This window comes from Pogona vitticeps, chromosome 3 (genome assembly GCF_051106095.1).
Source record: "Pogona vitticeps strain Pit_001003342236 chromosome 3, PviZW2.1, whole genome shotgun sequence".
NCBI classification, from domain to species: domain Eukaryota; kingdom Metazoa; phylum Chordata; class Lepidosauria; order Squamata; family Agamidae; genus Pogona; species Pogona vitticeps.
The window spans coordinates 5899217-5970737 of record NC_135785.1 but is presented as its reverse complement, the minus strand read 5'-3'; the positions used below and the strand labels follow the sequence as shown (position 1 = coordinate 5970737).

The window sequence follows — 71521 nt, the reverse complement described above, 5'->3', positions numbered from 1 at the left end:
GTCTACATATAGATGGGTCCTTATTCTCTGCAAAGCGGGGTGCCATTATTCTAAGAAGCTTCCTTTGCATGTGCTAGGAAAATGAGGTGAGAGGAAAAGGCACAACACGTATTACGTCTTGTTGCTTAGATTTACAGCTGCTTAATTCCAAAGTGACTTGGGATCGAGAGCTTTGTCTTACCTATTTCTAAAATGCTTGTCTTCTAAGAGGAACATACGTTCACACGGAGTAACAAAGGTTCAAGACATCTGCTGTTAAAGGAACTACTGTGAAATGTCTGAATTGTCGGCTGTGTCTCCTGCTTTTCCTTGCCACGCAGGTGTGAGGTGAATAACGACAGTAAAACAAAACTCTACTGTTGTAAAACAGCATCAACAATGCAATTTTAAAAAAGCAACTCATCCAAAAAGACTCAAAGGGAAAGAATGCCTGCAGAGGTCAAACTCTCAAGGTCTTGGGAGTTGGATCTGCCATCTGTGTCAACCCCTCATGTGATGCCATGAGCCAGTTGTTCCCCGATGCCGAGGCCACAGGGAAGGACTCGGAAGCTCCCAAGATTCATAGGACAATAAAAGTCGGAAGGGACCGCCTTGCAACGTCTGCCCTATACGATGGAGGTATAAGCATGCCTGTCAGGATGGCTTTCCTCCTCTTCATAAGTGACTGCCAAAGGAGATTGACTCACCTCCAAGGACAATCTGTTGCACTGTGAGGTCGCCCTTATGGTTAATGTTTTTTATGTGCTACCAAATTGCATCCAACTGCTGGTGACCCCTCATGGGGCTTTCAAGGTAAGTGAGATGTTCAAGGAGTGGATTAACATTGCCTGCTTTCAGTACGTTTCCTTGGCCAAGAGGGTTGGAACTCAGGTTTCCAGAGTCACGGTCTAATACGCTACTACACCATATAAGTTCTTGCTGGAAATGTATTTCTCTTTTGTCAAAGTAAAAGCAAAGCAAAGTGTGCTGCTTATATACCACACCATAATGCTTCAAGCACTCTCTGGGCGGTTTAGAAGTAGATTATGCAGGCTACACATTGCCCCCCCCCCCTCAGCAAGCTGGGTACTCATTTTACTGACCTCGGAAGGATAGAAGGCTGAGTGAACCTTGAGCCGGCTACCTGAGATTTGAACCCCAGGTTGTGAGCACAGTTTGGGCTGCAGTACAGCAGTTTAAACACTGCGCCACAAGGCTCATCAAAGTGTTTCCATACCATTTCTGTCCAACTTGTGTGAGAGAGGGCAAGTCTGTAGCAGCATCTTCACTGTGGCAGTCTTTCAAATATTTGAAGAGCACCTTCATGTACCATGTGTACTCCCATTTCCTGAGAACACACCCAAATCTTGGCTGAGTTTGAAAGTTAGTAAGGTCAGAGGACGGGTTGGTAGTATTTGAACAGGAAACTGACAGGAATCTCTATGTAGGATTAGCTATACTAGGATAGATGGACCAACAACCTCACTTAGCACAATGCAGCTTTCTTGTGCTCCTGTTTCTCTTTTCTCTTTTGTTGTTGTTTAGTCGTTAAGTCCTGTCTGGCTGTTCGTGACCCCATGGACCAGAGCACGCCAGGCCCTCCTGTCTTCCACTGCCTCCCGGAGTTGGGTCAAATTCATGTTTGTAGCTTTGATGACACTGTCCAGCCATCTCGTCCTCTGTCGTCCCCTTCTCCTCTTGCCTTCACACTTTCCCAACCTCAGGGTCTTTTCCAGGGAGTCTTCTCTTCTCATGAGATGGCCAAAGGATTGGAGCCTCAGCTTCAGGATCTGTCCTTCCAGTGAGCCCTCAGGGGTGATTTCCTTCAGAACAGATAGGTTTGTTCTCCTTGCAGTCCAAGGGACTCTCAAGAGTCTCCTCCAGCACCACAATTCAAAAGCATAAATTCTTCTTTAGGATGCACCCATTCAACTCTTTCAACTTTTCCTCTTGGGAAGTCGCTTCTAGACCTGCTCCCTCTTTTGGTCATCTCCTTAGCGAGCAATACCTGGACAGTAGACGCAACTGTAGGCATACAGGTGACTCAACCACAGCCTTCCCATCTCTGCTGAGATGCATTGAAATTCTGCATCAATTAGGAAAACCGCCCCAAATTTTGCATTTGTATGCATAAATGCAAGTCAGCTACCCTTTTGGTCCCCTTTCAGGTGAAATGGAAGTGGCCCTGATGTCTGTGTTTGCCACCTCCGCCTCCACCCCAACCTTGGTACCTTCACATATTTTATTCCTTCTCACAGAATGCTGTCTGCACCCTGTCTTGTCCATCTTAATGCCATTTGTGGTTTCCCCGCATTGCCGCTATTACGACGTTGTGACATTTATGATTCAGATAAACACGCGACCCCTACCGTTTCCAATATTGGTTATGGGGGAGATACGCTTTCTGCCATAATAGCACTTTGGTGCTTTAAGCCAACAAAATATCTATGTATGAGAAAGCTTAGGCTGCCAGCTGCAGTCTCCTACCCACCACGTTACATTAATTGTTTTGCAAATGATGGCACTTAAGGATTTAAGTCTCGCTTTCGATCCCAGCTGTGCACCGAGCAAATTGCTGCTGTTTCATCTGCTCTCTGTACAAGGCTTTACAAAGGAAGAGGCATGCTGTTCAATCTGAAAACGCAGCCATCCCGCAGCGTCTACCTTGACAAGATGTGCTTTGGAGGTGTCTCGATTCTTTTCCCTCTCTCCCTCCCTCTCCCCGCTTTCCATTTCCTCCCAGAGCTGCTTGAATTTTGTTCTGATTTTTTTTCCCCCAGTGGAAGCACTGAAGTATGTTTTGCATGTTTTTCTCATCAGTACTGAATCTGGAATGCAAGGGGGCCATTGGGGCTTATTAGAAATGATGAGATGTTAGGAATCAGCCAGCTGGGGACTCCATGGAAGGAGGCGAAGCTTGGTGGTGGACTTCCTATCTGGAATGTCAAGGTCTCCAGCTTAGTCATTGCTGTGAGTGATCCATCTTGGTCTGGATTGTGCCTCAGGTTCCCAGATCTTATGCTTCCGGTTGGAGCTTCACGGCAATGCCAGGGTGACAAATCTCAGGAGAAACAGTGCTGAGAACATTTGATCATTGTGTACGGTCTGAATGACTATATCCACCCATTCCTAGCTGGTACCAGGAGCCACTGGCGCAACTCTAAGATGCTTTTGTGTCTGTTGCAGCTGTTGCATCGGCCACAGGTGAGGAAGAAGAATCTGGTGGATGTCTGCATCCTGCCATTTGGAGCAAACCAGGGATTGAAGCACAAGCGTCATCACTCTCCAGTCTCCTTGTCTGGCACATTGAGAACTGGCCCGAGGAGCAAACTCTTAGTGGTTCAGGAGTCAGTCTTGAACAAGCTCCCTATTTTCTAGTTCTCCAGGTAACTGTAGGCCAGTTACAGAGATTCCCTTTGTGGCCATTTCCACCATCGGTCGACCCACGACCAGGTCCAGTCCACCCTGTCTGTGACATCGCCTGGAGAGGGCCCGAAATCCTAAGCAGTGGAATGGAGCTAACCAGGCCACCCGAGCTGTACCAAAATAAATGCTGGTTTGCTCAGTGGTTTAGATACTGACTGCGGAGCTGGAAGTTGGTGGTTCGATTGCCCACAGGGTCTCCTTGATGGGGGCTGGACTCGGTCAGCCATAGAGTCTCTTCCATCTCTTCCTTTCTGAGCTGATTATTATTATAATCCAGTCTTCCGGTGGGCACTCCTCTGAACAAATGCTCTTCCATGTGAATAATGAATCCTTTTTACACCAGCACACCATCTTGAACGTATCTAATCTTGTCCGATTGTGGAAGAGGAATGAAAATGTATGTGTGCGAAGACAGCCACCGAGGGTCAAGCTGAGAATTTTCCCTAACGTGCCACCTTTCTCTCGATTGAAGAATTCCTGCGTGGAAGAGCAATGAAACACACATCCTAAAGGGTATGGCAAAGGCAGAGCTTGACCAGCTGAGGTCTTACCATGTTGTTTTGGAATGGCGCATCTGACAACTTCAGTGTGTGTCTGATTTTAGTGAATCCTAAGCTCCTAAGTCTTCCCCTCCCCCCCCCCCGTGAATACACGCTACCAACAGTTGTTTTTTACAATAAGTGCATGGAACAGGGAAGATTTAACCCTTCCCTGTTCCACTGTGATGGCAAACCTCCCCCATCCACTGCCCAAACTCATGTGAAATAGTGACATGGAAGGAAAGGTCCTGTTCGTTCAACTAGGAGCCCTTCCTCCCCATCCCCATTTGCTATAAAGAAACCTTGTTGTAGCAGGATCATGGTAAGAAAGAGAAGTCTTCTGTCTCCTCTTTCCATAGCTGAGCTGTTCAAAAAAGGCATGGTTAATATTATAGATGTTTTAATGTTCATTCTTGAGAGTCCCCTGGACTGCAAGGAGAACAAACCGATCCATTCTAAAGAAAATCAACCCTAAGTGCTCACTGGAAGGACAGATCCTGAAGCTGAGGCTCCAATACTTTGGCCATCTCATGAGAAGAGAAGACTCCCTGGAAACGACCCTGATATTGGGAAAATGTGAAGGCAGGAGGAGAAGGGGACGACAGAGGACGAGATGGTTGGACAGTGTCATCGAAGCCATCAGCATGAATTTGACCCAACTCCGGGAGGCAGTGGAAGACAGGAGGGCCTGGTGGGCTCTGGTCCCTGGGGTCACGAAGAGTCAGACAGGACTTAATGACTAAACAACAAAAAAATGTTCATTCTGTCTTAAGCAAAACATTTAAAGTAATCTGCTTTTATGCTTTCTGTGTAAAGATGGGCATGAACCAGTTTATCCCAGTTCATAAAGGTGACAGCACAGGTCCTGGTGCTCCCCTTCCCCACCACCTCTGGCTCAATCAGCCACTCACCAGGCCCAGATGGCTTGTTTTTCCCACCTCCTCGGCTGATCTCCCAGTCACGAGCAAGAGCCCAGACTTCTCAGCCCCGCCCTTTTCTCTGATTGGGAGATCAGCCAAGAGGGCCGGGCAGAGAAACCTGAGCTCTTGCCGGGACTGGAAGATCAGTTAAGGGGGTGGGGGGAAAAAACAAGCAAGGCGGGCCTGGTGAGTGGCTGATTGAGCCAGAGGAAGTGGGGAAGGGGAGCAGCACCAGCTGTTCTGCTGCATTGACGAACTGGGACGAACCGGTTCGTGCCCATCTCTATTCCTGTGCTGTTCCATGGCTTGTTGCCTCTGGCTGCAGAGTTTGATTCTCCTCTGTGCCTTGTAGAGTCACCCCCCTGTGTATCATTCAGCAAACGGCACAGTCTCCTTCGAAGATGGGAATGGCAAGTCATTTGTTCGTACTTACCAACTTTAAAAAACCCTGGAAAGGCTTGCCCTGTGTCAGAATTGATTTGATGGCACATTATTCTTAATAGATTCTATCTAACTCCCCCCCCCCCATGTTTGTCATCTGCTATAGGATCTCAAGCAGCTGGAATGATTCTGCTCAGAATAGTCATCAACACTTGACATTCTCAGGCAGCTGCAGGAAAACACAAAAAGCTAGAAAAACACAAAAACAGCCTGGGTGCTGTTAAGAAGATCCCTGATCCTTTTAGCATAGTCCCTTCCTGTGCACCCTTTCCCATTGGTTGGTGAGCCTCTAATAGACGTGAGGTCGAGAGGAGCCACTTCTTCCCTCGTACAACTTGGGTTCAAGAGGAAGGGCGATTGCCAGGACCACAGAGTGGAAAGGAGGTGCACGTAGTCAAGCCACGTCAGAAGGAAGCCCTTCCTGGTTCCGGATGGGTGGAACCCACTCCTTTCAGAGAGTGCCAAATTCCGTTTCTTTCCATTGACTGCAAACCGGGATGACTTTTCTTCTTGGTTTGGTTCCTTTGAGAAATCTCCGCGTTAAAAAATGTGACAGGAGCAGGTGCGCAGATGAAAAAATGGCGGAGGTCCAGGACATCTCCGTGGCAGACTGTCCACTCCCACCCTCTCCCCCAAAATGGCTCACGTGCTTTTGATGATACCATAAGAGGCAAAAGGAACTTGAATGGGTTTTAAGTGTTTTCTGCAATCACTTTATTTCCCTGTTAGCAAAAGCCTCACCGATTGAATGTCTGCCACTCGGGTTGTTGCTCAATTTTATTTATTTTGTGTCACTTGCAAGCCACCTTCCTCCCAGCGAGGAGACCCAGGGCTTCACTTTATTATTTTACCTTATTTTATTTGGACTTATACCCCGCCCCTCTAGACAAAGTCTACTTAGGCTGCTCACCATGTTAAAGCAAGTAAAAGCATAAGAAACGACAGGCCGGTGTCGTTTATAAATTGTAGGCTGGTACAAAAAGGATAACTCCTTCTCATCAAAGATATGGTGGAACGGTGGAAGTAGCCAAGCTATGACACTGGGATTCCTTTTGGCCCGTGGTGGTTTCCCCCCCGCCTTTCCTCAGAGCAGTTAGTGGTGGTGAGATGTTTCCAGCCTGCAGATGTTTCTTTCCAGGGTGTATTTCTCAGCGTCTTCCCTCAGCTGACTTCAAAAAACAGAAAGTTCTAGGGAACAACAAAGGGAGCAGGTCAGAATCTGAAATGTCTCTCGCCCAAAACAGGTTTCAGTTGGATCGAAGGTGGGAGGAACTTTTCTCACCTCAAGGGCAGAATTCGGTTTCTGAGAAGTTCTGAAAGGAACCGGGGGGGAACGAAGGCCAGACCCTGAGATATTCCCTCTAGAGCTTTTACTGACACTCAACTAAGCCTTAGGAGCCGGATTTCCAGCTTTGAAAACGAGGAGGGAAAACCTAGTACGAAACCAGGAACCAAACAATGATATCCTGGACAGAGCTGTCTTAAGAGTTCCCTAAAGCAACAGAGGCTGGTGAACCTTCTGTCACGTGTGTGTGTGTAAAAATCTCAGGGTTTTGGTCCAAACTTTAAAGAAAGGATTCCAGGTGTTGGCTCTGCTTGGAGGGTCAGAAATGGGCACCCTGAAGAGCTTCTGAGACCTTCAGACGAAAAGCTGGCACAGAGGTCCCTGTGAAGTCAGCACAGCCAGACCCGGTGCCCTACAGCAGTGGTCCCCCAACCTTGGACCTCCAGATGTTCTTGGACTTCAACTCCCAGAAATCCTGGCCAGCAGAGGTGGTGGTGAAGGCTTCTGGGAGGTGTAGTCCAAGAACATCTGGAGGCCCAAGGTTGGGGACCACTGCCCTACAGCATGGGTGCCCATCCTTGGGTCACCCGGGTGTTCATGGACTGCAACTCCCAGAAACCGTCATGACTAGTACCTTGATAAAAATAAAAAAGGGTTGAACAAACGGATCTTCTAACTCGGATGAGACGCTAGTCCAGCGAAACGCATGTGGGACACAAGCCATGCAGGGGGGAGCAATAACACGTGTGTTCTGCCTCAAGCCCCCCACATCCCTCCGTCCCATGGCTTAAGGTGGCCACAGGAGGTGGAAGACAAGGCTCCTGTGCCTTTAACAGCTGTGCAGAAATGGAACATTTCATCAGGTGTCACTTGTCACAGGCGCTGCCCCTTCCTAAGGTCCCTCTTCCACACAGCTTTTAGAAGCACAGGAGCCCTGCTCTCCACTTTATATGCCCACTATGGGCGGGCTGGAGATTTTGTGAACTGACACTCAAAACAGGGCCTCTTCTGAAGTTCTGCCCGAGTGCTGTCCATTCTGACTCTTCCCCGATTCCTCTGTTTGAAGGCTGGCTTTCTTAAGGCTGCATAAGGAAGACTATGGCTGAAAGCCCCTTGCGTGGATCTTCTTCAGAGCCTCCAAAGGCTCTCTGCTTCCCTGTTCCGGTGTTTTCCTACAGCTAACCTAAGGATTTCAAGTCATGACTTCCCGGGTAAGGAGGTCTCCAAGTTCTTGAGTTTCAGAGCCTACAGAGAGAGGAAACACTCCGAATTTCGATACTCAGAAGCGCTTTTAAAAAAGGAATATAGGAATGTCAGGTGCCACCAAGATTGGACCTTTCTTTAGCAAGCCCCTCTCTCTTAGGATCCAAAACTCCACCCCTGGATCTCCCATCTGAAGTGATGCTGCAGGTATGAAACTGGACTTGGAGAGAGCTACTGCAGTCAGGAAAAAAAATGGACATGCTTGAAAAAGCAAGAGGCAAAATCAGGAGCTAAAATCTTTGGGAATTGGGTCTCTTCAAGGTTTTTTATTTTAACCCAGACATCTGCCCCCTTAATCCTAGTTAATAATTATGAATACCAGACGGCAGAGGGCGCCAAGGCACCGTTTATTTCTTCCAGTCAGTCCATTACCCAAAACAGGGTCTGGTGGTATTTTTATGACCAACAGGTTTGTTTCAGTTTCAAATTTTTGGGAATTACCATATTCTTCTTCCATTGGAAAAGGTAATTTCTCCAAGCTCGGCTTACTTGGCCCTCACGAGGCCTCACACGTTCTTCTGTCTACTTACCAGGAGGAAGGCTGCAGCTAGAAGAAGCGCCATCTCGTTGGCGTTAAGGTCTGCCGCAACTGCCAGAGAGAAGGCACATCGTTCACCATAGCTCAGAAATCATGCCCACCAGACAGACACACTCTCTGGGGTGCAACTCCACAAATTCTGGCACCTCAAGTTACAGACCTCTTGAATATGTGCAGGCTACCTGTCCCCCCTCCAAAGCAGAAATGAAATGTAGAAATTGCCTCTGAGCATGCACAAAGTGCCTTTCCTTTGTTAAGAGAGCCACCCTCAGGTTAGAAGCAGGGCTTAAATAATGTGAAAGCAGCCACCTCACGGACAAGGGAGACCGTTCGAGGACTTTGGGAAGCGAACCCTTCCCTTATTCCAGTATCTGCACTTTCATGGTTCCAAGAGGTGTGATGATTGTCCACGTCACAACCTTTTCAATCAGCACAAGACTAGTCCCCATTTCCATACCAATCTGATGAAGACCCCGTATTTTTCCCCAGACTCCCTGCTTTCTCCAGGATCCTCAGCCGTGAACATTTTAATGGGCCCCGCTCCTTCACATTCCAGTACCAGCTGCCACTCATGTTGATGGATCGGTTGCAAGAATGGCATGGGCTGGCTTCCATGATCGCACAACACACTTTGGGGGTTTTATTTTCCTCTTCCCTCCTCACCCACTTTTCCTTTTGTGTCTTGCGTTTTCAGATTATACAGTACCTTTGCAGACAAGGACTGCCTTGTTTTTTACAGATTGCAAGTAAGCCACTCCAAACACAGGGCTGAGGAGTTGAATTGTAATAAAGCCCACGAAGAAGCTTCAACAAATATGTTCACCACAATGTGTGTGTGTGTATCACCACCTTTCTCCCCTTTTTGCCCCTCCCCCATGGATGCTGAAAAACATGGATTATAGCAAATGCTATTTAATATTAAACACTATACGTAGCATGGTCTCTTGACTCCCTTTAGTGGCCAGTTCCGGTGAGTTCATCATTAGAAATATATATTTTGGGGACTTTTCTTTTACTGTTTTCAAACCGTGGATAAGCGAATCAGTGGATACCGATTCCCCGGATAAAGGGGCCCAACTGTATCCAAGAAAAAGTGGAAAGTGGCTTTGGGGATGTACATCTTATGATTCCATGTGTTCTCATTTCTACTTTATGGCAAGAAATTATGACCTTTCACTCAGACCAACTGTTAAAAAGGCAGAAGGAATTGAAATGTGAACTTGACACAGGATGAGAAGAATTTCACAGACTGAGCGTTTTTGACCGACAAAACCTGCTAAAGCAAATAAATAAAGATCATGCAATTGCCAGATTCCTAAAATGCAGAAAGCTGGAATGCACGGGTCACATGACGAGGAATGGAAAGTATAGATTGTTACAGCTGATCATTCAAGCCAAGAAAAACAAAAAACTGCAGGAACAGGAGGGGGGAAAACCTTATTTGCTGAAGAATGTGGGAGAGTGTTTTGCATGCAATACGGCATCATCATTCAGCGCCTGCCCCATCTAAAGTCAAAATAATTTCGATGCCCAACCTCTTGTAGGAGAAGAAAGACAAGAAGGAGAAACGCAACCTGTAGTAAACAAAAGAAACATTTCCATCTAGGGATCAAGAGTTTCAACCGTATGCCTGTTTATCAAAAGACAAATCTTCCTATATTCAGTAGAGTTGACTGTCTTCTGAAGGTCTGTAGGATTGCAATGCAAACTTTCAAACAAGGCATAAATAACAACAGAAGCAGCCAGGATGGTGAAGCAGAGCACCACGAGGTACTCAAAGGATTACGCGCAGATGTCTAACGGAAGGAGAGCTGACAGCTTCAAGGGCTGGGAATGTCTCTCACATCTTTGAAAGAGCAGAGTCTGAGAGAAAGGCGATTTCCGTCAGAGCAGAATTGCTGGGCCAGAGGAATGCTCGGGAGCAGGTTTGGCACTATGATTGGCAGGCGAGTCAGACGCCGCGACAAGGTGAGACAAGGATCTACCTGCGGGTCACCTGTAAGGACAGTGATCTGCCTCCCGGGGCCTGATGCAGACAGAGCTGTAAGGAGGGTGGGGCACCTAAATTTGGACAGCACCAAAAGCTGAATCTGCAGGTGGGGAAACGCATGGCAACACCTCCTGCTGTATTCATTTGCTCTCTTTTGAAAGCATGAATCTTCTCTTTGGTGGGGAGAGAGCACTTTCTCCTTTTGGGGTGGGGGCTTATACCCTGTCCCTCATGGCCCAGCAGGCTGCTTGCCTCGGTGCCAAAATGGCTCGTTCTTGTTCTGGATCAAAGCTTTCCCACGACATCAGAAGCTACTTCTTTGGCTACACGTAAGCCCCTTCTGCTACACAGAAGTAGACATAATAGGATAGCCGTTTGGGTGAACTTAACATCTGCTGTGCAGGAATATCTCTTTGCTTCTAACTGGCTTTTCACATAAAACAAACCATCCAGAAAGAAGGTGAATCCTCTTTCATCCAAAGGAAACGAAATGGTTTTGCAATGCTTCTGAAAGATTCAACTACCCAGGAGAATTGATGAACTTTTAGCAGGAGGTTTTGCCCCAGCCGGTGGAACTCCCTTCCACTTTAAAAACAAGCCACCCTCCTCACTGTTGCCCTGCCATCAGAAAGATGGGAATCTATTTAACAAGTGGACTGAATCAACAGGCAGCGGCTGAATAAATATATATTGAAATGAGAACTTTATCTACAAGGCAGAAAAGAGTAAATAGAATAACTTAAAATCTTGATATGGCAATAGGTATAGATTGGATATCAGTATGTTATTGTATCCCCTCTTCCTCATCAATCCCAACTCCCTTTTTCCTTTTGTCACCCCTCATGTTAAAAAATAAAAAAAACTGAAAAAAAAAACTTTTAGCAGGAGGTTTTGCCCCAGCCGGTGGAACTCCATTCCACTTTAAAAACAAGCTGCTCTCCTCACTGTTGCCCTGCCATCAGAAGCTTTTAATAACAAAACTGCCTGGACAGCTTAGTGGTTTAGGTGTTTGGCTGTGCAGCCAGAGGCTGGGAGTTCAATTCCCCATTGTGCCAGCCTGGGTGGCCTTGGGCCACCTGCACAGTCCCAGAAGAAGGGAAGGGGAAACCACTTCTGAGTCTTCTCTAACTAGAGAAACCCTGAAAAGGGTCACCAGAAGTCAAAATGGACTTGATGGCACCTGGTTATTATTAATAACAAAATTACTGCTTAGGAAAGGTTTTTAATGAGCTTTTAAAATGTATTGCTAAATGGTTTTTAAGGGACTGCATTTAGTATTTCTAATGATTAATACGTTTTAGTTGTTTTTTTAAAAAATATGCCCTGTATTTATAATTGCTTTAATACTTATGTTTAAACTTTTTTCGTAAGCCACCTTGCGTCCCTCTGTTGGGAACAATGGTAGGGTATTAATTTAATCCATCTAGACTCACAAAGAGAGTATGGCTCAATAAGAAGCTGATGACATATACCAAGATCCAGGTCTATACAGCCTGTGTCCTGAGCACACCCTGTACTGCAGTGAGTCCTGGACCCTTTGTGCACGGTAGGAGAGGAAGCTGAACATGTTCCATGTGCGTTGCCTCCAACGGATTTTTGGTCTCACCTGGCAGGACAAAGTCCCAAATAGAGTAGTCCTAGAACAAGCTGGAATTTTTAGCATGTATACATTACTGAAACAGTGACGTCTACGTTGGCTTGGGCATGTCGTGAGAATGGCTGATAGTTGGATTTCAAAGGATCTCCTGTATGGAGAATTAGTGCAGGGAAATTGCCCCAGAGGGAGACCACAACTGTGATACAAGGAGATCTGCAAGTGGGATCTGAAGGCCTTAGGATGGGAAACCCTGACATCTGAGCGTTCAGCCTGGAAGCAGGCGGTGCATCACGGCCTCTCCCAATTTGAAGAGACCCTTGTCCAGCAGGCCAAGGCAAAGAGGTAGTCCTGAAACCAGCCAAATCAGGGAGCCGGACAGGGGACAGACTGGATTTGTCTTCAGGGTGGAAGGGACGGTCACTCTCGAATTGGCCTCCTCAGCCACACTAGACACTGCTCCAAGTCCTCCATACGGAGCATGTTACCATAGTCTCTCAAGACTGAAGGATGCCTAATCTAATCTAATCAGTTAGACAGTCAATCCAGACAATAAACTGGTGATGCCTGCTGGAGGCCTTTAAAAGACTAAGGGCTGAATCTGAGCCACCATTTAGGTAAGCCCTATATTCAAATACTGTACGGTCATGTCACCTTCTTCTGGTTGCTGCACAAGGGTGGAGGGCAGGGTTTCACTTCACTGGGGCTTATTTTTGGGGTAGGTGGGGCTCGTCAGCCTTGGAAGGCAGCCCATCTAGGAGAAGGAAAACTCCGATTTCAAACCTCCACTGCCTTGTGGCTATATCCATTCATGGAAAAGGCTTCAGGAGTTAACCTCGAGGCAAAATCCGGAGCCGGAGTCCCGAAGGCAGTTCGTGTCGTTCTCTCAACTCCTGCAACGTCGCTGGAACCAGTTGTATTGGCTCTTGCCTCTCCATTGGACTATTTCAGTGACGTGGAGAGGGGGGATTTGCTGCTTGGGTAACAGCCTATCCTCCATATTATTCTGCCCAGGCTTGGTGCTCTGGAGAGGACACTCATACAGAGCACGTTACCATGGTCTTTTGAGACTGAAGGATGCCTAAGAAGAAGAATTGATTCAATGGGTCTCCTCTCACAGTGACTACCAACTGGATGTAGCCAAACAGATTCGTTTTCTCCCCAAGCCTCTAGAGAGTCCCCTTTGTCAAGGAGAATAAGTTGGTGATGAAGTGGGCTCATCTCTACGAAAGCTCATCCTGACACGAGCAATCTGTTACTCGCTCTTTCCACTCTCTTGTGCATTACAAGGTTTTGATCTGACAATGAATCAGGCTGTATTGATACAATTCCTGGCCCTCAGACAGAGTCATCATTTACAATCTGGACGGATGATCGTGGGAGAGAGGTTTCAGCATGGATTTCCTTACGTGGCTTTCCCTTTGCAGGTACAGACAAAATTTGTGGGGAGCTGGAGAGAGTATTTTTCTAGTCTATAATTCCCAGAATCCCCCATGCTGACTTGAGTTGGGATCCAATTCCTCACTGTGGCTCCTCGTCAGGGGCTGGACATTCCAGCTCTGCCATTCTAAGAGAAGGGTGATGAGTTGCAATCCAAAAGAAGGAGCAACTTTTCCAAGCTGTGCCCACTGACTTGTTCACTCGGAGCTACTGAATATTTGGAGACAGCGTCATGGCTGGGCTATGGAACTGTAGAACTGAAAGGAAGGCTGGAGGCCATTTATTCCACCCCCTACCCCCAGTGCAGGAAATATGCAACTAAACACCCCTTTCTAGTCTTGGCTTATACATAGTTCCAGGGAAAGAGAGCCTGAAGACCCTCCAAGCTGCCTGTTCCGCTCTAAAACAGCTCTTGGCATTTGCAAGGTGGATCCTTGTGTTTTCCTGAAACTTGCTTTCCTTCTACATGGTTCTGACTTCTGGAACACCAGAGCAGACTTCTGTGCCGTATTCTATGGGACAAGGCAAGATGAGCACACCAGTCCTGACAGGGGCAAGATGTTGGAAGACTCATATTTTCTCCTGGTGCCTTTGCTTGTATAGACTCAGCATCCCTTGGGTGATTTGTAATCATAGTCAGTTCTGACCTATGATGGCTCTTATCTGGGTAGAGAATACTCAGAAGTGGGTGTCCCCATTTGCTTCTTCTGGGGTCACCCTGGGATGGTGCAACTGGCCCAAGGCCACACAGGCTGGTTCTACTCACAGGAGGCTCAGTGGGGGAAATCGAACTCCCAACCCCTTGCTGTGCAGCCAGAGACCTAAGCCACTGGGCTACGTTTCATATCCAAAATACGGAAGGATCGAGACATATAATAATAATAAAGAGACAGAACCGTTTCCTAATTCCTTAAAAACCAAGTGAATGTGTTTGCCTGGTGATCTTAGGTGTGATTGAAGCCAACCTGCAGCAGAGGCAGAAAAAAACTAAACCAACCCCACTAACTGTTTTTATTAAGCAAACAAGCAGCAAGAAGTTCAGAGTTGGTCATTGGCTTTAAAAATAACACGATGTACAGAATATATTGGGCAAAATGCTGTTGCATAAGTTAGGCCTGTGGGAGGGTGAGGATGTCACTGTCAGGGGGAAGATTTTTAGTAATTACAGAGTTCGTGCTTCCGTCCAACTTGCATGTAGTCAGCAGTCTCATTGTGCACAAGCTGTGGGAGCCCCAAGATGGAAGGAGGAAGTCTTTAGTTACCAAAAAAATCTCCCCCTGCTGGTGACATCATCAAACTTCCTCAGGCATAATTTATGAAACAGGATTTTAGCCATTAACCAAGACCTGATTCATCAAGGTCCTACATGCATCCTACCAAAGACGTAGAGCAGGACCATGGAAGTTTTTATTTTGACTCTCTTCCAGCCTCTTGTAGAACAAATCGTTGTCTTAGAACCAAGATAATTGTAGGAGATTCTGCAGCCCTAAAATTCAGACACAAAAATCAAGACCTAGGGGTCCACCAGATGATTCTTGAAGGTACCTGTTTAACATAAGGCTGAGATGTGCATGTGAAGGGAAAATAAGTCTGGGATGATCGATAAAGCAGATACAGCTGCCTAAGAACACTTGATCCCGCCTATATTTTGTTCAGACAGATATTGTGAGAAAGCTGAGAAGAAGAGAGAGGTTAATCTCATTAACCTTCAGATTCAGAATGATCTTGACAGACTGGAATGCCAGAATGCCAAACCAATAAGATGGAATTCAGCAGAGATTAATTTAACATCTTGCATTTAGATTTAGAACATAATGATGGGAAGGCAGAAGTGTAGGATGAGAGACATTGCTTGGCAGCTGTACATGTGAAAAGGGTGTAGGTATCGTAGTTGATTGCCAGCTGAAAAATGAGCCAGCAGTGTGATGCGACTGCTAAACACCCAAATGCAGTTTCTAAGCTTTATTTAGAAGCCAAGAGCATTCAGGGGATGGGAAATAATACACTAGGTTCAGACCCTGGCTAAAATGCTGTCTTAAGTCACAACTAGAGTAGCTCCATTGAATTAGTGGAATATACATAGGCGTTGACACACCACATCCCCACTGATTCAATGGGCATACTCTAGTTCTGATTTATGACAGCATTTCAGCCACTATGTCCACGTATGCAATTGAGTAGGCAAATATGACCATGTACAGCCCATTATTAACATTGTGCATTGTGTTTAATCCCATTGTGTGCAATGTTACAGAACAGTTACCATTTATTCTTGAAGAAAAAAACAGAAGGCGGAAGGATAGCAAAACAATACCCGACAATAGTGGAAGCTGGTAGCTCTGATGTGAGCGGAATGTTGAATCCCCCCTGGGTTTTAGTCTGAAATTTCAAGGAGCTCCCCAAGAGGCTGAAATGATTTTAGAAGGTGCGTTTGCTGCATTGGATAACTGAGATAAAGTTTGGACTAAAACCCATGGTGGATTAACTGCCCCACCCCACCAACCCCCACTGTTGGAAGACCTATAGGATAGGAGACGGAGAACTTGGAACCCATTACTTAGTGGGTTGGGGCAGTGGTCCCCAACCTTGGGCCTCCAGATGTTCTTGGACTACAACTCCCAGAAGCCTTCACCACCACCTCTGCTGGTCAGGATTTTGGGAGCTGAAGTCCATAAACATCTGGAGGCCCAAGGTTGGGGACCACTGGGTTGGGGGACTCTGCCTTGAACTTGATGGCCTTTAAGACCCTCCCATTCTCTGTTTGTCTGTCTGTGCATTAGAGATAAGCTGTCGTTCTCTTACTCTCTCATCCAAAATGACCCAGCAAGATTTAACAGGATTGACAGTGGAAAGTCTAATATGCGGATCTGCACAGCTCCCGTAAACTGCAAACTAAAACTCAGGGGAGATTCACACTACTTCCAAATTTGGTCTCACCAGCTTACACTGTGAAGAAGAAGCCTCTCTGTGAACACCTTCTCCCTGAAAATCGCTAATGCTGTTCATTCCAGATAAGTGACAGGAAGGAAAAGAAAAGCTGAGTTACATACAGGGCAGGGAGACGAGTTCTCTCCTATCTTCTGAACTGCCCTAGTGAGCCTCGAAGGAGGTGAAGAATAAGTCAATCCAAGACTTTTTTTTTCAAACAACTCCTTGTTTGGAATTATTTTGGATTGACATTTCTGCTTGTGATTTATCAGACATAGGATTTCAGGATGTGAGCTGGGCAGGAGAGTTCACAAGGAAGAACGCTCTGGATCCCCCTAGAATTCTAAACATAGTCATTATTTCCATATGTGCAAATAAATGCACTGGTGCATATGTGCTCTGCGCTTGAGTGATTGTAACATACCACAATGCAGCTTCTCTTTCCGCTACTCCCACCCTCCAAAAATAAAAAATCCTGCACACACCCTTGATTCGAACAGTAACCATGAACAGGAAGCATATATTGAAATCAAAACAGGTTTTTTAAAAAACCCTCTGGGTATGATGCTTGAAGTTCTGACTCAAAGAGTACGGGAGCTTTCTTACCCGCATCCACACCAAAGGTCTCATGGTCCATGTTCCGTTCCTCGTTGAAACCGGGCCATTTCTTCCAAATATTAGCCACCACGCCATTGGTGGAGGAGAGGACCTTGATGACAAAGGAACAAGATGATGAACAGAAGATATTTTTCCCAGGTTTCCTGGTGGAACCAGGGTGGGTGGGATGATGTTATGAAGCCATGTCTTCCCTGGAACCTCCCTGATGCTGTCCAGAAAAGATCTAAAAGGTTCGTGCCCACTGGGGAGGAGCAGTGGCTGATGACTTCAATTCCAGAGCTCTTTCTAAATCCACTCCAGGTTTTAATCTGCACTTTATAGATGCTGACCAAGGTGCTGAACCTACTTGGGGAGGGGGAGATAGAGGCCCACACCTTTGACCGCTGCTGTAAAGTGCAGGCTAAAACTGATTTGCGCACTTCTGAATTTGGTCTCACTACCTGCCACTGGGAAGGAGCCTCTCCAAGCCCTGGAGTGGAATAAGGTGTAGTTTCTTTCTAGGAACACCTTCTCACTGAAGGTAACTACTGCTATATATTCTAGATAAGGGGCAGTAAGGCCTAGGAGAGGCAAAGGACTCAGCTGAGTCATAGGGCAGAGAGAAGGGTTCTTTCCTGAAGGACTTCCAAAACGTCTTGTGATTTTACATCGTTGCTCAGCTCACGCAAACTAAAGGTTTCCTTTAGGGAGAGAGTCCATCTCATATTGCGTCTTCCTCTTTTCCTGCTGCCTTCTACCTCTCCCAGCATGAATGTCTTTTCCAACAAGTCTTGTCTTCTCACCACATGCCCAAGGTTTGACCACCACCACCCCCAGCTTCATGCTTTTCACTTCTAGAGAGATACATACAGTTTATCAGGCTTAACATTAGCTTTGGGGAATATTTGTCTGACTGCCAAAGACATATTTAAAGCACTTGAAGCTTGGAGACCATGGCTTCAAATAAATATGCTTCGTTTCGGAGAGAACTGACCTGTGCTATTTTGTTCCTTAGACGAGTGGTTCCCACTCTTGGGTCCCCCAGATGTTCTTGGACTACAACTCCCAGAAATCCTGGATAGCCCAGCTCAGGGTGAAGGCTTCTGGGACTTTTAGTCCAAGAACATCTGGGGACCCAATGTTGGAAACCCCTGCCTCAGAGGAAGAAGGGGATAAAAATGCAGCAAATGAATAAACCCTGCAAATTCTTAATTGATGTGACAATTGCGAAAACGCCAGTTGTTATTCCCTCTCCTTCTGGAGAGGATCCTTCCAACCAAGCTTATGTTCCTTTCTCAAGACAGCAGCTCTGCCTTGGTGACAACGTCTGTTGTATTTTTTTTTTTACCTGGAATTCCTGTTCGGTGAAGCAGCGATGAGCAGCCCAGGAGCCACGAATCTGTAAGGTCGCTAAACCGCGGGCGTCGCACACTTCCAGCAGATGGGGAAAAAACGGGGACCTAGGAAAATCAGAGGGTGCCTCTTGAGTTAGGTTAGGCTTCCTTCTGTCTCGAGAGATGATGGTCACATGCTCTGAATAGAGGTCTTGGTACAGCGTCTAGTGTGGCTGAGAAGGCCAATTCGAGTAGGGTTACCATATCTCAGGATTTGGCTCTAAGACTCAGGTGTAGGTACAACACAGTGGTCCCCAACCTTGGGCCTCCAGATGTTCTTGGACTTCAATGCCCGTAAATCCTGACCAGCAGAGGTGGTGGTGAAAAGGCTTCTGGGAGCTGTAGTCCAAGAACATCTGGAGGCCCAAGGTTGAGGAACGCTGATATAACAGATACAAGTTTTAACCAAAAACCTAAGTATATGTTAAATATCAGTGCAGGATGTATGCTGTTCCTAATATTGCCATTTTTTTGTAGCTCTAATGATGTGATTTCGGAGATCTTCAACTGCTTATAGAACTGTGTGAAATTCCTTGATACTGTTCCTAAAGCCCCAATTACTACAGGGACCACTGAAGTTTGTTTCTTCCAGAGGCAAGCTGTTTCGATGGCCGGGTCTCTCTACTTTGTTAAGTTCTTCTGATTCTTTATTTTCAACTCTGGCATCCACTGGAATTGCAATGTCAATGATCGAGGCATTTCTTCATTCTATTACTACTATGCCGGGTGTGTTATGCTCAAGGTATCTTATCGGTTTGGATCCGGAAATCCCACAAGATCTTGACTTCCTAATTTCCTGACACTTTCTCTACCTGACATTCCCATTGATTTTTGGAGGCTGGCAAGTTATGTTTCTTGCACCAGTGCACAGATTTTGCCACTCTATCATGTCTAATTCTCCAATCTGTTTATGCAGTCTTTGGACATTCACAGATTAGGTGTGACACAGTTTCCTTTTTTTCTTGGCAAAGTCGACATTTGCTATTAGCACTTACTCATTGGATCTTGGCTTCCTATTATTATTATTATTATTATTATTATTATTATTATTATTATTATTATTATTATTATTATTATTATTATTATTATTATTATTATTATTATTATTATTATTATTATTATTGTTGTTGTTGTTGTTGTTGTTGTTGTTGTTGTTGTTGTTGTTGTTGTTGTTGTTATTATTATTATTATTATTATTATTATTATTATTATTATTATTATCGTCATCATTGTCGTTTTTGTTGTTGTTATTGGGAGAAAGGCAGCACATATGTAAATAAATTTAAACAAACAAATTTCTCCCATCCTCTAGGCACCATGAACACCCAATGAGACACTTGTAAACCATGCTCTGCTTCTAATGGTCCTTGGTCCATATCCCAGAAGGGGCCTCAGTTGCAACAGCTCGAGCAGTGCACATCTCCAAGCCCTCCTCCAGTTTTTGCAAAGTGCCAGCTCTCTCACCTCTGGCGCACGGTGCCGACCAACTCGTTATCACTGGTGAACACCTTCATCTCCGTTTGGCACCCAGGGAGACAGCCGAGGCCCAGGCGGAAAGGTCTGCAGAACCAGAGGATGACATGGCCTTCTGAGTCCTGGAGGCAGAGGTGGCAAGGACGGGCGGGACCACACAGATGGAAGCAGCAGTCGTCGTAATCTAGAAGAGGTGGAGGAATGAAATGGGGAGAGATGTGGGTCATGGCTCCTGAAGGAGGCGCCAAGCCTGTCCAGCAGAGGGTGATGTTCTGAAGAGAACAGGCTCCTTGACTTTTCTTGACGGTTTGGTTGTTCTGCTCCATGGTGTAGCGTGTAGCATGTAGTGTGTAGCGTGTAGCGTGCGGGGGGATGGGACACACAGAGGCCATGGCCTTGAGCGCAAAAATTCTTAGAGGTGCAAGATTGCAAAAGAAAAAAAAGGAGTGATAATAATTTTCTTAAAAAGCACACCCTTTTGCTCACAAAGAAAATCTCCCCCTGTTTAAACATCCTAGACAGTTTTGATCCAGTTTTATTATATATACAGTACTGCAGAAGCCCCCGTCACTTGTCCCAGCTCCTGCCAACATAGCGGTTCAAAAGCATGTAAAAATGTGAGTAGATAAATAGGTCCCACCTCGGTGGGAAGGTCACGGCATTCCGTATCTAGTCGCGCTGGCCACGTGACCACAGAAACTGTCTACGGACAAACGCTGGCTCTACGGCTTGGAAATGGGGATGAGCACTGCCCCCTAGATTCGGACCTGACTGGACTCAATGTCAAGGGGAACCTTATACCTTATACATGGTGGGTCGTATATACTGAAAAATATGTATTATTATTCATATATACAAAACATACGACACAACAAAATAAGTCCTGACCAAAATAACACAAACAACAAAAAACAGCAGAGCTAAACATCCATACTACTTATATAGATTAGGGATTTCACTGTCGTCTGGTCATCTAAATATCATCAGAGGATTCTAGTGAGCACTGATTCACCATAAATTAATTTTTTCCCCTATGTTTATGTCTGTTCCTGGGCCCAATTATAGATCAGCGTCCAGCTTTCCTTTAAAAAAGTGTCTCTTTTGATCCCGTAATGCATTATATTCAATAACAACATTTCAGGTACAGTATAAAACTTAATTTTTTGCTGAACAATTTCTTGTGACATTTCCCAAATCTGCCACCAAATTTATTTTTGCTTTTTCGCATGACCACCAACCATACAGGAGAATAAGTCCCTGGATTTTTTTAAAAATTTCCAGCAAACACTGGAGTAAAATGCCATCTGTGAAACATTTTAAGGATATTTTCTCTAATATTAACTTTTTTAATCAGCTTATAATGATCTTTCCACATTTTTGTCCAGTCATCAGTATCTATATTATAATCAAAGTTTTGTGCCCATTTGACCATCACCTTCTTCACTCTTTAATCTTCTAAATCATGCTCTAACAGATATGTATACATTTTTTGATTATTTTCTCTTTTGTATAAATCCATAGTTCATCCACCTGAACTTTCCCCTCAAAGAAGCCCATATTTTTGTCCTTTTTATATCTTGATTCTAATTTCTGCATTGACCACCCATCCGTTGCTAGACCCAATTCCTCTAAGTCTTGTTTATCTCTCATAGTTTGATCTTTAGTTAACAAATCTTTATACCATGGAAATTTGAAGTCCTGGCCCCTGGTTCTGCAGCTAGGTGCCCCAACCCACTGAGCTGTACAATTATATGCAATATCTGCCTGTTTAACTTCCTTCCCTTTTACTTGCCATCTTATCTTTGTAGAGTAGCTTTCCCCATCCTAATGCTCTCAAGATGCTTGTACTATCACATCCATCATCCCCAGCCAGCCAGCTAGATTGGGATCATGGAGAGTGTGGTCAGAACCATATGGGGGGCACTAGGCTGAGGAAAACTCTTGTCGATTATAAACCTGCAGGCGAGGCTTGCTGCTTTGTGACGCAGTCCTTATTCAGACGGATTTATTTTGACTTAAGGTGTGATCGCACGGAAAAATGGATTGCAATCTGCGGAGCAATCTGGTGCAATCTATTTTCCCTGCAATTACATGGCATGTGGGGATATGTATTCCATTTTGAGCAATTACAGTGGTGCCTTGCTTAATGACAATAATTCATTCCAAGAAAATCACCGTTAAGTGAAAACATCGTAAAGCGAAATTAAAAAACCTATTGAAATGCATTGAAACCTGTTCAATGCGTTCCAATGGGGTAAAAACTCACCGTCCAGTGAAGATCCTCCATGCGGTGGCCATTTTTGCTGCCTGTATAACAGGGAATCCGTCCCTAAACACAGCGGGGAGCCATTTTAATTACCCGGTGGCCATTTTGAAACCGCCATTCAGCTGTTAGAAAAATGTCGTTTTGCGAAGAATCGGTTCCCGAAGTAGGGAACCGATCATCGCAAAGCGAAATTCCCCCATTTAGACAATTCTTTTGCGATCACAATTGCAATCGCAAAAAGATCGTTGTAAAGCGGATTTGTCATAATGCGGGGCAATCGTAAAGCAAGGCACCACTGTACACGGCGTGCGGGAAAATGCATTCCACTTTGACCCCGATCTGTACTGTTTTCGACCAGTTGCAGGGCTCCTTCTTTGGAAGGATGGGCTGGAGCGATGCTCTGGTGCATCGGTTCCCAATCTTGGGTCACCCAGGTGTTCTTGGACTGCAATTCCCAGAAGCCTTCACCAGTAGCTGTGCTAGCCAGGATTCTTCGAAGTTACAGCCCAAGAATGCCTGTGAGTTCCCCAAGCTTGGGAACACCTGTGCTAAGGGAAATCTCCCCCTGCAAAGTGATCCTTTCATTCTGATGCAATCTGGCTGTACCTTTGCAGCCATCTGATCGCACCCTTATTTGAACTGCACCTCACCTTTCTCTCTCTCTCTCGAGAGGAAACCGGAGTGGGTTCCTCACAGCAAGACTGAAAACAGGCAGATGATCGGACACACTGTGGCCAGCCACAGAGGAAGAATAAGAAGCTGGCAAAGTTGCCCTTCCAAGTATGCTTTTCTGCAATAGGCATTTGGCCATAAGGTTTAAGTGACATTAATTAGATATTAAAAGGCCACTGCCTTAAAATGCAATTCTAAAAGTCATGAATGAAAACTGTTTTTTTTAAAAAACCTTCCTCCGTGGCAAATCTGTCTGCCTGAACAGAAAAGTCTTTGCCCACCAGAGGCAGGACAAGATGGATGTGACTTCCTGGCCTCCCGCGGAAGGCATTTTCTCAGCCTCGTAACTTCCACGGAGACGCATGGGGCATCGCCCTCTATCTGTTACCAGCCGCCTGGTTTCTTTGCCAGTGAGCCAGGCTTCCTCCTGTCCCGTCGAGCCAAACACACCTGCAGATGTTGGTGTTCACTTACCTTCTGTTGCCACAAGCACTGGCCTTTCGCTTTCGATGATGTAGCGTCTTCTTTGGGAACGGCACGCAAGCCCTACAAACCAAAGAGACACAAACTTTCCAAAAAATGCAGCTGAAGAAGTGAACTACAGCCCATGAATGCCATCACCATCATGTTCCTCTTTAAGCTAACGTAACTCTTCAAATTCTTTAAGCAAATGCAACTCTTTTTATATTTTAAGAACACATGGAGGTGGTGCCTTAAGACCTGCTTTCACAAGCCATTTCATAGTCTTGCCCCAGATGAAGTTATTTGAATTAAAATGCTGGTGCCCTATTGTTGTAATCTTATCATCCTTAATGCTATTGTATTTTCCGGCATCATATTTACCATGAGCCAGCCTGCCTGCTTGCCGGCCAACCATATTTCTATCCTGCCTTTCTCCTTAAAATGACTTAAATTGGTTTACATCATTAAAATGTCAAAATTACGTCATCATAAAAATACCAAGGCAGACTCTCCATTCATGTAAGTCAGTACTGCCAACATGGACTGGCAGCAACAGCTCTTCAGAATTTCAGGTAGGGACCTCCCCTGTTCCTACCTGGAGACACAGGGTATTGACCCTGGGTTGTTTGGTAAGATGATATACGGACACACACACATTCATCTATAAGAGACTAGCATGGTTCTCCTTCTTTTGGGAAAAGAAAACTGGTCTCTGATTTATGCTACCTCCCAGGGGTTCCACACAGACACCACTGTCTTATGGGAGTTGTAGGGTTAGGGTTGGCCAAAGCCATGAAAAGAGTCCCTTACCGTGGTGCTCAGTCTTGGCGGTGATGCATAGCCGACGGATGCCAGCCAGTAAGGCCAGTCCACGATACCTGCTAGCCACTTGTAGCTGTGCGGATCTCAGCTCTTCCCCATGACTCTCTCTGCTGGCCGATGGCTCCAGAACCAAATCCTGTGCTTCTTGGTACCTCCTTCCAGGCTGTGTTGTTTTGGAATGCATCCATGCTTCTCTGTTGTATCTCTGGCCCCTGGCACTACATGGGTTGGCTGCCGGAGGTGGCAAGATCCTCTGAACACCTTCTGATTCAGAGGGTGCGTCCAAAATCTGACCAGCTGGCCTCTGAGATGCCTCCTCACTCAAGGGCTCCAGAGAACATGGCTTCTTCCTTGACAGGTGGATTGTCCATTCGATGTGTCTCTCCCGTGTCAGATGTCCGAAGGGGGACGGTTGAGAGCTTATCGCCGACATCTCTAAAAGGCACGGCTCTCTGGGAACAAAGTAAGGAGAAGGAGACAGAAGGGACCGATAATTTCTGCAATGAAGCTCATAAAGTTGGCCCAGAGTTGGATGGTGTCTTAGCACCTCTAGAAAACTCAGCTTTTAAGTTTCATAGTCCCGTCCTCATTTCTTCTGGTGTTACCATATCAACCGCCCGGATCTGCCCTGTTGTTTAGGGACAATGGTGTCGCTGAAGCGAAAAAAGGATAAATCCAGGAGATGAGGAGATCGGCCAGCAAGCAGAGCGTGGGAGCAGTGGAAGAAAATCTACAGATGGAAGCAACAGGCATCAGGATTCCTTCGGACAGGTGATGTGTACTCACAAAACCCTGCTGAGATCCCAGGGTGTTCATCAAAACCATTTCATGTTTTCTTGTAACACTCCTTGATATCCTGCCTTTTGGAAGAAATTAGAGAGAACTTATTAAAACTTCCTAGCTAGCTGGATAGCTCAGTGCCCTAAGGATCTAGCTGTGGAGCCAGAGGTTGGGAGTTCGATTCCCCCCACGGTGCATCCCAAAAGAGCCAGCCTAGGTGGCCTTGGGCGAGCTGCACGGTAGTCCCAGGGCACCCCTGGAAGAAGGGAAAGGGGAAACCACTTCTGAGTATTCTTTACCTAGAAACCCTGGAAAGACTGTTGTCATAAATAAGAATTGACTTGATGATATGCAAGAATTATCAAAACTGAGGTTGCAGCTCAAACTTTGGATCTTTCTCCAAACCTGGGTCAGTTAAACATCTGGGTGTGTGAATATGTGTATGTAGACAATCAACCCTGAGTGCTCCCTGGAAGGACAGATCCTGAAGCTGAGGCTCCAATCCTTTGGCCATCTCATGAGAAGAGAAGACTCCCTGGAAAAGACCCTGATGTTGGGAAAGAGTGAAGGCAAGAGGAGAAGGGGACGACAGAGGATGAGATGGATGGACAGGGTCACCAAAGCGACCAACACGAATTTGACCCAACTCTGGGAGGCTGTGGAAGACAGGAGGGCCTGGCGTGCTCTAGTCCATGGGGTCACGAAGAGTCGGATACGACTAAACGACTAACCAACATTATGGCTTACTGTTTGCTCTCACTGATACACTTGTTTGCGCGTCATTTGCCCACAGTTATGATTTGTTTTTACAAAGATTGTTTCTCTTTCCTGTCATGATTCATGTCGTTGGAAAGCAGAGGAGAGTTTAGTGCATTAAAGACTTCTGTGTTTTGCTTTTTCCCCTTCTTTTTCAGGTCTTTGTGGATCCCAGCTTTTCTGTTGCTGACCATAGAGTCCATAGTTTTGGTCCTTGGAAAAGTTACATTTTTGGAACACAGCTGCCTGTATCCATGAACAATGTGGGCTTCTTAACTAGAGAAAAAGCAAAGCCAGGTGATATCCCTATTCCATCCCTTTAAAAAGAGCCCCAGACTATAACATAATAAATAACAGAGGTACCACTTGCCCTTGCTTTTATATTGTGTAATGACCACATGGCTTTGTGGGTTTTTTAAATTATTTTTTTTCCAGAGTTCTCACATCTTTAACCATTACCTCACTGCCTGCTGGAGACCGCGTGGATAACTCTGGTGGAGAAGTCAAGGCCCTTCTTCAAAAGATGTCTTTCATTGAGGTGGGCTAGTACAGAAGGAGAGTGTTGGTGATAATTATTTAGCCTCACCTTGCCCTGACCCCTGCCATGATTGACATGATTTGAGCTGCAAGTGGACTCCACATGATTCAGCCGAAATACAATCTATTTAATTTTTTCTTGGTTTTTGACCTCTTGTGGCATATAAGCTTCACTGGATCACTGTGCCCACTCCGTTTGTGATCACATGGATGCTTTCCCTGCGCATACAGAGACTCTTTAACTTCCTTGTACTGGCTTACTTTATGGGGCTGGAGCTTGCTATAAGTCTTGTAGGTTTGGGGGACGTTCACTGTAGACTCATAGAAGAACTGGATTGGGAGGGGGCTATGAGGCCATTGAGTCCTACCCCTTGGTCAGTGCAGGAATCCACATCAAAGCAGATCCAAGAAGCGGCTGTCCAATTTTCTCTGGAATGCCTCCAGCATTGGAGTACTCACCCCCTCCCAAGATCCTTGGTCCCATTGTCGTACTGCTCTAACAGTTGAGAAGTTTTTCTAATATTCAGCCATCTTGCTCCTTCGTTTGAAGTACGGCAGGTCCCAGGTCACCCAGTACAAGAAGAGTAAGGAATCTCTGTATGCACAGGGGAAACACTGCTATGATTGCAAAGAGAATGAATATGATGGTCAGACAAAGCCTCTCTTCCTCAAAAAGGCAAAGACCGCAGAAAAGACTGTAACAAGACTGGGATATGTTGAGCCTCAGTGCAGGTCCCAAAGGATGCTGGGCTGGCCATTAAGAGCTGCAAGGCCTTTGAACCGGGGAAGAATCGAGAAAAGAAAGGCCAGGTCATCCAGTTCTAGACATTGGAACTCCCTCCCACTGGAGGTCAGCCTGCGCCCATCTTTGCTGTCCTTCTGCAAGCAGGCAAAGACCTTTCTCTTCAGGCAAGCCTTCCCTCAGGGACTGCCTACATGGGTGTGCCTTTCAGATGGATTATTACATAACTGCTCTGACAGGGTCGTTAGTACTATTTGTGTTTACGATCGTGCAAAGTGGTTTTTGTTTTTTCCTTTTTAATATTTGCTTACTTGTTGTTTTAGCTTTCATATTGCCTTTTAATTATGTAAGCTGCCTCTTTATACTCATTGTTCTTAGCTTTAAACGTTGTCTTTTAATGTTGAAAACCACTGTTGTATACGCATCGTTTTCAACTTCAAACATTGTCTTCCAGCGCCTTGGGTCCTTTTTAAGGAGAAAGGTGGGCTAAACACATTTCAAATAAATAAAAATGAATGAATGAATGAATGAATGAATGAATGAATGAATGAATAAATAAATAAATAAATAAATAAATAAATAAATAAATATTTGGGCTGTACAGTAACAACCGTTTTGAAAAGGGAAACCACATATTGGCCTCATCTAATTTAGGGGGATTAGAAAACCATGGGCTCCTCAAAGGGAACAACTTAGCTCTTGGTTTCTCTCTTCAAAATAGTTGTTACTGTAAAGACGCGGGTCAAATGATGAAGGTTTGTAGGAAGGCTACATGAGGCGATGTGAGCAACCCAGAGGACATTTCTACAAGCCTTCTCAGACACCCAAGAAGCCACTTTATGGCAAAATGAAAGGGGAGGAAGCAAAAAGAGAGAGAGAAATCAAAACAGGGTGTCACTTTAGACACCAACAGTTGCATTTCAGTGTCAGTTTTCATGGATGCAAATCTACTTCTTCAGACACAAGCGTATAGAAGTAACCCAGAAAGGGTTAATTTCAGTATGAACTGGAGGAATGTTTTGCACCCTGTACAATTTACTCTCTTCTTCTGAATACCCTTTAAGTCCTTGGCCCCATGCAAGGCAAATAAACGGAATCTCCAGAGTAATCTCAACTCCTTTTTATTAAGTGAGCATAAAGAAGCAGATATACGGATGTAATATTGTTCGGTATCTATTGGATGTCCAAAAATGGTAACTACAAAACCTTAATGTGATGGCTTTGGAATATGACTATAAAAACTGAACGAAAGTATAAGTAAGCACCATAACAAAACTTAATATGATGTTTCAACGTAGAATAATAAGACCATAACTAATGTATTACAAACCCTTAATAAAAGTAGAGTAAAAGTACAATAACTAAGTTTAAAAAATAGTCATTCTTAATTAAGTCATATCTACAGAAATATCTTAATAGACTAAAGCATATGTGTGTAGGCATCCTTCAGTCTCGAGAGACTATGGTAACGTGCTCTGAACAGAGGTCTTGGAACAGCATATAGTGTGGTTGAGAAGGCCAATTCGAGAGTGACCATCCCTTCCACACTGAAGACAAATCCAATCTGTCCCCTGTCCAGCTCCCTGGTTTGGCTGGTTTGGGGATGGCCTCTTTGCCTTGGCCAGCTGGACAAGGGTCTCTTCAAATTGGGAGAGGCCGTGATGCAACTCCTGTAGAGCTGACATTTTTCCATAGACAGTTTCCATGGTCACGTGGCCAGCGTGATGAGACACAGAACGCCATTACCTTCCCACCGTCGTGGTGCCTATTTATCAATTTGCATTTTTACATGCTTTTGATCTGCTAGGTTGGCAGGAGCTGGGACAAGCGACGGGAGCTAAATCCCTGGACTGGTTCAGATTAGCAAAATGGACTTTATCTAAAGCCTTCCTTTCTCTTGCTGTTTTCTGTCATTCCTACAGCTGGCCTGCGACACCTGTCACAGGCTTTTGAGACCGAGCACCCGAATTTCTAGCAGCTCTTCAGTGGAGGAATTCACCGAGATGAGCGCTAAGGCTGCCGTTTTGACAAGTCCTGGAGAGGTGCCGAAACAGACAGCCACAAACGGAGAGTCTTTGACCTCGGGGTCTTTCCCTGACAGCGAGAAGGTTAACCTGTCCAAACAGCTGTCTTTTGCCCCTCGGTTTGGGGAGCCCCAGACGGCTGCTGTGCGACTGAGATAGAAGAGTAGCGAAGACAGGTTTCGGACAGATGGAAAGAAGGTGCCATAAATCGTTGAGGGGCAGGAAGGAAAAAAGACAATGCCGCTCAATGCCCGATGACATGGCATCGAGGGATGATGAATTGTACTTGTTCTTCATGGAATCCCAAAGTCACCGGTGGACAAATGCCTTGATGAGGATCAAGGATGAATTCACAACAACTCTTGTCCAAGCTGAAAAATTTGTTTTGCCTGAGGCTAGAAGGAAATGATTAAACAGCTATTGAATGTAGGTTTCCAAGGAAGAGGATTTACTAAATTGTGGATGCGTTAGGAGAAAACTTAGCTGTAAGAGCCAGGAGCCAGGATCCTCAAAGTTTCACCTGGAAGATAGGCCAGCCAAGATCACCTGGAGCATATGGGTCTGATGGTGTTACATGCCTTGCTATCTGTGTGGCCCTGGGCAAGATGCCCAGTCCTAGAGTATCACCAGAAGGGCATTGTTGCCAATTAACAATGTCTGAATACAGCGGACCCTCGACTTACAGACGGCTCGACTTACAGACTTTTCGAGTTACAGACTTCTCTGGCTGCAAAATTTAGATTCGACTTGCAGCCAGAGAATCGACTTACAGACCAGAAAAAAACCAAAATGGAATAAAAATAGAATAAAAACCACTGGTTATGGGATTAATCGGTTTTCAGTGCATTGTAGGTCAATGGAGATTCGACTTACAGACTTTTTGACTTGCAGCCACCATTCCAATACGGATTAATTCCTTAAGTAGAGGGTCCACTGTATGTTGTTGTTGTTACATGCCATCAAGTTGACCGTGACCTAGGACTACCCTAGGAATGAGCCATCTCCAGAAGGTCCTGTTCTCAACTGCCCTGCTCAGTTCTTGCAAACTCAAGCTTGTGGCTTCCTTTAGGGAGTCAGTCCATCACGTATTTGGCCTTCCTCTTCTCCTGCTGCCTCCCCCCTTTCCCAGCGTGATGGTCTTTTCCAGAGAATCCTGCCTTCTCATGAGGTGCCCAAAGAAGGACAGCCTCAGATTCAACATTTTAGCCTCCTGAGATGATTCAGGTTTGATTTGATCTAGGACCCCACTTGTTCGTCTTTCTGGCAGCGGAGAGTTTCTACAAAGCTCTCTTCCACCACCGTATTTCAAACGAATCCAATTTTCCCCCCGTCAGCTTTCTTTGATTTTCCAGCTTTCACACCCATCCATGGTGTTCAGAAGTACAAAAGTGCGGCTGATCTTGGCTTTGGTTTCAAGTCATACAACCTGACACTTGACAAATCTATTCAAGTTCCTCCTTTGCGGCCCTTCCGAGTCCCAGTCTTCTTCTGAGTTTTTTTTACAACTCAAAAACCTAGGAGTGTTGCCGTTATTGGAATCGAGCTGACAGCCGTCACAAACATGATTTAGTGACAGAATTCCCTGCAGTGCATGAATGGTCACTAACAAGATACAGTGGTGCCTCACATAGCGACGTTAATCCGTGCAGCAAAAATAGCTGCTAAGCGATTTCGTCGCTATGCAATTTTAAAAAGCCCATAGAAACACATTAAAACCTGTTTAATGTGTTCCTATGGGCAAAAAACTGACCTTAAAGTGAAGATCCTCCATACGGTGGCCATTTTCGCTGCCTCTAAAGCGAGGAATCAGCATAAAAACACAGCAGGCGGCCTTTTTTTTTTTTTAACCCGGCAGCCATTTTGGAACCGCCAATCAGCTGTTAAAAAATCATCGCTTTGCGATGATCGGTATGCGAAACAGGGAACCGATCATCGCAAAAAGAAAAAAACACATAGGAAACATCGTAATGCGATTGCTTTTGCGATCGCAAAAAGTACATCACTATGCGGTTTTGTCGCTAAACGGAGCGCCCGTTAAGCGAGGCACCACTACTGCTTGTTTTTCAAGGCTTATTCCCGATTGCCCAACAAGCATATACTTTGTACCGCAACTCGCACCCTGTTGGTGGCAGTTTGGCACAGTGAGGTTTTTAACTTATGCATGTGTATACCCCCAACAGGATTCTGGCCATGGTCTTTTCCCCAGTGAGATTTCCCAGAGATCATGTGACCTTCTGACCTCAAATATCCATCTTCAGTCTGAGGCTGCAACCACATGGTAATATACTATGGGATTTGCTCTGCTTATAGAACAGGCAAACTCAAAATATTTTTACTGGTCATGTGACACAAAGGCTGATTTTGATTGGTCCAGCCCTTTTTCACTCCTCAAGCAGCTTTTTTCCCCTCTGAGGGGCTTCTACTTTTTCAAGCCTGAATTATTCAAACAGTCTTTTCCCCATGTGGTTAGTTCTAATATGGAGGCAGGGGCATATCTTTAGGTGGTGTTTCAGTGATGAAGGCATTTGAGGCACGATCTTCTAGACCGTGACAACATGCCCCCCATCCTTCCTTCCCCCCATATTGTCCTGCAAATTTTAACATTTAAAATCATTTCCTAATATATGAGATCAGTGCTCCATCCCCCAACACCTTATTGCTGGGCCACTATTATTATTATTTCCCATATTTAGTACACTCCATAAGGATTGGCAGAGGCAGGACCAGAGGAAGAAAGGATCAACAGAGGCAGGATCAGAGGAAGGAAGGAAGGAAGGAAAGAAAGGGGGTTATGGACTGGAATGCAAATCGTATCGCATCCAGTATGAACAGTGAACTACCAAATCAACCCAGAGCCCGCGTGTGAGCATTTGCTGTGATTTCAAACATAATGCAGGCTGCAAATCAAATCATAGCAAAATGTAATCATTTGCATGTCAGATTCCTCAGCCTTGTAGCTCTGAATAATGTGTGTATCTGGAAGGAAAATATTGTCCCTGAAGGAAAAATGCATTTCTCCTAACATGCAGTTTGACTCTCAGATTCCTGTGAAGGGAGGTTTTCTTTGTGAGCCGCCCTGAGGGCTTCATGCTGTTTTCCATGAATACCCCGGAAGTCTCTTTATAAAGAACAAATACATTTGGAATGCATTGTTCCTCCTATAGGGAGGATGGCCCTTTATTTCAAATTCCTTCTCTATGGAAGATGGTCCTGGATATCTGGTGCAACCCCTAATGCTGCAACATCAGATAATATGTGTATTTTCTTTGCCAGCCAGCATTTAAAGCAACATTTGCTTTAACTGCCTTATAGAAAAGCGACGATGAACCAGAATGCTCATTTGCTCTGCCAACACCCTCTTCTGCTCCGACTTCCCTGCTAACGACACTCTTATTTGACTCCCCAATAATCATGTTGAAACAGCCACCAAAAAAAAAAAAAGTGAGACAAAAATCGGAAAGTTCATTGATTTGCTGTATTTCTCAGGCCCATTTCATGGGACCTCCCCCAGCCCCTGATGGAAGTCAAAAAGATGGAAATCCCAAGAGATTTCGGTCTTTTGTATCACACTACAATACTTAGCACATTTATGAAAGACATGCTTCTTTAAGTGCTGGTGGAGGACATATGTACGGTATATCACAAAAGTGATTACACCCCCTCACATTTAATAAATATTTTAGTCTATCTTTTCATGTGACAACGCTGAAGAAATGATACTCGGCTACAAGGTAAAGCAGTGAATATACAGCTTGTATAACAGTGTAAATGTGCTGTCCCCTCAAAATAACGCAACACACAACCATTAATGTCTAAACCGCTGGCAACAAAGGTGAGGACACCCCTAAGCAACCATGTCCAAGCTGGGCACAAAGTGTCAGTATTTTGTGTGGCCACCCTTATTTTCCGGCACTGTCTTAACCCTCTTGGTCATAGAGTTCACCAGAGCTTCACAGGTTGCCCTTTGGAGTCCTCTTCCACTCCTCTATGACAACATCACAAATCTGGTGGATGTTAAGAGACCCTGCGCACCTCCACTTTCCATTTCAGGATGCTCCACAGATGCTCAATAGGGTTGAGGTCTGGAGACCTGCTTGGCCAGTCCATCACCTTTACCCTCAGCTTCTTTGGCAAGGCAGTGGTTGTCTTGGAGGTGTGTTTGGGGTCGTTATCATGTTGGAATACTGCCCTGTGGCCCAGTCCCCAAAGGGAGGGCATCCTGCTCTGCTTCAGTATGTCACAGTCCATGCTGGCATTCATGGTTCCCTCAATGACCTGTAGCTCCCCAGTGTCGGCAGCACTCATGCAGCCCCAGACCATGGCACTCCTACCACACTTGACTGTAGGCACGACATATTTGTCTTCGTACTCCTCACCTGTGTACGCCGCCACACACACTTGACACCATCTGAACCAAATAAGTTTATCTTGGTCTCACCGGACCACAGGACATGGTTCCGGACATCCATGTCCTTAGTCTGCTTGTCTGTAGCAAACCATATGCAGGCTTTGTTGTGCATCATCTTTAGAAGAGGCTTCCTTCTGGGATGACAGCCCTGGAGACCAATTTGGTGCTGTGTGCGGCTTATGATCTGAGCACTGACAGCCTGACCCCCCATCCCTTCAACCTCTGCAACAATGCTGGCAGCGCTCATCCGTCTATTTCCCAAAGCCAACCTCCGGACATGATGCTGAGCACGGGCACTCAGTTTCTTTGGTCGACCGTGGCGAGGCCTGTTCTGAGTGGAACCTGTCCTGTTAAACCGCTGTATGGTCTTGGCCACCGTGCTGCAGCTCAGTTTCAGGGTTTTGGCCATCTTATAGCCTAGGCCATCTTGGTCTAGAGCAACAATTCATTTTTTTCAGATCCTCAGATAGTTCATTACCATGAGGTGCCATGTGGAACTTCCAGTGACCAGTCAGAGAAAGTGAGAGCAATAACACTTGCTCCCCCTTCACACCTAAGACTTGTGACAACAACGGGTCTCATGACACCAGGGAGGGAAAAGGGCCACTTGGGCCCAATTTGACCATTGTCACTTCGGGGTGTACTCACTTTTGTTGCCAACTGTTTAGACATTAATGGCTGCGTGTGTTGCATTATTTTGAGGGGACAGCACATTGACACAGTTACACAATCTTCATATTCACTGCTTTCCATTGCAGCCAGGTGTCATTTCTTCAGTGTCGTCACATGAAAAGATACCCTAAAATATTTATGAAATGTGAGAGGGTGTACTCACTTCTATGATATACTGTATCTAGGTTATACCGCACTGCTTGGTTTTCCTCACCTCTGTTATCTAGCATTTAGTGTGCTTTGTTTGTGATTGGTTGCTGGAAGACAAATATGGGCTTCATTTGCAAGTCTGACAGTCAAAGCAAGGCACATAACTCAGGGGAAATCCCATTGTAGGGAAAAATGGGTTAAGAGGAGGAAATACATTTCTCCTTAACATCTCATTTAAGCCCTAAATTTGGGCTCATTCTTAATGGACCAGAGGTGGTACTGGCAGGCAACGAGACTCTCCAAATAAAAGATCCAAGGCTCTGTAAGAAAACATCGACTTAAAGAGGAAGGCTTTGTGGTACAGACGTCCCTCTGTATCACTGGAGTCCACCAAGATCCGCAACATAATTTGGGGATTGACACCAACACAAGGCTAGCCAAAGATGCTCAAGCCGAAGCATTCCTGCATTCCTAGGGCAGGTATCTCTTGGGATCTCCAGGAAAGGGGAGTGCTGGCGCCTTGTTGAAATGTGCCATCAGGAAGACGCCGATGGTCCCGAAAACAAAGATGGAGAACATGGCGAGGAAACAGACACGGTCAACCACTCTTCCCACCAGGATCCACTCCTCGTTCTCCTGCAAGGAAGAAAAGATCAAACAGGCGGCAAAGTCAAAAAAGCTTTCCACGAGTAGCAGGCATGTGCAAATAAAAAAGCAGAAAAAGGGTGGGTGGCTTTCTTTGCAGCTTCTTTCTTCTTATTTATGTTCTTTCCCCCTAAATATATAAAGAGAGTCATCTTAGAGCAGACCAAAGGCTTCTCTGGTCCTCCACTGAGTTCACATGTGGTTGCCAATCAGAAAACTACCAGCAAAACATGGGTGCAGCTACGCCAACCATCCTGCATTCCGTGGTGACCCCAAAGACACTGCCTCAGGTACTGGAGATGAAATATATGTAGATACCTTAATGAGTAATCTGATGGCCTCCACGAATTTATCTAATCCTCTTTCAAAGCTATTTAAATTGGAAGCCATCACAACATCATGTGGCGAGGAGTTCCACAGTTGAAGAATGCACTAGGTGAATAAATTATCCCTTTTTTCTGCCCTGAATATCCCACAGTTCAGCAGATGACCTCAGGTTCTAATCTTATGAGAGAGGGAACAAAATCTCTCCTCCCACCTTCGGCCATCACATCTTACATAAATATATACACCTCTATCATGTCCCCTGCTAATGACATTGTAGAAATATATTTCTCTAGATCAGTGGTTCTTAACCTTTTTGAAAGAAATGCCCCCTTGAGCCATTGAGGAAGTTATCATCGCCTGCCTCCCCGCGGTGATGATATTTATTTATTTATTTATTTATTTATTTATTTATTTATTTATTTATTTATTTATTTAAGACACTTAAATCCAATGACCCCTGAAAACAAAATTAAATTCCAAGAAAATGAAATGCCCCCCAAAAAGTAACATTTAATGATTTAGTTGCAAGTGAATTTTAAGACGCAAAAAGAAATATAAAAAGGGCATAAAAACAAATGCAGGAACTAAAAATTTCAAGACAAAAAGTCTGAAACTAAATTAAAATTGGAGGAAAATATATATTCATTCACACTGTAAAAAGGCTGCAGCCATCTTCACAGGTTTGGCTTGCTCCACCGCCCCCCTACCGCCCCCTTCTGCTCCAGCGCCCCCACGCCGCCCCTTTTTGTTCTACCGCCCCCCTGAAAAATGAAATCGCCCCCTGGGGGGCATTATCGCCCACGTTAAGAACCACTGCTCTAGATAACACTATGCATAGCAAGGTTTCTTTCTCCCTCTAGTGGCCAGTTCTGTTAAGTTCACCTTCAGATATAAATATATATATCTATATATATTTCCAGGATTTTATTTTAATATTTTTGGACTGCGGACAAGTGAATCAGTGGATACCGATCCCACAGATATGGGGGTCCTACTGTATTGTGCCAATGCTCTTTTGTTAGGATATCCTTTAATGCTGGTTAATTCAACAACAGCTTGACACCAAAGAAAGATGTTCTTCTCATTCTAGGGGACTGGAATGCTAAAGAAGGGAGTCAAGAGATAAAAGGAACAACAGGGAAGTTTGGCCTTGGAGTTCAGAACGAAGCAGGACAAAGGCTAATAGAGTTTTGTCAAGAGAACAAGCTGGTCATCACAAACACTCTTTTCCAACAACACAAGAGGCGACTTTATACATGGAAATCACCAGACGGGCAATATCGAAATCAGATTGATTATATTCTCTGCAGCCAAAGATGTGGAAGCTCTATACAGTCAGCAAAAACAAGACCTGGAGCTGACTGCGGTTCTGATCATCAGCTTCTCATAGCAAAATTCAAGCTTAGACTGAGGAGAGTAGGAAAAACCACTGGGCCACTCAGGTATAATCTAAACCAAATCCCTTACAAATACACAGTAGAAGTGAAGAACAGATTTAAGGAACTCGATTTGGTGGACAGAGTGCCTGAAGAACTTTGGATAGAGGCTCGTAACATTGTACAGGAGGCAGCAACAAAAACCATCCCAAAGAAAAGGAAATGCAAGAAAGCAAAATGGCTGTCCAACGAGGCCTTACAAATAGCAGAGAAGAGAAAAATGCAAGGGAGATAGGGAAAGTTACAGAAAATTGAATGCAGATTTCCAAAGAATAGCAAGGAGAGACAAGAGGACCTTCTTAACAATGCAAAGAAATAGAGGAAAATAATAGAAAAGGAAAAACAGATCTGTTCAGGAAAATTGGAGATATTAGAGGAACATTTCGCACAAAGATGGACATGATAAAGGACAAAAATGGGAGGGACCTCACAGAAGCAGAAGACATCAAGAAGAGGTGGCAAGAATACACGGAGGAATTATATCAGAAAGATTTGGATATCCCGGACAACCCAGACAATGTAGTTGCTGACCCTGAGCCAGACATCCTGGAGAGTGAAGTCAAGTGGGCCTTAGAAAGCCTGGCTAACAACAAGGCCAGTGGAGGTGATGGCATTCCAATTGAACTATTTAAAATCTTGAAAGATGATGCTGTTAAGGTGCTACATTCAATATGCCAGCAAGTTTGGAAAACTCAACAGTGGCCAGAGGACTGGAAAAGATCAGTCTACATCCCAATCCCAAAGAAGGGCAGTGCCAAAGAATGCTCCAACTACCGTACAATTGCACTCATTTCCCATGCTAGAAAGGCTATGCTCAAAATCCTACAAGGTAGGCTTCAGCAGTATGTGGACCGAGAACTCCCAGAAGTACAAGCTGGATTCCGAAGAGGCAGAGGCACTCGAAACCAAATTGCTAACTTGCGCTGGATTATGGAGAAAGCCAGAGAGTTCCAGAAAAATATCTACTTCTGCTTCATTGATTATGCAAAAGCCTTTGACTGTGTGGACCACAACAAACTATGGCAAGTTCTTAAAGAAATGGGAGTGCCTGACCACCTTATCCATCTCCTGAGAAACCTATATGTGGGACAGGAAGCAACAGTCAGAACTGGACATGGAACAACTGATTGGTTCAAAATTGGGAAAGGAGTACGACAAGGCTGTATATTGTCCCCCAGTTTATTCAACTTATATGCAGAATACATCATGCGGAAGGCTGGACTGGAGGAATCCCAAGCCGGAATTAAGATTGCTGGAAGAAATATCAACAACCTCCGATATGCAGATGATACCACTCTGATGGCAGAAAGTGAGGAGGAATTAAAGAATCTTGTAATGAGGGTGAAAGAGGAGAGTGCAAAAAACGGTCTGAAACTCAACATCAAAAAAACTAAGATCATGGCCACTGGTCCCATCACCTCCTGGGAAATAGAAGGGGAGGATATGGAGGCAGTGACAGATTTTATTTTCCTGGGCTCCATGATCACTGCAGATGGAGACAGCAGCCATGAAATTAAAAGACGCCTGCTTCTTGGGAGGAAAGCGATGACAAACCTTGACACAGCATCTTAAAAAGCAGAGACATCACCTTGCCAACAAAAGTCCGAATAGTCAAAGCTATGGTTTTTCCTGTCGTGATGTATGGAAGTGAGAGCTGGACCATAAAGAAAGCAGACCCCCGAAGAATTGATGCCTTTGGATTGTGGTGCTGGAGGAGGCTCTTGAGAATCCCCTGGACTGTAAGGAGAACAAACCTATCCATTCTGAAGGAAATCAACCCTGAGTGCTCACTGGAAGGACAGATCCTGAAGCTGAGGCTCCAGTACTTTGGCCATCTCATGAGAAGGGAGGACTCCCTGGAAAGACCCTGATGTTGGGAAAGTGTGATGGCAGGAGGAGAAGGGGATGACAGAGGATGAGATGGCTGGACAGTGTCTGCAAAGCAACCAACATGAATTTGACCCAACTCCGGGAGGCAGTGGAAGATAGGCGGGCCTGGCGTGCTCTGGTCCATGGGGTCACGAAGAGTCGGACACGACTAAACGACTAAACGAACGAAACGAATTCAACAGCTGCCTTCCAGGTGTGCTGGATTCCGACTCTCATCATCCCCAGATAAAGGGAGCTGCAACACAACCTTTCAGGTGGGCACCCATTCAGATAATACTGGTCTCATACACCTTGATTTTTTTAAAAAGTTACCTCAAATGCAGCCTCTTTCCCTCATTTACAGTTCAGGCACTGATCTTCTCTAACCCAATCACATCTCCTCTGAGGATCATGACTCCTTGCAAAGTCCTGATGCAAACATCATGTGCTGATCCACATGCGCCCTCCCGCCTCTTGGTTGCACAGCCAAAATGGAGGTGCATACACTGGTCTCAACATCTGAAATCTTTTGAAGCCTGCACCTCTGTGGTTTCACTGGTGATGCCTTTCCCACCCAGGCAAAGCAGGGCACGATGCTCAGCATCAGTTCACCAGCAAGATGCACATTTATCCCAGGGCGGCGCTTACACTGTCAAAGTCCTTCTTCTCTTGCAAAGTCCTCGTGATGTGGTTGCAAGCCTCAATACAGGACTGGATCTCAGGCGCAGCGTGGCGCAGGCTGTTGCAGAAGTCCTGGGGGCATCCCTTCTCCAAACCTTCTCCTGGGAAAAGACACCAGAATGGGGAGAGAGAGATCATAGATGCAGAGGAAGCAGCCTGGAGAGAAGAGCTTTCACCCAAGATCTAGACAGCTTATGGACAGTGTTCCAGGGCAGACTCTGTTAGAGTTTTATGTACAACTTAGCACGCTGTCTGTAGTTTAAGTGGTTGGGAGAGGTTCATTCCTTCCAGCCTTCAAATTCAAAGGGATCCCTGCCTCTCTGCTGAGTGTTCTGTCCCTCTCTTTTCTCCGTTGGTGGGAATTGTTTGGAGTGCTGTTGATCTGTTTGGTTGGTTGCTAGTGTGTGTGCAGTAAAGAAAGCAGGATGCACAAGTCTGTAATTTCTAGGATTTTTCTTTCAATATTTTAAATATTTTCAGACCTGGATAAGTGAATCCGTGGACACTGATCTTGCAGTTACGTGGGCCTACCTTATATCTCGAGGACACGCACTGGGTTCACCCCACCCCTAATCCGCAGGCCACGCGACTCACCGATCTTCGCCAGGAGGAGCTTCATCAGCCCGTCGCGCTCTTTCTGCCTCTCAAAGAGCAGCTCACTCCGGGCCTTCCACAGCATGTACTCGTCCGCCTTGGCCATCAGCCCTAGGGAGCTCTGACGACGAAGCCGGCTGCCAGTGGGCACAGGGTCACGTGGCATGTGCATGCCCAAGTAACCTGGCACCAAGCGGAGGAACACCTGGAGAACGGGGGGAGAAAGAACGTGGCACTTGGCAAGAATTCGTTAGTCCACAGTGCCACGTGGGAACTAGCGTGGCAGGAGAAGGCAGTATTGATGCCATCTGGGTTTCCCTTCCTTGGGCGTATTGGTCAAAAAAATGAGAGTTAGCTGTCTGATTGCTCTTGGATCGAAGACAAAAAAGATGGGGAATTTGGGGTGGGGGGGTTTGGACTACAGATCCCATTGGCCTTGTTAGCTGGGCTGTACTGAGAATTATAGCCCTCCCCCCAAAAAGATTGAGAGAGAGAGAAACTCTTAGTTAGAGAGCCTACTTAATGTGGCTTAGAGATCACTACATCTTTTGTTAAGGAAATTATAGATAACTGGCCCAGAAAGAGGGAGGAAATAGTAGGAGTCATTCCCCCCCCCCAAATAAAATGGAATACTTTTTTTAAAAAAGGGGTGAAGTCACTCAGGAAACATTGAAAGAGTTCCTCAAACACCCAATTGCTCATTTGTTGTCATTAAAAAAAAAAACTGGAGCAATGGTTTGATTTCTAACAAACGTTTCCCCCAACTCTAGAGGAGGATCAGCCTGTGTGTGAAAGAAAGGAACAGTAACATCTGTGTAATAAAGGCTCAGAATGAGACCCACGAAGGTGTTCTGGGATACTGATGTGCTTAAGGTTTGGGTGAGGTTTTCTCTGGAATGAATCTCCCGGAGGTTTACTGGCATTTTATAATATTTGTGGGGTTTGCCGCTTTAAACAGCCTGATGGTCATGTTTTCTCAGGTTTATTCTGCCCCATCTGTCAGATTTCCAGGCATGTGGGCAGCCTGTTACCCAGAGCGGTTATTTTTTCCTTTCTGCACCCTTTTAAAAGTGCTAACTTTTCTGTTTTTTTGGGGGGGGCAACAAGGCACCACATTCTCCTTCAACTTTTTAACAAAGGATTCCCACCTACACCTCGTGAGGCACAGAGTACAGAAGGGAAAAAAGACAGCACGGTTTGCCTCAGGTGCCAAAATGGCTAGTTACAACTCAAGCCTTTGGGGCTTGCATCGTCTCCTTGGAGATGAAAACAGAATGAGTTCGGTGAAGTTAGGTACAGTGGTGCCCCGCTTAACGATTACCTCGCTTGATGACGAATCTGCTTCATGACGATGTTTTTGCAATCGCAATTGCGATCGCAAAACGATGTATTAATGGACTTTTTTTGCTTCCCGACGATCGGTTCCCTGCTTCAGGAACCAATTCTTCGCATGGCGACACTCAAACCAGCTGATCATCGGGTTTTCAAAATGGCCACTGGCTGCTCAAAATGGCTCCCCACTGTGTATATTTCTTTAAAGTCAGCGATGTTCCTGTGTTTCAGGAGACTGCCATGAAGAATGCTAGTTGAAGACATATCGGTAACATGGCGGTTTCCATGTTCCAAAACCATGTCTTCTATGATAGGCGGCTCATGTCCCAACCACAGATTTTAGGGTCATACAGGCCGGATTAAGACCTTTAGAGGCCCTAAGCGCTGAAAAGATTATGTATATAACACAGGACAAGTCTCACCGCTTGGGGGGGAAACCATATAATGCACACATTATGATTTAGCTGTATAGCATGTGGTGAAAAAGAAATACAGTATTGTATGCAAAATCATACATACAATCAAATGACCAGCTTCTAGCCAAACCTTGTGCTTTCAAGCTTTGATTAATGCAGATGGATTTTGTCAGAATCTGTAAACTGAGAAGCTCAAACAAGAGCTTAAAACCCCTTTGGGGGCTTTTTAAAATAGTGGCTGTTATTTCTTTGGCTTGCACCTCTAGTGCAGAGGCCATGGGTCTAAAAGGCCAGCAGCTCTTTTTATCTTTGTCAACATGCAACCTCTCAAAATACAGAAGTAATTTTAAAAACAACAACAACACTGAGTGATGATGATTAATCATTTCACTCAAAACACACATTTTCTCTCTAGGGGAATCTTTATGCTTTTTAGTTTTTTCCTGGTTCATACTCAAGTGCTTTAGGTAGGTTGGTGGTTTTCTTGCTGTCTTGAGATAGGGAAGAAGGGTGCTGAGGGCGAGGGAAGGAGAGATGTGGTTTGTTAAGGAGGGTGCACCATTTGTCTCATGGTCCACGGTAAATCCAGAACTGGGGGGAAGAAAACTATGGTGCCCCCTTCACTTGTTGATGGCTTCAGCAAACGCTTAATGGTTAATCTGGGGGCTGATCTCTCTCTCTCTCTGTCTCTCTCTCTCTCTCTCTCTCTCACACACACACACACACACACACACACACACACACACAGAGAGAGAGAGAGAGAGAGAGAGTGCACCAAATTCACAAGCCCCTCCAGCTCTTGACCTACCTGCCGGACCCGTCTGGACATAGAGTGGGTGTTGGGTGTTCTTAGAGAAACGTTGAGTACGATAACAGCATTCACAACTATAGTGATGGTGACCACCAGCAGAAAGGTTAAGTATCTTTGGAATGAAAAACATAACAAAAAACAACACCACTGTCAGTCCAATGCAGTAGTCAGATGCAATATATCCATCGACTAAGTGAATGGATGTACAGTAAATCCCTGTTGTTGTTGTTGTTTTTTAAAGGAACAAAGTCACTCATCTTTCTGGAAAATTGGCACCATGCTGGAAGACCAGAAAAAGGCCAGTCTCATACTTTGTTCCCCAATGCATCTCAAAAACATAAGCTCTTTTGCACAGGGAGTGGTTTGTCCACTTGGAACGGAAAGTCAAGGGTTAGGAATCTAACACTGGAAAGGTAAAGCCATTTGAAGTTTCAAGTGTTAGGCTTTTAATGCTGGGATGGGATCAGAGAAACATATCAAAAGATACCAAAGAAATATCTATTCTGTCTTAGCATGCTGATCCGCCAAAGCTCAGCCTGAAACAAACTGGTTGGTCTTTAAAGTGCCACAATAGGTTGTCCTTGTTCTTTTTCTTTTTTCCCCTTTAATTTTGACAGCTTTCAAAGGTGCAGCAAGCCAAGGGTTGCTTTGTCAATTTTAAAGCAGTTAGCCCGTGTAACTGCTAGGGCAGACCCTAATTAATAGCTCCCCCTTATCACAACAATACACCCGTAACAAAAAAACAACAAAAAACAACAAAAAAAAAAAACAGCCTGATCACCATAATCACCCAATCTCCTGAAAAGGACAAAAAGCTGATCCCACAGCTACAAATACTCAACCATCCCACACACAACACCAGAACACAGACAGAGTTCTGACTCCAGCCCTCTAAAGATGCCGGCCACAGAGACTGGCAAAACGTTAGGAAGAAAAACCTTTGGAATACAGCCAAACAGCCTATAAAACCTACAACAACCAGCTTCAAAAAAACTTCAGCTCTCAGGAGAAAGGCTGAATAATCAAGTGGAACAAAACCAGGTCCCTTCCAGAATTGTTTTTTTTTATAGTTTTATAAAGAGATTAGTATTTACACTGGGAAAAAGTCAGTATATCAATCTCTAAATCTCTAAAGAAATAAAATTCAGCATCTTCTACAGTGGTTGTTTTATTTTCTTAGAAGTTTGGCTTGGGTACTGTAACTGCTATTTGCCCAGAGGACTGTGCCAGTAAATTGTTATTTGCAGAAGATCTTCTTAGATATATTATGTTTTTGGACGACTGATAGATCAGTGGTTTAGCTATCTGACTATAAAGCCAGAGGTTGGGAGTTCGATTCCCCGCAGAGCTTCCCAGGAGAAGAGACATCATCCCAGGGCACCAGAGAAGAAGGGCATGATAAACCATTCCTGGAATATCTGCGCAGATAACTCAGTGGGTTGGGGCACGTGGCTATGCTGCCAGATGCTAGGAATTCAATTCCTTCCTGTGCTTTCTGGGTGAAGGGCCAGCCTGTGCAGCCTTGGGCAAGCTTCACAGTCCCAGATCACCACCTGCCACGGAAGACGGGACTGCTGGTAAACCAGTACTGATTATTCTATAGCCAGGAGGCCATGAGAGCGGTCACTATAACTTGGATCAGAACTAGTACATCTACCCCAAAAGGACATGAAATGGATCACCATCCACTGTTCTCTTTAGCTCTGTTGGGAGCCGCTTACTTTCCAATCAGTGGAACAGCCTGCGATGTTTCTGGAACTTTTTTGGCGATCAGAAAGAGGAAGACCGTCTGGGCTAAGAGGACATTAATGGAAACTGTACACTTCTGGCCTCCAGCTGCAGAGATAAGAAAAGCAAAAGAGCAATATGAGAAGGGGGTCTTGGCATCAGAGCTTGTACAAGTTCCCTTTTCAGCTACAGTGCCCAGGAATCCTTTTTCAGTATAGTTGTGCTTTGGCGGAGGGAGGGGATGGGGGGGGGATTTTCAGAATTGTCCTCCAAAAGCAGAGAATTGTTCCAGGGCTTGACATGAAAAGGGAGAATTCGGTCTCGCTTTGCCATGCTCTTAGGCTAGATCTGAGCCCAAGCATGGGAAGGCCAGGTTGCTCTGAAAACAGGGGCCCAGGACTGGTTCCACATTGAATCAGAACAGTTCGTGAGAAAAAGCAAAGACTAGGTCTTGTCTATCAAACCATCGGTCGTTCCTGGATTATCACACAGGAGGGATTATCATGGGGGTGTGCTGTTCGTGTCCCTCTGAGACTAAATCCCAGCATTCTCCAGGCACAATCTGGGAGTTCCACCCCACAGACATGTACCTGTAGACCCCTTCCTTTCACACACCCGGATGATGACTCCTTCTAAGTCTTATTTCCTCCTCCAGTGTTTCCTGGGAGAAAGCGGCTTCAATGCTTCCGGAGGGGGGGGGGTCGTTCTAATCAAGAGCTGACCTCTATAAAAGAACAACGAGGAAGCACTGCAGCAGTTTCTTCCCAAGAAGCACTGGAGGAGGAAATAAGGCCTAGAAGGAGTCCTCCTTGGCCTTTTTCCAGGTGAGTGAAAGGACGGTTTCTCTAGATGTGTGTTCGTGTGCCTGGGGCTGTCTTGGAAAATTCTGGGAGTTGAAATCCACGAAAAACAAACAAACAAACGAAAAAACATGACACATTCCTAGTTTGTTAACCTGGATCTGGGGAGAAACTGAATCTCTCCTGCCACCCCGGCTGTTTCCCATGCTTTCTCCTGTTTACAAAGAAACAGGCTGTGGCTTCTCTATCAAAATATTAAAATGGTCAGTGGTCGCATCACTGAAAACAGCTGCGGGAAGTTCTGAAAATTCAGCGAGAAAATCTTGAAATAATGGGTGCTAAGGCACATAGATAAAGCATGCAGCTACTATGGGAAAACACGTACACTTAATTTCCTCCCATTTCAGCAGGCAGGCTATGCATTAAGATTCTTCTCTCTTTTTTTCTTTTTTTTAAGCATGCAGTTGGGGGGAAAATGTGCATTTTAAAAAAATGTGTAGTTGGGAAAAATGTGCAGTTGGAAACTGAAAATACAATGCTCTGGGAGTGAAGTTTTGTGGCTTATTTATCATTTTTGAATTGCACTTTAAAAAAATTGCATAGCATTTCCCCCTCCAACTGCATGTTTTGTATCCAAAGACTAGCTAAAAGGAACACAGCTATATATCATATAAACACTGTCATTGGGAGATGAAATCTCATTAGGGTTTTAGCCATGGGATTTGGGCAGACCTTTGTGAGACTAGCCAGTCATACTTAGGAATGAAGTCTGGGCTCACCTTTAGACCGCCAATTGCAAAAAAAACCCAAGCTGGTTTGCAAACTGCAAAGGTATGGAAATGTTTTCAGCAACTTGTTCTTCTAAGGATGGGTGATTTTTAACACACAGTTTGATCTTCAGGCAACGGAACTCCACAGTGATGATTCCTGCAACACTCACCTTTGGCAGGCAGAAAGTACACCAGCACAGCGACAGACGAAATGAGCACACACGGGATGATGATGTTGATGATGTAGAAGAGGGGCTTCCTCTGGATGATGAGGAAGAAGATGATCTGCTGGTACTCAATATCATCTGGTGTGAAGCGTTCTGCGTTCACTAACTTCTTGGCGGGCAAATGCTTGATTGTCCATTCCCCATTTTCTGCGGAAAGAAGAAAGCCCATAGGGGCATCAAAGAGGCCTGATCATAGAAACCATTCCCCACTGGGCTTCATGCCAGGAGAGCCAGCCTGTGTGGCCTTGGGCAAGCTGCACAGACCCAGGGAACCCTCCCATAAGAAGGGAATGGGAAACCACTTCAGAGCGCTCTCTCTGAGTTGGTGGGCGCTCCAACACTGGAGGCATTCGAGAAAAACTTGGATAATTACCTGGCAGACATGCTTTGATTGTATTCCTGCCTTGAGCAGGGGGTTGGACTGGATGGCCTCGAAGGCCCCCTTCCAACTTCACTTTCCTATGATTTCTATGAAAGCTTTCTTGTGACAGGATCAGGAGTGGCCAAAAGGCCTCCTTCCTCATAAGTTGAATGAACCCAAATGTCTTTGCCACATCGTGTGCTAAACAAAGCTTCCGTGTTCAGGAGCAGTGAATCTGGGTTTGGAAAAATAAAAATTCTGGGGAGCCTAACTGCCAGAATCCCTCTGACAGCATTGCCACTGGCCTGCCAAACTGCAAGGTGAAGTCCAGAAAAGTAAATCTCCCAAGTTCTGATCTGAATACCAGATGCAAGGGGGAGGGAATGAAAAAGTAGGGAAGGCAAAGGATGGGGAGCTTTGAAGAGTCATCTTGTTGGTTCACTATCACAGGAGGACAGCAATCCTAGATTAGGGGGTGGCCACATCTATAGTTTTTTTTAAATCTTTCTGGCAGGGGGGAGGAATTCTTCCAAGTTTTGAGAGCCCCAAGGAACATGCCCCCCCACATGGCCCTCAGATTAGCTGGTGGCAAATCTGAAAAAGGGTCCTCCAACCCATAAAGGTCACCTGCTTCCTCAAATCAACCGTTCTTCCGGTGACCACACTTAGACTCCTGGCGTCTGCATGGTTGCATCCTATTGTGCATGTATTTACCCGTGAAAGCTTCCGGGTCAATAAAAATCCATTCAATGGTCTGTCCCTCTTCCACCGTCAACAGGAGGTTGATCTCATGGGCGTTGTAGGTCTTCGACCTTGTAAACAGAATCAACCCATTAAAAATGCCAAAGGAAGTTTGTGTTCAAGGTGGCTTTCAGTGGTTGGGCTTTGCTCCTTCCCCACTGGTAACAAGGCTTGCCGCCTGACCACAACGGTGATTGTAGGTATGTTGCTCCAACTGGCAAGACCAGTGCAAAGGCATGCGCCCCCCATTCCACCCAGTCTTGGTCTCATTCCCTCCCCTTGCTCGTGGTTTTTGATGCGGCAGCACCAAACGGGGCCATTTGGAGCAAGGCAGAGAAGAAGCATCGATAGACTCAAACAAGCTGCAAACAAGGCTAATTTCCTCCCCTCTTTCTGACTCCAGAGTGGTTGGCTACAGCGAGTACAAGGTTGATGGACTCCTGTGGGATCTGCTACAGTTAATGAGAGAAATCTGATTTCTGGAGTGCCACTTCTGTTTGTATTTTTCCCTGCCGTGTAGTGGCAACCCTTAGTGTTCTGATGTTAAGCTCTCCAACGACTATGAAAAGCTAAAGCAATACTTCACTCACACAGACATGAACTGGGAATCCCAGTGGGAGGATGAAAGTCTCAAAAATATTGACCGTCCTTGCTATTGCTCTTTGCAATTCATCCTTTCCTGTCTGGCTGGCGAAGGCAATAAGAAAGAGCAAACACTCACTGGAACACCATGGAGCAATTTTGCCAGTCAAACGGAAAGTAGGTGACGATGATGGGGCACACGCTGCGGTAGATGGCCGGGGGAAGCCAGCTGACGTTGCCACTGGGAGAGACTAAAACGTTGGCGTACAAAGCGACGTCAAAAACCCCATCGATGCTGTAGGGACAAAGGGAGAACTCGGTTAGCGGCATCAGAGTCCTCCGGGCCTGCATCCTTGAGCCAAATCATGACAGAAGAGATGCCAGTCTCTCTGTCCCGAAAGAGAATGTCTATATTGCTGTTTGCATTCTGGCAGGTCAGTTTAGAAGATATTTCCCCACATCTTGGTAACTTGTCTCACTCGCTTGAGTGATCAAATTGTTCTCAATCAGGTATATTTTGAAAGATTACCATAGGACTCCATGGATACCATGGAGGATCTCTTCCAAGCCCCTACCCTGCAGATGCTACAAAAAAAAAATGCAGATTATAGCAAACACTTTTTAAAATAGCCAACACTGTACACAGCATGCTCTCTGTCTCCTTCTAGTGGCCAATTCTGGTAATGGCACGGTGGACGTATATTTCTCTAGGGCAGTGGTGGCCCCTACCTTTTTTGCACTGCAAACCGGTTTAGCGTGTGGAGGGGGGGCGTGCATGTGTGAGTTGGGTGTTTGTGTGTCTGTGTGTGCATGTGGTGGGGCTGTGCATGCCTCCGACTGTGCATGGGTGGGGCGTCCATGCATCTGTGCATGCCTGAGGGGTAGCACATGTGTGTCCATGCATGCATGGGCAGGGTATGTGTGCATCCGTGCATGGTGGGGTGTGTGTGAGTGCGTGGGGGGCGTGGGGGTGTCTGTGAGTGCAGGGGGGGGGTAGATCTGTCTCTGTGGCCCGGTCCTGCCAAGGCCACAGCCTAGCACCATGGTCTCTGGCTCCCTCTCGTGGCCGGCTCTGGTAACTTCATCTTTAAAAATATATTTCTAGGATTATTCTCTTAAGATTTTTAATATTTTCAAACCATGGATAAGTGAATCAGTAGATACTGATCCCCTGGATAAGGTGGATTAACACATCTGTCAACCCTGTAGGCCTGGAGACACAGACCAGCGCTTGGAAGAGAGAGAGGAAGAGAGAGAGAGTTCGGACTAAATTCCCCTGAGTTTCCCAGTAGCTCTAGTTGGGAGCGTCTGCCCACTGCAGTCCAAAAAAGGAACTTCTCCAAGCTCTGGAACAGACCCAGCGACGTTCTTCAAACTCTTCAAACTTGGCTCCCATTCTGAACTCCCACGGCCTTCGACATGGCTACACGCTCAACGTGTCCACCTCTACGGCGTTGGGTTCGTCTTCCCAATTCCCATAGGAGCACATATGCTGCTATGTCTGTATTTATAGACCCTCTGTTTTTAACTCTGCTTCCAGAATGTCGCTGACAAGCATCCTCTCAGCTCAAGTAAAGGGTTCAAAACCCAAAAGCAGCAACCAAATTTCAGCGAGTGAGCCAACAAGAAAACAGGGCCCGTTCGGGATCTCCCGCTGTCCAAAGCAAAGAGGAAAAAAACCCGGAGTCCTCTTCCCATTATTGGACCAGTCGAACCATCCAAGAGTGAATCTCTCCCCAATGGTGGTGATGGGAAGAATCTTCTAGCACAGGGTTTCCCAACCTTGGGTCCTCAGATGTTCGTGGACTAAAATTCCCAGAAGCCTTCACGCCCTTCCTGTGCTGGCCAAAATTTCTGGGAGTTGTAGACCAAGAACATCTGGGGATGTTCATGGTTGAGAACCACAGGTCTATAGCACATCTGTAGACCGCTGGCTAGAATCCAGGCCAAGCTAAATGGGGACCCAACGTCCTCAAGCAATCACATCACGCTGCCTCACAAGAGGGCCGGCCCTACCAAGGGGCAGGATTGGCCACAACTTCTCCTCACGAAGAGACAACCCAAACTCCCTCGTCATCAGCTGATGGGCACGAAGGAGGAAGAATCAACCCTCTCGATGGATACTTACTTGTTCTCCAGAACGATGTCTGGCAGCCACACCATGGTGGAGGGAATCCGTAAGCACCTGATGTCATACTCGGCCGGGTCCCACCGCAGTCGGTAATCATACCATTTCTGGCAACAAGCAAGTGACCTAATGAGTATTCAGAAAACTGTTCTGTGGTTTCTGGAAACGACAGACCTCCTTGGTGACATTAGGTCCTCCTGACTCATTTTGAATCGGGGACAAGAAGAGTTCCAGCTGCCTCCAGCCCAGAAGCCCGAAAAGGCTCGTCTAATTCTCAAAGTCCTTAGATTTCATGTTTCTTCCTTCTTTTAAAGGAAAAGCAAGCTGCTAGACCTCAGTTTCTAAACTTCATGGGCTGTTGTTCATACTGTGATCATTCTAGAAGGCTATACTTCTGGCGGACTCTCTCCTATGGCCTAGATAGGAACATCTTGCTGGTTTGAGGCATTAATTGAAAGAAAATATGTTCTCAAAATTCTATTTCAACTTTCCATTACATACAGCAATGCTCAAGGGGGGTTATGGATACAATAAAAGCCATGTTTTAAAACATACAAACAAGAATTATAAAGTACAAATTTAAAAAATAAAAAAAGAGTACCAAGTAGATTAAGGGTGATATTGGCCCTCAATATGTTTCAGACTTCAGTTCCCAGAAGCCTCAGCTACCTTCCTCAGTGGTTAAGGCTTATGGGAACTGCAGTCTAAACAATGGAGGCATGGGAAGATCCCCCACTTCTGGATTTAATATATACTTTGTATATGATTATTTTTCAAGGCTGACCACAGTTCGAGTGTTGGCTGAAGAGTCTTGTCTTCCTCTGAAATTGTTAATAAACTAACCTCTTAGAATGGAAATTCAAAATGAAACAACCAAAATAGTACAATCATCAGTACATCACACCACATCTGTGACGCTAAGCCCGTATATTCATTAAACAACAATGCCATCAAGGGGCAAAGATAAATTAAAGTAAGAGGGAGCTGATACAAGGAGTGTCAAAATTTCCCCTCCAACTTTGCCAAAGATGGTTTTTATCTCAAACTGGGAGGAGATCTCGAGTGGGGTACCCCAAAGGCTCAGTCCTGGGTCCAGTGCTCTTCAATATTTTTATTAATGACCTGGATCAGGGGGTGCAGGGAATGTTAATCAGATTTGCAGATGACACAAAATTGGGTGGAATAGCTAATACCCTAGAAGACAGAAGCAAAATTCAAAATGATATTGAAACGCTTGAGCATGGGACCGAAAATAACAGAATGGAATTCAACAGGGATAAGTGCAAAGTTCGACGCCTTGGGAAAAAACAATGCACAATTATAAGATGGTGAATACTTGTCGCAGTAATATTACAAGCAAGAAGAATCTTATAATTCTTGCAGATCAGCTTGAGCCAAGAGCGTGCTCTGGTTGCAAATAAGGCAAATGTGATTTAAGGATGCATTAACAGAAGTATGGTTTCCAAAACCCATGAAGTACCAGTTCCCCTCAATTCGGCACTGGTTAGACCCCATTTGGAGTCCCATATCCAGTTCTGGACTCTGCACTTCAAGAAGGAAGCTGACAAATTGGGAGGACTTCAGAGGAGGACGATAAGGATGATCAGACACCGAGATACCAAGCCCTCTGAGGAAAGACTGGAAGAACCAGGCATGTTTAGCCTTGAGAAAAGAAGACTGAGGGGAGATAGGAGAGCACTTTTCAAATCCTTGAAAGGCGGTCCTACAGAAGAGGGACAGGATCTGTTCTCAATCATCCCAGAGTGCAGGACATGTAAACCAGATTTCGGGTGAATATCAGGAAAAAACTTCCTAACTGTTAGAGCAGTACACCAATGGAATCAATGACCTCGGGAGGTGGTGAGCGCTCCAATGCAGGAGGCATTCAAGAGAAAATTAGACAACACATCAGATCTGCTTCGATTTGGATTCCTGCACCGGGTTGGGCTCGATGGCCTTTATGAGGCCCCTTCCAACTCCATGATTCTAGGACAGCTGCGTGGTTCAACATGATCTCTTTTTTTGGGGGGGGGGTTTCTTTTGGGGGAAAGGTAGAAGCCAACTAAACTACCGATGATGGAAGGGTGTGGGGAAGGCCAGTCTCGACTGTTGACTTGGGCAGGAAAACATCTCATGCCGAAGAACTAGCTCAAATCCTCACCCATGAAATGTGTAATATTAGGGGCAAACATTTTGAACAGCCTACCCAGTAGTAATTTGCAAACATAAAAAGACAGCCATTTTTCAAACAACGCCACCCCTGATTTCTTACCAGCTCCACCCAGACGTTGGTCGTGAGGGCTTCGTCTCTCTCGTTCTGGGAAAGAAGAGAAAAGAATGAGTCGGGCAGATGCAGGCTCTCAGTCGAACTTGCCTCCAACTTCTTCCTTAATTTCTCAAATAAAGCCAAAAACACACCTTACAAGGGCCGTAGTGGAAGGACGTTGTCATGGTAGAATAAAATCCTAACTGGCCAAGATGGCTGAGGTCTGGCCATTGGAGGCTAGGCTGAATGCAAGTCCCTTCCAGCCGTGGGAAGTGGGGAATTTCTCAGGATTACTGTGACGCTTCCCAAACTTGGCACCAGCATAGCAGCTGTGAATCTGGGCTGAGAGAGGTCTGGATCCGGTGAAGCTCAGCTCCTCCCTTGCTCTGAGGCCAGATATCTGGAGGTGCAGCATCTACACAACCAGCCACCCCCCTCCAGATGTCTTGATTTGCAACTCACTGCAGTTCTCAGTGTTTGTATGTAACTATTATTCTGGTTTTGTGATGCTTTGTTGTGAAACGGCATATATATTGTATAATGAGGCTATTGATGCAAAGAGGCAAGCCTCCCCCCCCCCCCGCCAGGCAGAGTTTGGGCAGCATTAGCAGTCCCTGGGGTGGGAATTATTATCATCGTCAACACTTTAGAATGGCAGAACTGGAAGGGACTCTGTGGATCATCAGGTCCACCCCTTGTCAAGGAGGTGGCCCAGTGGTGGTGGGGGGTTGGAATCGATCTCCCAACTTCTGGCTCTGCAGCCAGATGCCCAAACCACAGAGCTATCCGGAAGCAGAAGCAGGAAGGAAGTGTTGGGACTTGTGACTGGAGAATTTCTGATTGTGCATCTGTTCCTAGAAATTAGAAGATGCAAAGAGAACGTGTAAACCGTGATCAGTTTTTGCGCTCCGTTTTGGTGATTTGTAATTAGCCACTTTAGGTTCTCGCCGAAGACGTCCCTGAGCTGCCACACACCCGCGTTATCTCCTCAGAGTTCAGGAAAAAAAACCCTAGGCCGATTTAAATGATGAGGTTGAAAAGGTTTATGTTGAAAACCTCAAAATCTCAAAACTGTTGTGTTTAAAAGCCTCCAAATCCTGGGCGAGACCTTCTGAAGCCAAGCCTCTCAGCCCCACGGAGGATGATAAAGCCATAGCAGCCTTCGAGGGAAGACTAAAGACACCCCAGCTTTACTTACCAGCGAGATGAGGTTGGTGAGGGTTAGCTTGACTGAAACGTCGACAACATCACCTTTGTCCACGGCTGGGCGAAAGTTGCGGTTATAATTTGTCATCAAGTCATTGAGTAGCTTCTCCTCTTGATTCCTGCCCAAGACCACTGGAGGAGGAAGGCAGACAGAGACACTCTGAAGAAATAGCAACTTGGTATGCAAACAGCCAGGCATAAGAGGTGGGACCTGCTGGAGCTTTAACAACCTCGCATGCTGCCTTTAGTAGCTTTGCCTGGGAGGGACCTTTCTGGGTTGAGGGTGCTTGTCAATCTATCTAGCAGTAACCAATCATTCTCCCCTGCCTCTGAATTCAAAGAGAGTCCTGCCTCTCTGCTCTGTTTCTTTTTCCCTTTTCTGGAGTCTGTTGAAGGTCTCTGGCTGAAAGCAGTGATTTTTCTCCATCTGCTGTTGATCTGTTCAATTGTAAGTAATAAAAATTTTAAATCCTTTCTCCTCCTAATGTCTCAGAGTTAGAGATGGGGGTTCATATTCGTATACAAATAGCTTGGCTGTTGCAGCCCTGCCTCCCTGCTCGCCCAGCCACTCCAGAAAGGGGACGGGAGGAAGAGTCTCCCCCGCAGGGAGGCTGGGCTGGGGCAGCGAAGCTAATGCTACGACGGGCACACTGGCAATGATGCTGGCCATGCGTGCCGCGCACTGTGCAGTAAGTGCTCAGGCATGGTCTGGGAGTTATCAGGCTGGCCCCCTGTGCCCGGGGGCTTCGTTTTTGTATGCATCTCTACTCAGAGTTAGTTTCTAAGACTCGCAGATGAACAAAGCTCAGAAGTAACTAACTTACATTGTGTTTGTTGCAGCAGGAAAGCACAAGGCACACCTTGAAGGTGAACACATTTTATGTGGTGTATGTTTCCATACACTGCTGCCCACTTCTTCCACTACAAGAGCATAGCGTAGCAGACGGATGCTACTAATCGCAAGCCACCTGTAACTGATTCCTACTTTGAGTAATGAAGTTAATGACTTCATATTTGCCAATTTATGAGGAACGACTGCACGACTTTTGCAATGCAACTGGAACTGTTTAAACTTGTTACATGTCATCAAGTCGCTTCCAGTGTATTTTGACTCTATGAATTAACAACTTCCAAAGAGCCCTATAATTAACAAAATTGCTCGGGTTTTGCAAACTAAAGATAGCAGGGTGCTTTACTGAGCCATTCCATCCCATGTTAAGACATCCTCTTTTCCTACTGCTTTTCTTTATTTTTATTCTGATCAGATAATGTATTCTCTTGTAGATCTTTCAGCATCCCATGTCTTCATTTAAATTTCACTTTGATTTTTTTTTGATCTAGTGGAGGATAGTTTTCTTTCTCCTATTTTATTGTTTTCTTCTATTCCTTCACAGTCCTTATTTATAACAGTTCTCTTTGCCCCTGTATACCAGTTGCTAAAAAGTTACATTTAGTTTTTTAACTTTTTAATTTTCTGATACTACTTCTTATTGTTTCTCATCTGTAATTAATAATTCTAAGATTTCCATCATTCTTCTATTGAGATTTTTCTCTTCTTTTGACCACAGGGATGGTCTTTTCAGTTTCTTTCTTTCACATCTTTGGCTTCAGCCCACAATTATTCTGGCTCATGGTAAATAGAGTTTGATAATGCAAATCTGTTCCTTATATGGTCTTTCAGTTTTTCAGAAATGTAGTCTAAATTAAATTTTGGCACCATGGTTGCTTTAGTGTTCTTCTTCAGCTTTACTCTAACGTTCTAAGTTGTTTTGAGAGCCAGCCACATCCCCTGGCCTTCACCCCCTACGAATTAATTTTTAAACATGACCACAAGAAGGAGCAAGGTGAGAGGGGTTCAGAGAAGGAAGAAAGAATTGAAGGGCACTGATGATGTGAATAAGTGCAGTTGTCCAAGGTTTAGGGATGTGCGTGTACAGCCCCCGAACCTCTGAAGTTCAGCCGTCCTTTCAACAAAATTTGACCTTGATGTCATGCTCTTCCTTTATTAGTGAATTTCTTAACTTTAAAAAAATCCCATTAACTCCGATATACTTTCATTTCTCAGCTCTCTCTGAGCTGAAATATTTAAATGAGGATTTAATTAGACAGGCAGCATGTGCTCCCCGGATTCTAACTGATTAATAACAAATAGCTTACCCAGCTCTGGCTTAAATCCATCCCTGTTTAGTGCACAGATTGTTAGCTTACTAATGATTTTCTAAATCCTCAATATTATCAAATTATTAGCAAACAGCAACCGCCCAATAAAGTTTTCAAGTGAGTGGGAGACGTGCCGGCAAATTGCCCTCATTAGGCTAATCGCAGCTACTTAATTGAGAAGTGCAGAGGGCCAGGCGGGCTTGGGAGGAGGGTGGCGGCTGGGGCTGTGTGAACTTTGGTGACGGGGTGCACCTGAACGTCATCTGGAATCGCACAGCGCTGGCTAAAGCGGACATCGTCAGCCAGACGGCCTTCCTTAAAAAGTCACAATCATTTTAAGGTCATTAGGGTCTGTCTACCATAGAGGGTTTTAACGGTCATGCCCTTTATGTAAAGAATTCCGGGAATCATGGGTTTCTTAGAGCTGTTAAAGGAATTCTGGGAGTTGTAATCCCAAAAGACAAAACTGTGCATCTATAACTTCATGCCTCAGTTGCCCAGCAAGAAAGAACAGCAACGTTTGACTCAGCCAACGGGTGTCATGGGCAGAGAGATCAGGCCCAGCTCCCATAAGGGAAGGCGGTCCACTGCCTACGAAGACAGCGGTGGTGGAGGAAGAGGAGGTGGCAACCCACGTTAGGGAGCGAATGGGGCCAGTGGGAACAGGACAGTCAGCCGCAGGGAGTCATTCGTTTCCCCCCAGGCACAAATGTTTTTTAAAAACGAACTGGTTTGTGGTTCGCTTTTTTTAAAAGTTCGGAATGTTCGTGGTTCGCCACAAATCACGAACCACCACGAACCGCCATTTTTTCCGGTTCATGCCCACCACTAGTCGTAAACCAGGCAGGACGATTTGTCCTCGCAGTACGGTTGTCTGCACGTTCCCTTGAGGGGCAGAGCAGGAGAAAGCCTTTTGCAGGGGTTCGAAAGAGATTTGTCAGGCCATGTGACGGCGTTAGGTTTCACGTAGTGCCTGTGGATTGACAGGAGAGGCAGAAAAGTCTGGCCTTCCATCCCGGTGATCTTGTGTGAGCTACTATGTACCAGATTCCTAATTTTTTAAAAATTATTTTATTTTTTGCTGCAGGAGAAGCGGCCAGAAGAAGCCACCTTCACCGCCGGGCATGCACTGTAGGGAGAAGGAGCAGCCTGTATAATTAAAATTGTAAACCGCCCGGAGAGTGCTTGTAGCGCTATGGGGCGGTATGTAAGTCCAATAAATAAATAAATAAATAAATACTGAGAGGAGCACAGAACGAAAGGCTTCCCCTTGGCACCGGCGCCTCCCCCCCCTTCAAAACCCTCGAGACAGTTATATCCTAACATGACGTCCCCACGGTCTGGAATGTTGATCCTCTCCTCCTCCCCTCTTTGGGGCTTTGGAACAACATTTTCCTGGCTGGCTTCAGCTTTTTTCTGGAACTGAAACATCTCTCGTTTCCTTGCAGCATAACAACAGCTGGGCTGATGGTAGCCACACCAGTATTGGTGTAGGAGAAACGGTCGGGGTCGAGAAAGGAATCAAAAGCCAACTTTGCCCATCCGTCAAAAGGCAGACGCGCTTTTCTGCTCGCTGCGTTAAGCCCTATTCTGTACCTCAAGAGGCTTTTTGGTTGGTTGGTTGATGGCCTGCTTGCTTTCTCGCAGAATTCTACATCCAAACATCTTTGGTTTTGTGTGTTTCGCACGACAAAACAGTCAAGAAAATAATGTTTCCACACATCTCGGCACATACAGAGCAGTATTGTACCAACAGAATGCAGAGGATTGTAAACTTTACAGGAGCGTGACAGTAAACGGTGCAATCTGGCAGGACGTGCAGGGTGCAATCCCCTTTATCGGCCAAAATCTTATTAAAGGGATTTTATTTCTCTCTTATGAATGAATGGCTCGGGCGTTACATTTCACGGATTGTATCTTTGAGGTAAACCGCCTAGTACTGATCAGGCAGTATACAAGTTTTACAAACAAAGAAAGAAAGAAAGACGTAATCTTGCGCCCTCAAGTCAATTCTGACTTATGGCGACCTTTTTCAGAGTTTTCCAGGTAGAGAAGATTCAGAAGTGGTTTATCATTCCCAGGTCTGAGACCGTGCAGCTGGCCCAAGGCTACGCAGGCTGGCTTAACCCGCTGGAGGCCCGGGGGGGAATCGAACTCCCAACTTCTCTGGCTTCGCAGCCAGAGATCTAAACCCCACGGAGCTCTCCAGAGATGTTTTTGACTTCCTGTCTGACAGCCATTTGCTGACGAAGGTTCCACCCTTCATGTTACACCAGTGGTAGGATTTGGGCCATTAATCCATCCGCCTGGCCTGTTCTTGTTGAAAAAGCTGTCTCGAATTTCTCATACACACAAAAAGGCGAAACCAGAAAGAGATACCCAGTCAAGCATTTTCTTTCCGAGGCTCTGTCTCCTCCGTTCCTTTTCCAGATTTTTGTTGCTATAAAGGAGTAACCAATTCTTCACTATTTATTTTGAGGTGGTTTTATTTTCCCCATCAATGATGAGGGGAAACAACTTGTGGCATTTTCTGCCTCATGCGTCAAAACAACTCAGCCACGTCTGGCCCATAACACCCCTTGATCTGAAGCCTGTCCTTTCCTGTTCTGCCTCAGGCAGCTAGTTTCCTTGGGTCAACGCATGTTACCCTCACATCAGGACTCCGGGAGTTGCAAGAATTAGGCTCCCCAATCTGGCCTTGTTTTGTACAGAGGAAGCAAACATGGCTACCCCTCCACCTCTAGTGTGGTTCTGAACTATGAACCAGGCAGACCTTGATTCGAATCTTACTTCTCCCACATATTTGTTCTGTGACTTCATATCAACGAACTGTTGTTCTCTGAGCCCCGATGCGTGGAGGCAAGGAGCTCAGCAGGACTACAGTTCCCATAAGGATTATGGGACTACAGTTACCATAATCCTTCTCCCGCCCAGCTTGCATGGCTGGTGGTTATGGAGGCCAGGGAATTCTGGAATGTGTAGTCCAAAATGCACCTTTTGGTAATAATGGCAGTGGGCTCCGACACAACGTTGTTACAGAGTTTTTTCTATGCAGCATGTTGGAAAGACAAGAACATGCCATTTTAAAAACCTTTTCCACAGGAAAATTACACCTTAAATGATTGCTGTTAAGGAAATTAGGATAAGAATAATGCAGCCTACAGCCATATTATTATCAAAACCCAGACCCAACCCAAAGGATCCTGGAATAATAGGTGTATTAGACATCATCCAGCTGTTTCCAAGCGATGCAATTTCCTGAATTAATAATGAATGATCGCGTGGTGGCCACGACCAGCCACCCAACGCGCCGTTCCCTTTAAACTCCACAAGCCAGCAATACATGTCTCCCTTGAATTACACAGATTTGAAGAGAACAGTTTTTGGTGATGCATGGATGTTTTCAATAAATAAACAAACATTCCAGTCAATCAATCAATGTTCAATAAATACATGTTCAACGACAGCTGTGCCCCTGGCCACGCAGAAGCCAATGAGTTCAAAACTGAAGGTGTCAAAGAGGTTAAGGTTAAGGCTCCCCTTGACATTTAGCCAGTCGTGTCCGACTCTAGGGTGTACCGCTCACCCCTGTCTCCAACCCGTAGAGCCAGTGTTTGTCTGAAGACAGTTTCCCGTGGTCATGTGGCCAGCGCAACTAGACACGGAACGCCGTGACCTTTCCCACCGATGTGGTACCTATTTATCGACTTGTATTTTTACATGCTTTTGAACTCCTAGGTTGGCAGGAGCTGGGACAAGCGACGGTAGCTCCCTCCGTCACGTGGATTCGATCTTACGATGGCTGGCCTTCCGACCTTGCAGCACAGAGGCTTCTGCAGTTTAACCCGCAGCGCCACCACGTCCCTTGCCAAAGTGGTTACTTCCCCCCAAATCCATCTCTAATTCAGCCTCCAGATGAGCCTGTCATAAGGGCTTTGAAAGTTCATGACGGACAGTCATGTATGGAAAGGATTGTCCACATTATGGAAGAAAACGCTGACCGAGAGAAGTGTTCTGTTTACTCTCTCTCTCTCTGTGTGTGTGTGTGTGTTTGTGTGTGTAAGTGAGTGAATCAACTGCTTCTGCTTTGCAATTAGGTTTGGGGGGCATAAGAGTTAAATGCAGATTTTGAACTACACGGGGGTCCTGCGCTCCTCCCTCTTTGAAGGGAGACAGTGTGACCAGCAATCCTGTCCATCGCCTCCTGGCTCCTGCGGGTCCCATGCTGGACTTTGAACGGATCTCAGCTCGGAAAGGGCCCTCCCCTGCCTGCCCACCAACCCAACCCAACCCAAACCATGGATGGTCCGTTCGAACGCGCCCTGCCGGATCAACCCAGCCTACCTGTAATGAAGCTGATGGTCAGGACCAAACTAAGCCAACCCATCCTGCTGGTGCGGACAAGACCTTCTGGACCCCAAGCAGCCGAGGCTGCCTGTGTGGCTTGGGAGGGTCGGGAAGGTTATGGTCAGCTGGAACCCCCCCCAGGTCTCCCACCCTCCTCGTTTTCCTCCCTTCCACCCCCAGATACCCCCTTCCTTTCTAGGTCCAGCTGCTCTCCCATTGCATTGTCAGCTGTTTCTTTGGCGATGACAGCCGATGGCCTGGGGAACAATGACAGGCGGACGGGGTTTGGCAGGTGGCAGAACACTCCGCTCCACATACGCCACTGGGCACGTGAACCAAGCACAGCTATTGTTCAGGAGCGTTGGCCAGGGTGGGGTGGAGTTGCTCACATTTCAGGAAAGCGCCGGGAACATCTCGGGGCCTCGACCCAGCACCGCACGAAGCGGATCAGGAGAGCCTCCAGGGGCCCCTATTTATAGGAACACGGAGGACGACGATGACCCTCTGGCACAGCTTTCAGGAGACGTTGCTGCCCAGTTTTTAGAGGCTGGCGGTCAGAGATTAGTGCCGAGCGAGACAAATGCCAAAAAAAGACAGAGCCTGTGTTTTGTGATGCTCTTGTTAAGCTGGCATCCTGCCTCAGCGACTGATATCTCTGTAAAGCGGGAGCACAGGGATATCCACAGTTCTCTTACTGCGGCCCTCCTGGAGGGTTCCACTCCAACTCTCTTGGAAAAAAAGACGAAATTATAAACCAAGGAATTGGAGAAGAGGGTTGGACACGACCCAGAGCATCCTGTTGCCCAAATCCATGTAGACCGAGAAATAAACCTGAAGGCCAACATGTGGATTCCACTGCCAGCAGCATTGCAGGGTAGAGTAAAATGCCCCTATCCACAACATCAGTATCCACTGATTCACTTATCCGCTGAAAATACTAAATAAAAAACCCCCAGAAACATGTATTGATATGCATTTCCAGGATGTATTTACTAGAAATGGCCACTAGAGAGAGCCAGAGATCATGCAATGTATAGTATTCGATACCTCTGTATTTTTTGGCATCCACCGGGGGAGGATTGGAACCATTTCCTGTGGATACAGCCATCCTACCGTGATGTGTTTTTTTTAAAAAGTAAGGCTGCTTCAGAGGATGCCTAAATAACATATTCTGAAACCTTGAGAATGCCTCCAAAATCTAGGGTTTCCAGATTGGCAACATCGAAAACCAAGACCCTGATAATGTGTTGGATATATTGCAACCGTACACATGATACCTTTTTGACTGGGATGGACTTTTCTGGACTTGGGGTTGCTGTCAATCAAGTCAATAGCAGCCAATCGTTCCCACTCTACCTCAGATTCTTTTTTCTGCCTTTCAGGGTTTTGTCAGTGTTCATTATGGAGTCTGTCAGAAGCGGACAGTTAGAATGAAGCATTTTGTCAGCTATGTAACCAGTCAGCTGGTTACAATGATGAAGTGAGTTAATCAGTTAAGCTCAGTGACATAACAAGTTAACATTTCTTTTAAACACAATATGTTTGCATTTTTTTTTATCTATGAAGACCTGTAAGTAAACAGAAACATTTTATTCTTTCTCATTACCAGAGTTTCTAAGTGAATTACTGAGATCATAAGTGCCAGTGGAGGTAAATTGAGGGAGACTTGAAGCCAATCTGTTCAGTAAGTTCATTTTATCCGCTGTGTAATCAGTGAAAGAGGTTTTCAGCCACAAACCTTCCACACTCCACCAAGGGAATGAACCCCAAACCATGAGTCTCCCCTGACAAGCCCCGCTGGTACTGCAATGATAAACTGTGGGGAAAAAAGAGGCTAGAGCTGAGATTGGAGTTTGTATTTATGGAGGATTGGCTGGCAAAGTTCATAACATGCATCAACAACACCATGGCAGTCTAACTTTGATGGATGGATGGATGTCCAGCATTGGTGGCAGGCATTAAGTCTTGATCAGTGGTTCCCAGTCTTGGGTCCCCGGACATTCTTGGACTGCAAATCCCAAAAGCCACCACCACTAGCTGTGCTGGCAAAGACTCCTGGGAGCTGTAGTCCAAGAACATCTGGAGACCCACGGTGGGGGACCCTTAGTCTATCATTTGTGCAACCCTTTCCAGCTCAATGCGTCCCTGATTCCTTCTGGTTAGTTTTGTCAGTGAAAACTGCCATTAAAACCTGTATTTTAAAAAATACAGGGGTTGCTTTGAGATCAGGAAGAGCCTCACTATGATCCGCAGACTTAAGAGTCCAGTTCCTAAGCTGGAGCTTCATGGAAAGTAGGACAACAGAGTGAGAGGTCATAAGAGAAAAGGGCTGGATGGGGAAGAGATGAATGGATGAATAAATGAATAGATTCTAGTCTGTCTTCCAACGGTTGAAAATAATAATGCTGGAAAGTCCTTGTGGGTCAACACAATGATTTCTCGACATGTTGTCAAGATACCAGCAACCAGTACCTACAAACACTAAAATATTCCATTCAGTATTGCTGAGGCCGGTGGCGGTGGTGATGATACTCTCCTGTCATCTTCTGCAGGCTTCCCCTACACCCATCTTCTCTTCTCAGAGATCGAAGGAAGCCCACCAGCTGAAACTCTCTCTCCCTGGCCCATGGTTGACATTCTAGGCCAGGTGAGGCCTCAGCTGCCGCCTGTGAAATAGGACCTCTGCCCTTAAACCCCCCCAGGAATGGCCCTTCCCAGCAAGCCATGTCTCTGTGGCTTGACCTCTGACTTGCTGACTTCCTTTCCTCGCCCAACAGCTGTCGGCCAGAGACACGACAAAGCCTTGTGGTTAAAAATAAGCCCATGGAACAGGCTTCCTCTAGGTTGACTCAAGATGGAAGCGCCTCTTGCTTTCCTGGAATTCGGGGCATCTCAGACATCCAGCGAGAGATTACAGAATTGTTCCCATTGGGGGAAGGTGCCATAATGTGGAAGAGATGCTCTGGGGGGGATTAGGGCTTCTAAAATCTCCCAGCCAACGTACTCCGTGGAGTGTCCATCGGATGTGACACTTGGGGGGTTGGGGGTTGGACTACAAATCCCAGAGTTCTGCAAGAGTTCCCCAGGCAGAATTCTGGGAGCTCCAGCCCACAAACATCCCCCCACACACTCACCTGGAGAAAAGCCTTGTTCTAGGCCTTATTTCCTGCAGCAATGCTTCGTGGGAGGAGGCTGCTTTCATGTTTCTTACTGGCGGTGGTTTTTCAGGAGGTGCCCTTTAGAGAGCATAAGAGCAATGAAAGGACAAACCCTCCCCGCCCCCCAGGAAGCATTGCAGCTGGAAATTAGGGCTTCAAAGGCTGCCTTGAAAGAGGCCTCGGCCTTGCCCAGGTGAGGGAAATGAAGGCGTCTGCAGGTATGTGGGCTGGAACTCCGAAAAATCTGCCTAGGAAACCTTTGGAGTGTTCTGGGATTTGCAATCCAAACCCAACCCGCCCCATACACACATAAATCGAATGAAACACCTCTAGACAGCAACACAAGGAAAGCCAGGTGATGACTTCATGGGCCACATCCAGTCATTGGGTGTGTCTGGCTTGCTCACAAGACCCTCCTGGCAAGACCACTTTCTTGGGTCCACGTGCGCAAATCAGGTACTAGCAGAGAAATCGGGGAGGGAATCCGGACAGCGATCTTTCTCCCATTTTAGTCTGATCAGTTTTTTTTTTATACATCCTTACCAGCGTGCTTCCTGTTGTATTTTCTCGTGTTTTGGATCCCCAATGATTGGCAGTCCCTTGGACTCCCTTTGAGCGGCTGTGGCAGCAGAAATGCAGATGGAGACACTGGAGAGGAAATGACAATGACTAAGAGAGAATGGTGATGTCTCTGCTTTTTTAAAAAAAGGAGAGACATCACCTTGCTGACAAAGGTCTGCATAGTCAAAGCTATGGTTTTTCCAGTAGCGATGTATGGAAGTGAGAGCTGGACCATAAAGAAGGCAGACCGCAGAAGAATGGATGCCTTTGAATTGTGGTGCTGGAGGAGGCTCTTGAGAGTCCCCCTGGACTGCAAGGAGAACAAACCTATCCGTTCTGAAGGAAATCAACCCTGAGTGCTCCCTGGAAGGACAGATCCTGAAGCTGAGGCTCCAGTACTTTGGCCATCTCATGAGAAGAGAAGACTCCCTGGAAAAGACCCTGATGTTGGGAAAGAGTGAGGACAAGAGGAGAAGGGGACGACAGAGGACGAGATGGCTGGACAGGGTCATCGAAGCTACCAACATGAATTTGACCAAACTCCAGGAGGCAGTGGAAGACAGGAGGGCCTGGCGTGCTCTGGTCCATGGGGTCACGAAGAGTCGGACACGATTTAACGACTAAACGACAACAAAAGAGAGAATGGAGGGACCCACCCATCACTGCCCTCATTGGGCAGAAGATAAAACACGCCCACTGCTACCCCGCAGCATTACGAGACTGATATCCGGAGCTGTACCTAGATGTTGCAGGCGTCTGGGGCTTCTCTACCCTATTGGTTAATCTTGCTTCAAGTGAGATCGGTGTACATGAGAAGAGGATGAAAGAACAGAGAGGAACACCTGGCTCTGAGCACTTGAATGCCATCTTGGTTCCATGCTTACCCTCGTTGCTTTGTGTTTTCTTCTACCTGGGGAGGAGTAGCTGCAGGCAATGTGCACGTTCAGGGTGGCTGGGCTCAATCTCTTCCAGGAGCAAATACCAATGGCTGGGTCCATGCCGTTACATCAGTAAATGTTCACGCCTTCTCAATTTTGGCCCCTTGGGCCAAAGCCCAAGTCAATCTTCCTGTGATGAACGTCTAAAAGGCTGTAGTAGCACCTTAATGAACATTAAAGCACCTTGGTCAGAGAATTGGGTTGAGTCAATCTTTGACACCAATGGGCTGGTGGGAGAGGAGGTAAAATGCCAGAAAGCTTGATAGATTATTAGTCATCACCATGTGGGAGAGATAATATGGTTCCCAAGGTTGGTGTGTTCCATTTCTAAGCAAAGCGGTAAATTGGCCTATAGTGATGCCTTGATAAACTGCCGTAGCATAAATGCAAAGAACATAGTCTTCTAGAGCGATGGTTCCCAACATCTTGGGTTCCCAGATGTTCTTGGACTGCCACTCCCAGAAGCCTTTGCCAGCATAGCTAGTGTTGAAGGGTTCTGGGAGTTGCAGTCCAAGAACATCTGGGGACCCAAAGTTGGGAATCACTCTTCTAGAGCAGTGGTCCCCAACCTTGGGCCTCCAGATGTTCTTGGACTTCAGCTCCCAGAAATCCTGGCCAGCAGAGGTGGTGGTGAAGGCTTCTGGGAGTTGTAGTCTAAGAACATCTGGAGGCCCAAGGTTGAGGACCACTGTTCTAGAGAGTTCTGAGGAAAACTCAGTTTGATTGGTCAACCAAGGGGTGGGTGGAAAAGGGAACAAAAATAGTAAAATCTCTCAATACAAGGGGACTCTTTACTTGGAGATTCAGCATGTTAATGCTGTTGGAAAGAAAGAACACTCTGTATTAGCTCAGAAAACTCACTTTAGTAGTATATCATTAGGACTTACTAGATTGCTTCTTATATTCCTGGGTGGATATTTTCTATACCTATTTCCCTCTTTTTAACTGGTGATTCTTTTACTCCATAATTAGCTTATTGATTTCACAGCATTTCTCTCTCTCTCTCTTTTATTTTATTTTTTGCTGTTCGGCTTTTCCAACAACAAATCTTGCTGGCATCTTTTGTAGTATGAAAACTAACTGTTTCCTCATGAAACCTTCAAATGTGCACCTTCAAGATGGATTTTCTGCTCTGTTGTTTTTAAATGTATTTTTGCTATTGATTTTATATACCATTTTTAATGTAAGGCTTGTTTAATTCTTTTTAAAAATATCTATCTGGTTACTGCTTTTAGTTTTTTAACGTTGCCTTTTTAATGATGCAAACTGCCTTGGGTCCTTTTAAGGAGAAAGGTGGGGTGAAAATATTTTAAATAAATAAAATCTGTACATCCATACATAAATACATGAGGAAATAAATGCAATTCATATAAATGGGAAAAAACAAAACATTTTGTGTGTCTGGAACTCTGCTAATATTTTGGAAAGTGAGGGTCTTTTTTGAACATCTAACTAGATCCGGTTCAGACACCTATGAAAATCCTACAAAACTATTTCTTCAGATATCACTGAGATTAGAAAAATATACTTTTTTTGGTAGGTGGCTGGAATGCATTGATGCTGTTTAGAAATTACTCTGCCCACATTTATAGAACATTATCCCTGCCTTCGCCCTCAATTTCCACCGCCCGTCACCACGTTACATTCCCTCACACCTTTTGTATGTTCTCCCACTCAGCCTATATTCTAAAAACACCATTTAGGAGAGACACCATTTATTACAACCAAGGGAACGAGGATGTAATAGAATCTTCTTCAGCCTCCCCCCCCCCCTTTTTTTTTAGTGAAAAGATGGTGGATCTCATTAACTCTCTGGCAAATCTGCCACCCTCTTCTCCCGACATAAAAGGAGAAAAATCCCCCCAAAAAAGGCACTTCAGTTGTAGATTTTTTCCTTTTCCTTTCTGCGATTTGGAGACTCAACGAACGAGAACCGAAGTCTAATAGTGTGCCACTCCTCTCCCATCTTTCCTGGGGAAGTCTTTGGAATGCATGCAGAAGGGGAAAAAAAAGGTTCTGGACAGGTTGGTTTCTCACCTCAGATGGAACTGAGCATTGTTTATTTTCAGAAAAAACAACGAGTGCAACCTATTAAAAAAGGATCATGCAAAGGCATAATATTAGCACAGGGCTTCTCCCGCGGGTACAACTTAATGAAACAAAACATGGACAAGCATTTGTGAGCAGACAACGCAGCAGTGAAACAAAACCAACCATCCTCAAGCATCTTACTAAACAGTCCCTAGATTATGCAAAAAAATAAATAAATGCCATTTTCCTGGTTTCTTGTCAGCTCTTGCCCTAGCGAAGAACCTGTCCTTCTCTGCCTTATGGCCACAGAAGAGAACATCCCTATTTAAAAACCCTTCAATGAATGTGATCAGCTAATACTTGTGAGTCCTCAGAAGAAGCAGTGATGGCATCAACAACTAACTATCTAGTACTCTTAACTCTCCCAACAGGGTGCAAATATGTAGGATTTTTAAAAACATGACACTGAACAATGGCATGGCTGAATCCATTTCTGTGATTAAGGAAGAAAAACAGAAAGAAGGTTGTAACGTGAGAGCTGATGACTGAGGCCATGAGCCAGAGATCTCATCTTCTAGATCTTAAGGGGAATGGATATAACCCTCATATTAACTAGTTTTCTCTCTTATAACATGATTTCCTCAGACAGAAGATTTCTCAGCAATCCGACTGGCAAATTAAGCCCAGGTTTACCTTCCATCGACCAATTACAAAACAGAGCACGCTAAATACAAGATACACCGTTGAGAAAATCATGTGCTATGACCAATGGCTGTACAGTATTTCAACAGTGGGGGAAGCACTTCTTCTCGAAAGATGCTAAATACGTCATCTAGTTTGACTCTTGGACATAGTGCTTGTTTTCTTCGCGGTAGTCAAAAGCATCACCTTCAAAAGGCAAGGGAGGAGGGTGGTTGTAGTACCCCATCAAGAAAATCCATAAGGTGCCGAGGGTCAGAATTGGCGTGACCAAAAGTAAACCAAGGTGGTCCACTGTGGCAGCAATGAGGTTCCAGTTGTCTTTCTCCTGCAAAGGAAAAATGTGTTAAAAACACAGGGTTGGAAGCATGCAAGAGGTCACAAAATGCTGTCTTCCAGACACACGGACGAGGAGAATCGTTCCTCTTGTTAACCTTCTCTTTCCCTGGTCAGGCCATGCAATCCACAGCGAGCAAACATATTAAGGAGTGTTACTACTGCTGGATTGCATAATAAATAACACAAAAAGAAAAGGTAGTTTTCACAGCTTGTCTGAGATGTCCCAGAACCGGATGCCAAAGAGGGCAGGGGTCCCTTTGGAAATCTTTTTTTTTTTGGAATAAGAATAAGAAACCAGAAGGAGAATGAATGGAAGGCAGAGGAAGAGAAAATGCTCAGTCTACCAGGTACAAACATGTCATTAGATCTCCCGCACCCCAGGAGAAAAATACGTGTTGAAAAGGAGGCTTTTGACACATCATGAGAAGCCAGGCCTTTCTGGAAAAGACAATGATGCTGGAAAAGGCTGAAGGCAGCAGGGAAAGAACACCAGATATGAGACTGACCAACTCCCTTAAAGAATCATAGAAATCATAGAAAAGTGAAGTTGGAAGGGGGCCTACGAGGCCATCAAGTCCAACCCCGTGCTCAAGGCAGGAATGCCCTCAAAGCAGATCTGCCAGGTGATTATCTTAGGTTTTTCTTGAATGCCTCCAGTGTTGGAGCACTCATCGCCTCTTGAAGTCACTGGTTCCATTGTCATACTGCTCTAACAGTTAGGAAGTTTTTCCTGATATTCAATCGAAATCTGGCTTCCTTTAACTTGAGCCCATTGTTGTGTGTCCTGCACTCTGGGATGATCGAGAACAGATCCTGCCCCTCCCCTGTAGGACAGCCTTTCAAATATTTGAAAAGTGCCATCCTATCACCCCTCAGTCTTCTTTTCTCAAGGCTTAACATGCCCAATTCTTTCAGCCTTTCCTCACAAAGCTTGCTTTCCAGTCCCCTGATCAGTTCACCCGGCCCTGGAGAGTTGGACTTGTTCAAGGTGGTAAGGTACAGTATTCCTTGACTATTTGTTTATCTGTCTCCAGCTGCAATCCTGTCTCCCGCTGCCCCCCACTTCCAATTTGTTTGGAAGCTCATCATCTGTTTTATGGGAAAAGACTGAACTAAAATAGGAATTGAGCCCCTCTGCCTTTTCTTTGTCCTCTGTTATCATTTTCCCATCTCCATTGCGGAGCTGTGCCACTCTGTCTTTTGTCTGTCTTTTGCTACTCACGTACCTGAAGAATGATTTTTTATTGCTTTTAATGTCTCTAGCTAACCTCAGCTCATTCTCAGCTTTTGCCCTCCTAAGACCATCCCTGCATTTCCTTGCTACTTGTCTGTACTCTTCCTTGGTGGCCTGGCCTTCTTTCCACTTCCTGTACATGTCCTTTTTTGGTTTTTAGGTCTTTCCTAAGCTTTTTGTGAAGCTACACTGGCCTTTTTTGCTGCCTCCCACCTTTTTTTTTCTTATTGGAATTGTTTGTAGTTGTGCCTTTAATTTTTTTTAAAAAAAGAAACTCCCACCCTTCTTGGGCTCCTTTTCTTGTTAGGAACTCCTGCCATGGGATCTTACTTATCCTTGTTCTGAGATTATTAAAACTGGCTTTTTAAAAATCTAGCAGAAGGTTGTGGCAGCAGTCTGCTTTCGTTTCCTTTGAAATCAAGAATTCTAGAACAATGTGGTCCCTCTCGCCGAGAGTACCCCTTCCTGCCACTTCCAACACCAAGTCATCTTTGTTGGTCAGAATCAAGTCAAGGATAGCAAACCCTCAAGTTTCTTTCTCCACTTTTTGTAGGAGAAAATGATCAGCCACACAAGCCAGGAATTTCTTGGAAGGGCCAGACTTAGCAGAATTTGCCTCCCAACATATACAGTGGTGCCTCACATTACGACATTAATTCGTTCCAGTGAAATTGTTGTAGAACGAAAACGTCATAATGTGAAAATAAAAAGCCCATTGAAACACACTGAAAACCCTTCAATGCATTCCAGTGGGCTGGAAACTCACCGTCCAGCGGATCCTCCATAGGGCGGCCATTTTCGGTGGCTGCCTTGTGAGGAATCCGTCCCAGAAAATAGCGGGGAGACATTTTATTTACCCAGCAGCCATTTTGAAACTGCCAATCAGCTTATTTATTTAATTATTTTTTTGGATTTTTACTCCGCCCCTCTAGACAATGTCTACTCAGCTGTCCGAAAATTGTCATATTGCGAAGAATCGGTTCCCGAAGCAGGGAACCAATCATCGCAAAGCGAAAAAACCTTATTCAGACCATCATTTTGCGATCGCAATTGCGATTGCAAAAAGATCGTCGTAATGCGGTTTCATTGTAATGTGGGGCAATCGTAAAGCGAGGCACCACTGTATCTGGATAATACAAATCTCCCATCACTACTACGTAGAGTTTTTTTTTTAACCCTGCAATTTGTTTTTCAAAGGTTTTGTCGGCTTCCTCTCTCTGATTGGGTGGTCCAGGCTTGAGTTTGCAAGAGCTGAGCAGGGCAGTTGAGGAGAAGACATCCTGGACATCTCTCATTCATGAGGTCCCCATACGTCGGGGGCAACTTGACAGCACACAACAACAGTAACTCCAGTTAAGGCAGTGATTCCCAACCTTAGGTCCCTAGATGTTCTTGGACTACAGCTCCCAGAAATCCTGGGCAGGAGAGCTAGTGGTGAAGGTTTCTGAGAGTTTTAGTCCAGGAACATTGGGGGACCCAAGGCTCGGAACCAGTGTGCTAGAAGAACCTAGAATGCATCAACAGTGTTGTGCTCACCTCATTATAGTCATTCTTGTCCCGCATGTGCTTCACAATGTAGTTGGCCCCTGTGATGGCTGGCTTGATCTCATTGTAGAGCTGTTCATCCCTGCCATCCATGCCATGGAGGTTTGGCCCTATAGAGCAAAAAGGAGGTAAGCCGTGAAGACAGTGCCCCACAGAGCAACAGAGGGTCATGTGAATGCAGAGGGAAGGCAAACCACCCTAAAGGAAATAGTGAGTGTCCCATCTTCAGGATCGGTATATGTCTAAAATGACCAAGGTCCCTTTGTTAGGCAGTCATTACACAAAAGAAGCAGACCATGCAACCAAGGGCTTATCTACCTGAGCTTTTATTGGAGAGGGCTCGGTCATGTGGGGTCACGTATGCCATTTGGGGTGATCCTTGTATCCAAATGGCATACCAGACCTCAAGTGAACCTGTTTGAGCCATCTCCTTCAGCTGGGAATTTCCTGCATCCTGAACTGACTTAAGAAGACAGCCATTTCATGATATTGGCAAATCGATCACTTCCTCTGCTCCTCCACAGAAGGAGCAGAGGAAGCGATTTATTTAAAAAGATGGTATTAGAGCAGTGCTGATGCGCTGCATCACTATGAAAAAAAATAGAAATAAAAAATGGAAAGCTTCCTCCTGGTTGTGTGAGGAAAAGGAGGGAGTGACAAGGGCTTTCCCTGCCTGCGGCTGAATCCCGCACTGGCTGGTACTGATGGAAACCCAAGCTACTAGACCAGAAGGCAAAAACCAAAACCGACTAGAGCCGGATATTCAGATACGAATATTCAGATAGGAACTTGTACCTCCTTTCTGTAATCAAGTGTTTGCTGCATGTCTAATCCTGTAAGCAAAACTGCAAATAGCTCTGTAATTTGTACTGTTTTTGGAATACTGCTGATTCCACTCTATGGTGGATTAAAAAAAACCTATTATCAAATTTTATCTGAAGATTTCTTCCACATGTCTGAGTTCGTATCTTCCCTTGGCCGTGAGACTCATTGAGTGACTTTGCACCAGTCACAGTCTTTTCGCCCGTCCTGCCTCACAGGGTTCATGTATGGGAATGAGAAGGGTCCAGTGTGGTACTCTCAGAAATGTCTTGATGGCTTGTTACGATGACTGCAACATGGACATTCAACCGAGCTCTTGTCGTTGATAGCCCCTGAGGGACGATTCCCCATCCATTAAAAAAAATCATCTCTTTCCAATGCCATCCAGCACAGCTGCTACTATTTCATCCTGTGACACTAGCAATCATTTCCTGCCCCCCACCCCACCCCAAAAAAAGAAAGCTCACTCGCAGGTGTGACCCGGCTGGCCAAACCATGTCTCTCAGACTGCTTCTCAAACATGAGTTCGCTCCGGGACTTGATGGTGAAATACTCTTCAGCCTTGACAATGTAGCCGACGGAGCTGCTGCGCCGGATCAGCAGCCCCTCCTGGGGGTCAGGATCGCTCACAGCTGGCCTGGACATGTGCAGGAGGCGAGGCAGAGTCTC

At 45.6% G+C, this 71521-nt stretch overlaps 2 protein-coding genes across 2 annotated transcripts in view; both read right to left on the bottom strand.

Annotated features, from left to right (window-relative positions):
* Positions 1-32324: 32324 nt before the first annotated feature.
* CHRNG (cholinergic receptor nicotinic gamma subunit) lies at positions 32325-59623 on the bottom strand. Its single transcript, XM_020811495.3, has 12 exons — positions 59523-59623; positions 53011-53150; positions 51819-51863; positions 49547-49653; positions 47558-47713; positions 46810-46907; positions 45678-45881; positions 43931-44045; positions 42207-42321; positions 39651-39855; positions 39024-39157; positions 32325-34734 (listed from the first exon to the last, which is right to left on the bottom strand). Exons 1-12 carry the CDS (start codon positions 59563-59565, stop codon positions 34570-34572), a joined length of 1527 nt encoding a protein of 508 aa, XP_020667154.3. The 5' UTR covers positions 59566-59623; the 3' UTR covers positions 32325-34569.
* Positions 59624-66211: 6588 nt separating this feature from the next.
* Positions 66212-71521, bottom strand: part of CHRND (cholinergic receptor nicotinic delta subunit) — a 21451-nt gene continuing 16141 nt past the window's right edge. The window contains exons 10-12 of the mRNA XM_020811494.3: positions 71320-71521; positions 70022-70140; positions 66212-67240 (exon numbers count right to left, since the gene is read on the bottom strand). The exon at positions 71320-71521 is cut by the window's right edge and continues 9 nt beyond it. Coding sequence (XP_020667153.3) covers positions 67046-67240; positions 70022-70140; positions 71320-71521 — 516 coding nt within the window. The 3' untranslated portion in view covers positions 66212-67045. The remainder of the gene's footprint in view (positions 67241-70021; positions 70141-71319) is intronic.

Coding starts and splice junctions, on each gene's coding strand:
- CHRNG (XM_020811495.3), bottom strand. CDS start 59,565: ATGGGTTGGCTTAGTTTGGTCCTGACCATCAGCTTCATTACAG. Junction 44,046..45,677: donor GTACTTTCTGCCTGCCAAAG/GTGAGTGTTGCA, acceptor TTATCTCTGCAG/CTGGAGGCCAGAAGTGTACA. Junction 34,735..39,023: donor AGAAGAAGGACTTTGACAGT/GTAAGCGCCGCC, acceptor TCTTCCTTGCAG/GAGAACGAGGAGTGGATCCT.